Genomic DNA, 59,659 nt, shown 5'->3' with positions numbered 1-59,659 from the left:
GATTAAGTTGAGAGATAAATCATCTAATAGAAGGGCCATTTTCAGAAAATGAGGAGTCCAGGCTCTTCTATTAGATGATTTACCTCTTAACCTCCTGAACCAGCTTCTTAGTACTAGTTAGGACTCTCTTGGTTCTGTAACGTGAAGGAGAATTCGACATGAAATGCTTTACGCAACACAGCACAACGGCTTTGTCAACGCTTTTTGCGCTTTGGACGGTTTTACTTTGTGTTGGACTATTTGTCATGGGCATACCATGCATTTGCTTCTTGCTGGATCGAAGTGTTTGTGCTTGAGTTTTAAACGTGGTGCTCCGATTGCTCGGCAGCCGATCATGATCGGCCGATAATGGCCAAAAATAGCCTGATCGGTGATCGGAAAAACATGCCGATCAAAAAACCGATCCAGAGATATTAAATTCCTCACGCAACCATTTCGCCTTTACACCTGGCGCTGCCTGCATGTAGCCTAGGTGCTGGCTCTGCACAGCTGCTGCACCAAAACAAGGCATCTTTACTTGTCTTTAACTTTTTGGAATTCCCTCCTTCATTTTCACCATTTATAATCATATCTGCATCAACAATGATCTGATTTTCCGATCCATGCGCCGTTTACATGACGCTTGTAATTTGCGAATGACGTGTCAGTCTCGCCATGTTCGCTATTTTCAGTTACAGCCTGTCAGCACGCAACAACTAAACGTTTCCAAAACAATCATCAACTGTATTGTTTTAAAAGTTGTAGCCTAATGGACAGCCAGGTCATTAGTTTGTAGTCGCTGCAACACCAAACAGCAACTAGGGAGAGTGGACGGTGAAACTCAATGAGTCTGTGCAAGGAATTACATTCTATGACAGTGTTACAGAGAAAGAGCTTTCCTCGCAGACACGCTGTGTTGTGCGTGTTGCCTGTTCTTTCAAGTGAAGTTTTTTTCTTGTTTTGTGTAGGCCTATGTAGAATCTCAAGCGTTTCAGTCACAATGTAATTTGCGATAGACTACTTCTCGCCCGTTAGCCATTTTGCGTTATAACCTGTGTAGTTGCCTCGGTCAGCACGCGACAAGTTCACGTTGTCCGCACAAGCATGCCAACGTTATTGTTTTCAAAGTTGTAATTGACAGTCAGTCGATTAGTTTGATAGTCGCTGAAACGCCAAACGGCGACAGGTGAGGTGAGAGGGAGAGAGCAGAACGGCCGCGGAGCACTGCAGCTGTGGACAGAGAGTGACAGAGAGGGGAGGGGCTCTCCTCATGAGGCTGCTCATTTAAAGCGACAGGGTTTTTTCTCGTATGCAGAAGACGAGAGACTGAGATCCAGGTGTCTGAGCTTCAATTCAATCTTAAATAGTTAAGTAATTATATGCAATAACTTATAAATTGATTAATACTGTAGACTTACTTGTAGGCTATATTACCAACACTAGTCTGAAAGAGCTGAAAGATAATAATAATAATAATAATAGCCTAATAATAATAATAATAATAATAATAATAATAATAATAATAATAGCCTAATTATAGGCCTACATTGTGAAAGCGACATGTGCAAATTAAGATTGATTGGTTTATGGGCAGAAATATTCAATAAGGATAATTAATAGGCTATTAAAAAAATAGGAAATAATTTCTGTGATCGGCAATGATCGGTGATCGGCAGATAAAGATTTTTGGTGATCGGTATCGGTGATCGGGCCAAAAAATGGTGATCGGAGCACCTCTACTTAATTGTCAAATCCATGTAACAGGATTAGACCAGTGTCCAAACTTCTGTGCTAACCCTGTTACATTGATTTTTGACAATAAAGTACAACTAAGTTTACTAGTAGAAACAAATATAAAAAACAACAACTGTGCTCTAGTTGAGTCAAGCCAGAACCTTAGCAGAACTGCCTGACTCAGTAGTGAAGGGAAACACAATGCTGAACTAACACAGTGGTGCTAGCAGAGCTATTCAACTACACCTAGTGTGTGTGTGTGTGTGTGTGTGTGTGTGTGTGTGTGTGTGTGTGTGTGTGTGTGTGTGTGTGTGTGTGTGTGTGTGTGTGTGTGTGTGTGTGGTGTTGAAAGTGGGGCATAGCTGGACTCGTGCCTGGACACGTCTTCCTCCAGAGTCATTCTCCCGCCTCTATGGGCTGCACTGAGCTGTGTGTGTGTGTGTGTGTGTGTGTGTGTGTGTGTGTGTGTGTGTGTGTGTGTGTGTGTGTGTGTGTGTGTGTGTGTGTGTGTGTGTGTGTGTGTGTGTGGGTGGGTGTGTGTGTATGTAATGAGCTGCCTCTATGTCACTCCAGACACGCCAGCAGCCTACAGTACCTCCACCCCCCACAGCACAGCAGCAGTTCCAACACACACACACATGCTCGCACACACACACGTACGCACGCGCGCACGCACGCGAGATGTAGACAACAGCCTACCTCCACCTCCCACACCATAGAAGCAGCTCCAATACTTGCACATCAGGACCTGTATGTTGAGTGGCAATGCTACAATAACTGCCGCCCAGGGCGACGCCCCTTACAGTAGTAATGTAAGCTGTTATGTTTACCAACCTGCAGTGCTGCCGCTAACCAAGCTAGCCAGGCAGGGGGACAATTACAAAAGGCTAAAAGGCTGGCTCAGAGGTAGAACAGGTTAAGGTAACCTTGAGGTAAGTTAGTGGAAAATCTAATAGAAGAGTCCAACGTCCTTACGGTCTAAATGAAATGGCACCTGCAGGCTATCTATTAATAGGTTAACCACGTTCTTGGAATAAGCTTACCCCCCAGCAAGGAGGTTAGTTTTTTGTTCTTGGAATGTCACGTTGAATATTCCAATACATGTTTCAGGAATTATTGTAAGCAAGCAAGGTTTTTTTTTTTTTTTTTTTTTTTTTTTACAAATTGTACTGTTTTAAGTTTTACTCTAAAACTTTGTGGCCTTCCCGTCTTATGTTGTGCAGTCAACTAATAAGTTCTGTAGTGACACTCTGGGGCCGAGCCCCTTTTCTCCAAAGCATCTTGTGTGTGTGTGTGTTTGGGTGTGTGTGTACTCGTTAAATACTTTTTTTTTTTTTTTTTTTTTAAATTAAAAACTAACCCCTCTCTACAACTGCACTTGTTGTTCTGTATATCTCCTGTGCACTTTGTATCTTGTGTGTGTGTGTGTTTGGGTGTGTGTGTACTCGTTAAATACTTTTTTTTTTTTTTTTTTTTTAAATTAAAAACTAACCCCTCTCTACAACTGCACTTGTTGTTCTGTATATCTCCTGTGCACTTTGTATTTGCTTGTGATGTGTCAAAAGCGTCTGCCAAAAGCAATGTAATGTAATGTAATGTAATCTTTACTAGTTGCCAGTTGGGAATTTGCACTGCAACTAAGTAGGGGGTGCAAACAGCAAAGTGGAATAGATGTACATCAGCGATGTCAAGAACTGACCTTTTTCTGTTTTTCATGTGTACACTTAAAAGCACTGGTAAACACACAGAGCCTCAGCCGACGAGTCCCTTGATGCAGCAAATGGGGTTTGTTTGCATTTGCAGAGACGGGGCATGGAGACAGAGATGAAGCGTGGAGAGACAGAGGCATGTTGGAACTGCGGGCTGGTAGACTCCTGCTGCCCCAGATGAGACCAGATAAAGTGCAAGTGAAGGGTGCACGGCACATACAGGGGAGGGTGTGTGTGTGTGTGTGTGTGTGTGGTGTGTGTGTGTGTGTGTGTGCATCTTTCCTGACCTACTTTGCACACACACAACACAACACTGCAGTAGCACTCAGAAGTATGCAGGACTCTGTACCATTGCTGTGCTGTGGTGAGTGAGTGAGTGAGTGAGTGAGTGAGTGAGTGAGTGAGTGAGTGAGTGAGTGAGTGAGTGAGTGAGTGAGTGAGTGAGTGAGTGAGTGAGTGAGTGAGTGAGTGAGTGAGTGAGTGAGTGAGTGAGTGAGTCATTATGTCTGATAACTAAGCTAGTATAGTCCCATTTGGCCTACAGTGGAGAACATTTGGCTACACTCCTTTAATCTCCTAATCTTAAAGCTGAATAGTTCCACCTATCCCATTCTTTAGTATACGTATATTTACTTAAAGGAGCACTGTGTAGGATGGTGGCCAGAGTAGGTATTGTAGCTACACCACTCATTGAAACGGTGCTGCCTATTGCCAAGTTTGATCTTTTCATGAGTAAAGTAATAAACCAATAGTAGTGTGACGAAAGTCCAGTCAATGTTGCAGGCTAAAAATGGCTATTCCCATTTCCATGTATGAAAAATGCTAATTTCACAGTCTGGAAATTAACTGCTATAAATATTACTCAGTGCACCTGTAATATATATTATTTAATCGATTCCATTTCCACTTTCAAGGCAGCAGGCTCCTCTCCTCTATGGAGACTTGGATTTCCTCATGGGCCACATTCCTATTTTCATGCCAACACACACACACACACACACACACACACACACACACACACACACACACACACACACACACACACACACACACACACTTTACCTTTTCCTCTTCCTCATAGGCTACATTCCTATGACAAACACAGGTTTGTAGGCAAATGTAAGTTTAAACGTACACACAGACACAGGCACAAGGAAGCATGCAGCAACACTTCTTTAGCACTTCTTTAACACTAGAGAAAGCCATCCATGGCATGTAACTGAAGCTGTGAGTAACTTATTGAACACGACTATAAGTGCGCAAACGCACACACATGCGCGCACGCTCACACACACACACAGCTTCGACAACTGTTGCAGCAGAAGGCTAAAATCGGGCAGTTGTGTTAGCTTGGGGCCCCAAGAACACACCCCTCTCACATGTACAGTACCCCTCTCTCCTTCACACAGAGCCTGTGAGTGTGTGTGTGTGTGTGTGTGTGTGTGTGTGTGTGTGTGTGTGTGTGTGTGTGTGTGTGTGTGTGTGTGTGTGTGTGTGTGTGTGTGTGTGTGTGTGTGTGTGTGTGTGTGTGTGTGTGTTTGAGGTTGGGGCCAGTCTGACTGTGTCCAAAACCTCTACCTGCTTTATGTAAGCTTAGACATGTAACCTGACTATTTCCCCCATAATGCATGCTGTTCCACCAGTGGAACGCTGTAATAGGGGTTGAAAAGTTAACTACAATGGTACAGTACTACACTACTATGGCATAACACAGGGCCTTTATATTAGCAATGCACTGCGACTTGGTCATTGCCATACTGGTAACAGCTAATGTATAGCGCTGTCTTAATGGGTTAAGTCCAAGCTCTCTCTCCCTCTCCAATGTAGTCCGTGTGTGAGGCTCTGACCGAGTCTGAACCCACTCACATATAGATAATAGTTCGACTCCCAAGTCCAACCCCAATATGTGTGATATTGTCTGCAGCTTAACTGGGTTCAAAACCCTCTCCCTCTGCCACAGCCTATGTGACCCTCTCTCTCTCTCCAATGTACCCCCCAGGGGTGAGGCTGGGGGGGGGGGCTGACCAAGTCTCTCTCCCTACAGGTACCTCTCCCCTCTCTCCAATGTACCCCCAGGGGTGAGGATGGGGGGGCTAACCAAGTCCCTACAGGTCCCTACAGGTCCCTCTCCCATCTCCCCAATGTAGCCCCCCCGGGTGGAGGATGGGGGGGCTGACCAAGTCCCTCTCCCTACAGGTACCTCTCTCATCTCTCCAATCTAGCCCCCCCAGGGGTGTAGAAATTGTAGTATTATGGGATGGTCAGGACCAGGCTATGGGCATGGCTGACCAAGTCCAAACCCTCCCTCTCTCTCTCTCCCCCTCTCTCTCCTCCCTCGTAGTCTCAGTTTGGTCTGACTCCCAAGTCCCTCTCCCTACGGGTCCCTGTAGCCCATGTGGCATGCTCCTTCGTAGCCTAGAGGTTTTCTTATTTTTTGTATTTCCTTTATTTAACCAGGAAGGTCCCGTTGAGTCACAGTGACTCTTCTCCCAGGGAGTCCTGGCCAAGAGGCAGCAAGTATACAAGGCTAGAGCTAGCAGCCCGAGTCCAAATGTGCGCACCCACCCACACACACACACACACACACACACACACACACACACATAGACCCTCTGCACACAGTCCACAACTGCTGCACAGTATAGTTCCCCTCTCTCATAGCCTGTGCCCCCCCCCCTCTAGCCTAGGTGTGTGCCCCCCCCCTCCCTCTAGCCTAGGTGTGTCCCCCCCCACCCCTCTCATAGCCTGTGCCCCCCCCTTCTTTCCCTCTAGCCTAGGCGTGTGCCCCCCCCTCCCCCTCCCTCTAGCCTAGGTGTGAAGTTGGGGCCAGCCACAGCCAGACGAGGTCAGACAACACGTGAGGCAAGGAAGACCTGCACACAGATGAGTTCCCTTTAAATCCTTAGCCCTTCCTCGGTTTTGCTTTAGACGAACTTCACATTTTGACCCTGCAGACCCAGGTAAGAGGAATTAGGTGTGCGGCCGTGCCGTGCCTCAAGTGGTAGGGCACTGCACTGCTACACTGGCCACCCGATGGTAGTTCGATCCCTGCCCGTGTCCTTTGTCAACCCTTCCCCGTCTCCCTCTCCACAAGTCCCCACTTACTTCCTGTTCGTCTTGACTGTCCCATCACAAAAATAAAGGCCCAAAAAAATGTTTTTTTTTTCTTTTAAAAAAAAGACAGAAATTGGAAGTGTGTGAGATCTGACTGAGGCCAGATAATACGGCATGGCTATCAGAAGGCCTCACCTCATCTCGACACCAATGCTGTAACAGCAAGCTGGCATCATGAAAAAATAAATAAATAAATAAAAATGAATTACTTCACACTAGTGCATTCCGTGTTGTGGTGCACCGACTTTGCATGTTAAGTCGCGCTATGCACAAAAGTATTTTTTTGTCACGTGGCCAGGCTCGCGCGAGACAAGTGAGTTTTCCTGGAGTTGTGGAGAATTTCTGTTGCCTGCGGCGAATTTCTGTTGCTGAGCAGCACGAAAATGCTGAGCTGTGCCCTGACCAAAACCATCCCTAGCAGCGTTTCTGCCGCTTCACTTTTGCCAAGAACAACGAAACAAGCCAGTTAAACGGCAACATTTTGCTCAGACCAAAAGCATACCTAAGCCTAACCTGCCACCGGGCATTGTAGAGCACCAGATAATATGCAAATTCGTAGTGTAGCCGGTTAACCGATTGTCGACTGGATCAAGGTTAACCGGTTAAAATGTTCTGCCACCAGTCAACCGGTTATAATAATAATAATAGTAATAATAATAATTATATACAAATTTCATCCCCAAAAAAGATAATTTTGAGGTTTTTGTACGATAATTCAGCATTTTAAATCTGGCGACACTGGCTGGTTATGACAGGTCCTGTCTGAGCAGCAAAAAAAAGGCTGATGTGAAAAATAGAATTTAAAGAATTCAGTGCCGTGCATATCAGGCACGCGAGCCTTGTATAATTTAAGATTAACGGTTAACCACCGGTTAATGAGTCTCAGTAGCCGGTTAAGAGGTTTTTCAATTTTCGCCACCCCTAGTGCACACACGTGAAATACGATTCAAGTCAGCGAGTTATCTTAACGCTTTGGTATGGTGTCACGTTGGTAACAGGATTGAAATTAAACAATCACTTGCAGTAGAAATGAAAATGACATGAAATGGCTGAAGACTCGTTCCTCCAAAGTTGGTAGAAATAACTGATAAGTTAAATGACACTGAGGTGCAAACTATGTAGCGTATACTCCAGAAAGCCACAGCCGCACAGAGCTGAAGAATTTCTCACACCTCCATCATTGCATCATTGGTGTCTATCTATCGGTGTGTGTGTGTGTGTGTGTGTGTGTGTGTGTGTGTGTGTGTGTGTGTGTGTGTGTGTGTGTGTGTGTGTGTGTGTGTTTGACAGATCAGTGCAGCTTGCCATTTTCATGCATCGTGTGTGTATGTGTGTGTGTGTGTGTGTGTGTGTGTGCTTCAACCTACGTGAGTTTCCTCTGTAAGTCAGCCAACCTTGACAGGCTCCTCACAGTACTTTCATGTACTTGACAACGAGGCCAAAGACTATTTCAATTTGTTCATCTCTCTATAGATTCTTGGTTATATTTCATTTTGTGATTTTAAACAACATTCTGCAGAAAATTCAGCTGTTTACTGTCGTTAAGTAATCGTGATTACGAAATAATAGTGATTTTCAATTTTCAGCCAAATAATCGTGATTATCATTTTTTCCAGCCCCACTTAGCGGCCAAAAATATTTTGGCCTAAAGAGTTAGTCCAGCCTCAGCCTTAGTCCGTACTAGGGTCACCAGAACAGGCTCGAGCCTAAATCCACCAACCACATTTTTGCCTCTCTGATTGAATCTTTGGGACAGGCAGGCAGGACAGTGGAGAACACAGAATGGTTAGCTGACAAGTGCTCATTTGATTGGTCACCAGTAAGCAATTTGAATCATAACGGCAACAACGGGTTGGTCCCTCCCAGTCCCAGAGCCCTCCGCTGTATGAGTGGGGAGATTCCACACTAGTAATTTGCATGTTAGTCGGGATCGCAGGCTACACTACACTACTACTACTGTATTTCTACAGACCAAGTGGTAACTTCACAGCACACACACTTTAGGGGAAGAAATGGCTAGAAACTTAGCAATCATGCTGCATACTAGAAATGGGATGGATGGATGGATGGATGGATGGGTGGATGGATGGATGGATGGATGGATGGATGGATGGATGGATGGATGGATGGATGGATGGATGGATGGATGGATACCCTTAAGGGAAATTAGTTTTCACTATCCTCATAACTTGTTACAGCCAACATGAAGACAGAAAGCATACTGTACAAGACAGGCATGGGGACAACAACACAATACACAAAACAAACATGCATCACCATATATGCACACCCAAACACAGATACTGTGGCCCAGCTGTGGCTTAGTTGGTAGGGCACTAGACTGCTATGCAGGTGAACCAGGATCGATTCCCGACCCGGGTCATTTCCTCTCTCTCCCACTCATTTCCTGTCCCACTCTTCACTGTCCTGTCTAAATAAAGTTGAAACCCCCGAAAATATATATTTTTAGGGAAAAAAAACACAAATACTGTCAGACAACACAAGCACATACTTGCACACTAAGCCATACAACCATAAATGAGTAACACACTATATACCGGTACACTATATACACTACAGGAGGGTTCACGCAGGGTTAATGTAGTATACTAAAGCAGTCAGTTAAGTGCAATCCTCGAGGGATCTGCAGGCTATCTATACATCGGAAACAATGCAGCAACAATGTACCTGCGCAACACATCACAGAGCTCAGAACAATACTGTTGCTCTGCCTGGTCTGATATGAGATGAGCATTTCTGTTCAGCAGGACTTTCTGGTCTGTACATAATTCAGGTGTCAAGTGTCAGATATCAAGAGGAGGCATTCAAAGTCGATTGTAAACAATATGAATCAGGAACAAAAGTTACCATACCATCTAAATTGGCCCTAGCTAGTAGTATCATGCATTGTCTGTTATAAAGTTAGGCCTACTTTAATGTTAGTATTGAATGTATTGAGAAATGAGATTGACTGCACGTGCGTGTAGTGTACGACACGTGCAACAGTGGCAATGACAGGCCATCAGAAATGTCAAAACAGTGCAAAGTTACCAAACCAAAAGAGAGGATTTAAAAGCATTCAGTATCTTTAACTGGGGCAGAAGACCACTACTTTGACATCAAGTGCCCCCGCAAACTCACAGCTGACAAGTCCTTGTACAATAATACTGCGTTATATATTCCCATTCCAAACTAAGTTTTAGTCCAAATCCAAGGCTGTTTGTTTTAACGATGCATCTGCCACCCACACTGCCATTCTACACAACAGCCAAGTCAGGCAGATGTGTCTAAAATTATGAAATCACTAAACTAGGAATACCCTGAGCCTGGGGTTGTCTATCTGTCACGCCTCACTCCGAGGCGAACTGCTAATGTTGACGTTGGGTTTAACCACTGGAAGTTAGGCTAGTTCTAGCTTGCTTGCAAACACCCGAGCAAATTTCACTGGTGTTCGGGCTAGCCCAAGCTACACACGGCAAAACAGGATAGCAATCACTGCTCGTCTTCACTGGCTCGAGGGTGGCTGTCAAGTCAAAATTTCCCTGAATCTTGATCAGCTGTGAAATTTGTCTGTCATTTATCACAACCCAATGTGGAAACGTTCACTTTCCGAGCAGCTGCCATGGTCGTGGGCCATGGATAAATGGCCAGTTAGCCAAAAAGGCTAAGCAGCTAACGTTAACTTCTGTAGCAAGTTTGAGCAAGTTCAGATCAATGCTCATTCTGAAAACACAACTATGATACCGATGTCGTTGTCTTTACATATACAAGGCTGTTTCCACTAGTGAATAAACTGGAAGCAGATATCAACTTACGTGATTCGGAACCACTGGAGGCACTAGGTAGACTCGGCGTGTGTAGGACCTCAGCCCATCTCCCGTTTTCACCTTGGTGCTGGTGGTGCTGCGCCTTGCCTTCGTGAGCGTGCGTGTCTGCCTGCCTGCCTGCGCGCTGCTGCTGTGGGTGCCACCGCTGCTAGAGCGTAGATGACCTGCGTAGAATCTACGCTGTTTGAACCTGCGTTACGTCAATAACGTAGGCTACATGCGTGGTGTAGGTAGGCAATATACAAACAGAAAAATGTAAAAATAAACTCATCATGGATAACTGTAACAATAGCTCATTATTATTATTGAATATAGCCGGTATACGATTATATTTCAAACACATTTCCGCCTCCCCCATTAGCTTATTTGAGAGTTGATGATAACTTTATCCCATCCAGAAAAAAATAGAATGCATCCCACCCTACCAAAGAAAGAAAGAAAGAAAGAAAGAAAGAAAGAAAGAAAGAAAGAAAGACAGACAGAGGAAGGGAGAAAAACATTCTGGGGCCTGGGTTATTTTTCAGCACGTAGGCGTGTGTGAACTGTGATGTCCCAAAGCAGTTCTGTAGCACCAGGCGCCATCTGCTGGCGATCATGCTACTCTCAACCAAAAGGCCTTATTTTGACAACACGCAAAGGAATAATAATAATAATAATAATAATAATAATAATAATAATAATAATAATAATAATAGTAATAATAATAATACCCCTACTGGTGCTAACGGTAAGGCACCCGTCTGCTTCATGGCTGACCCGGGTTAAATTCCGGCCCAGGTCCATTGCCGAGCCTTCCCCATCTCTCTCTCCCCACTCACTTCCTATCGCCATCTTCACTGTACTATCCTAATAATAAAGGCGGAAGCCCATGAAAAGCATATTAAAAAGAAGAAGAAGAAGAAGAAGAACACAAGTGAAAAAGCAAAAGCCCAACTGGGAAACTCCAGCTCCCAGTGTCATTGTGACACAGCACACAAGTGAACGCTGCACACTGCACTAAATGACTGGTAAGTGTAAGCGGTTAGAGCGTCAGACTTGTATCCCAAAGGCTGCTGGTTTGACCCCCGACCCGCCAGGTTTTGTAGGGGGCGTAATTAACCAGTGCTCTCCCCCATCCTCCTCCATGACTGAGGTACCCTGAGCAAGGTACCGTCCTGCCACCCTCCCTGCTCCCTTTCGGGCACCACTGCGGGCTGCCCCTTGCACGGGTGAGACATAAATGCAATTTTGTTGTGTGCTGTGTTCGCTGGTGTGCTGGTGGATGGGAGATGATAGTTTCCCAGTTGGGCTTTCACTCCACTTCACAAGAAGAATGGAAATTAAAAAGGAAAGGTTATCTGAACACTGAGTCTTATTGATGCATATTACTTGTAAGGAAAGACTGGAGCAGTGTTGCTCAAACTGTGGTACGCGTACCACTGGTGGTACTTGAGACATCTCTGGTGGTACTTGAAAGAATTTGAATTTATTTTGGCTGATCAAGTTGTTGCAGTTGAAAATTTCTCTTTGGTCTCACATTTTGTTATATTGAATTGTATGAATATGAAAACATAATGCAGAATAATAATAAGCAAGAAATTTAAAAACAAACTTGAACTGAATGTGACCGTAGCTGTTGATACCATGAACCTCTCCTGTATTGACTGGCAATAGTGAATATGGAAGGCCTTTACTGCGATATTGTAATGTTGGTTGTCATACTCGGAGAGCTCAATATTTTCTCAGGTGGTACTTCACACAAAAAGTTTGAGAACCACTGGACTAGAGTGTTGTGAAGGGGAGTAGAGTTGCACACCGGGACTGAACCCACAATCTTCATGGGGGTATAATAATGGCTCTTTGTGGCTCTAGCCCAGAGCCAGGCCAGAGATTCTTTAAGTATCCATCATTTGCATTGACGTCACAATATTACGTAATCATTTTCGCTGGACGGCAGAAGCACACATTCGTACATAGGAATTATGCAGACGAAGACAACTTTGACCATAAAATACCAAAGAAACACGTAGTTCTTGTATTTTTGGGAAGTGCACCTGTGTGCTACACACACTCATGGTGTCCCTCACGCAACTGCCCATCATGCTTCTCCCATCCAGTGTGCCTCATTCTCTATGCTTCAACCATCGCTGGAGTCCCTCACACTGTTGTCACCAATCCTGGGGGTCCCTGACATGGAATGATTACACACAACAGGCTTCCAATGGCATAGTGTGATGCAGTGGCCATCACTATGTGTTGGGTGGGGGGCCTTTCAGATAACTTTGTCACAGGCCCGGCCAAAGCTGTCCATGGCCCTGCACACACACACACACACACACACACACACACACACACACACACACACACACACACACGCACGCACGCACGCACGCACGCACGCACGCACGCACGCACGCACACACACACACACACACACACACACACACACACACACACACACACACACACACCATAATAAATATGACAGGACAACTGCGATGAATGCTGGTGTATTGATCGTCTTTACCCATTTAAGACAAGAAGTCACAAAGTGGAAGGACATTGTGGGATCATGGTGCCAAACCAATCAGCTGCATCTGAACATCACCAAAACCAAGAAAATGGTGGTTGACCTCAGGAGATCCACCCCATCCATGGTGCCTGTCTCTATTGAGGGAGAGAATGAGGGGACTGTCCGTTCGTACAGGTCCTTAGGGGTGCACCTCGACAATTAGGGCAGTCATGGGTGAGCGAGGGCAGTCATGGGTGAGCGGTTAGGGCGTCAGACTTGCATCCCAGAGGTTGCCGGTTCGACTCCCGACCCGCCAGGTTGGTGGGGGGAGTAATCAACCAGTGCTCTCCCCCATCCTCCTCCATGACTGAGGTACCCTGAGCATGGTACCGTACCACCGCACTGCTCCCCATGGGGCGCCACTGAGGGCTGCCCCCTTGCACGGGTGAGGCATAAATGCAATTTCGTTGTGTGCAGTGTGCAGTGTGCAGTGTTCACTTGTGTGCTGTGGAGTGCTGTGTCACAATGACAATGGGAGTTGGAGTTTCCCAATGGGCTTTCACTTTCACACACACACACACACACACACACACACACACACACACTCAATGCTGGTGTATTGATCGTCTTTACCCATTTAAGACAAGAAGTCACAAAGTGGAAGGACATTGTGGGACCATGGTGCCAAACCAATCAGCTGCATCTGAACATCACCAAAACCAAGAAAATGTTGGTTGACCTCAGGAGATCCACCCCATCCATGGTGCCTGTCTCTATTGAGGGAGAGAATGAGGAGACAGTCCGTTCGTACAGGTACTTAGGGGTGCACCTCGACAATAAACTGGACTGTCAAGTCAAGTCAAGTTGGCACTTTTTTGCACATGCACTGGTCATACAAAGAATTTGAAATTATGTTTCTTGCTTTCCCATGCAGACTAGACTAATAGTACTCATACATGGACATAAGACAGTATGGACATAGACAGTGCTCATACAGACATTTAAAGTGCAAGACTGGACAACAGAAGACTTGTAGAGAACATACATTAAGAGGAGGTATTTGTTGTGCTTTTTCTAAAAGTCCTTTATAGCGTTCTGACATAGTAATAGTAGCATTTTGAAGAAAAATAAATATTAAAATAGGTCTATCAAGTACACCAGCAGCAGTGTGTGTGTGTGTGTGTGTGTGTGTGTGTGTGTGTGTGTGTGTGTGTGTGTGTGTGTGTGTGTGTGTGTGTGTGTGTGTGTGTGTGTGTGTGTGTGTGTGTGTGTGTGTGTGTGTGTGTGTGTGTGTGTGTGTGTGTGTGTGTGTGTGTGTGAATGTCTGCAACCAACTTCTGTGTTTATGTTCGCAGTCTGTCATCATGGCCAGCATGCTCTTCTAAGAGGTGTGCTTGGGGCGGAAGAATTAAAAGGAGAGACGCTGGACGCCCGGACAGATTGGTGAGGAAGGCAGGATCAGTGGTGGGCATGGAGCTGGAGACTCTCACTTCAACAGCTGAGAACAGAACCTTGAACAGATTGGACTCTATTGTGGACAACCAGGAACATCACCTTCAAAGACACTAAGAGTAGGCCTCATCATTGGGGACTGGATTGCCCAAAGCCTTGTCTCCTCCAGTTTTTCAAGTTTTTCAAGGATGCAACATTCTTCAATACAGTTTTTACCCCACTATTTTTCACTACAAGGGACTGTTGCAATGCACTATCACAGTGTCCTTCTTGTGAATTCGGCTGGCATGAAACAACTGAGCCCTTTCCTTACCGTAAGTACTGTCTACTATGCAGAGTTGGGCAGTAATGCATTACAAAAGTAATGAATTACTGTAATGCATTACTTTTTGCCACAATACAGTAATGTAAGGCATTACAGGGCAAAAATCTGTAATATTTACTTAGTTACAATGCTAAATAACTTAAGTTACAAATGCATTACAATGGCCTGGATTTCCGTGGTATTCAGTGTGGTGGGCCAGAAAGAAGCTATAACTAAACCTGGTAGGTTTTACTCTCCATGCTGCCAAAAACACCCTCGGACGGGAGGTGAAAAAGTCATGACTCATGAGCTTGATTTACACTGTAATCAATTGCCAGATCATTTTAAATATAATATTGTAGTGTAAGGGATTATTTTGAAAAGACAGTAACATGTAATTAGTAATGCATTACAGTTTCAGGCCTTTCAGAGACTTTGAGGCAGTTTGCAACACCTTGACAATTATTTCAACAAACTTTAAACATCTATGCAAAAGTGGCACATATGGTTCTAAAAACCCGAACAAAAATAACATGAGAGTCAAGTGAATGTAATAAAACAAGTTTTATTTAAATTGAGTGTAAACACAAACCCGTTTTAGAGGTCTTCAAACAGTGAAAGAAAACATATATAACTATATCTGGCCAATGAAGTGTTAGTTGCATAAAAGAAAGGTTTTGTTGTTTCAATACAAAGTGTAAAAAGGCAAATGTAACTGAAGCCAATGGCTCTTTCAGCTGAATAATTAGATAGAATAGAATATAATAGAATAGAATAGGATAGAATAGAATAGAATAGAATAGAATAGAATAGAATAGAATAGAATATACTTTATTGTCATGCAAGCGTGAAATTTGTCTCTGATCTCACCATAGAAAACATAAATGCACATTCACTCCATTGCGCAAAACAAAAATAAACACATAAAGCATTGCATACATCCCCTCCCTCTAGCCACCCTTCCCAGGATACACATCATCATATACAGAATGCATGGGACCTTTGGAGGCGAGGTATGAGACAAAAGTTAGGGCTCATCATCACGTTTTAACAAAACGTAAGCCATTTCACACCGGATTACCCCTTTAAGGCAGCAGGGCAACTTATTTTTTATGTTTAACTGGCTGCAATGTTTTACAGTGTTACAACTCTGTATGTGTCGTGGGCTTCTCTGCAAAAATCCAAACTTCGCTTCGGCGGTTGATGAGGTCCCAAGGACGGTCGTAACTTGCTGCCACGAACCTGTGTGGCACAAAGTTCTTCCCCATAGCTGTCACAGACGCCCGGAGTTTGGACAGTTCCTCATAGCCGACGTCCGATTCCCCCCCAATGAAACTCCTGATGCAGAATCAAGAATCAATCAAGGTTGTTGTCACATGATGGTTTCAAAAGGCATTTTCACACTTGGTTCTGTTCAGCCATTTAAGCAAACTCAGACCTGTGACTCAACATTTTTTTTGCAAATGTGTGTCTCAATATGGTTCAATTTAGGAGTCCTCACAAGTTACACTTGTGACTAAGTCTAATCACTCCTGGAGAGCTCTAGAGGACCGGGCGTGGTCAAAAAGAGGACTGATGCCCCATAAAAGCCTAACAGAAAACAGGACCATAAAGAGCAGTCTGTTCTTTTTGTACACTCTCAATATGAATAAAAACAGAACTAAGTCCTTTTAGTGTCGGTTCACTTTTTGGGCCATTTAAAGAGGACTCCGTTTTTCTCACAAATATACAGATAGACAGAGAGAGTGACAAACAAAAAGAGTCAGACTGACTCCTATCTACCGAACCAAGAGATTTACTGTACCTGACATACACCCTGATGGCTGGCAGGTGTGTCTCCTCGATGGTGTCAGCGTTGGCCTTGGGCAGGTGTGTACCAGGGGGTACAAGCCGGGACGCAGAGCCGTGCCTCTCATCCCCCTCCTCCTCCACCTGGACGATAGACGGCCAGGGCAGCTCGACCTCCGCCTCTGGGAGGGTAGCAAGAGAACCATATATATATATATTATAACAGATATATATATATAGTATATAACAGAAATATATATATGTGTGTGCTAATATTATTTACGCATTATATTTGTTATAAAGTGGCATGGCCACCATGTCCCCACCATCCACCCCACCATGCCCATGCAGATGCCACTCACTCTCTTCATTTTCCCCCTTGGTGTAGTCATAGAGGGTGAAGAATGCCCTCTTCAGGTCAGATATTACAATAATCTCTCCATTGGCGTTGATCACGGGCTCCATGTTGACTTCGGGGATGTCCACAGTCAGCCAATGAGATGGCTTGTAGAGGCGCTCTTCAAAATCCTTTTAACAGAAAAACTATTTATTTAATTCATGCAATTCCTGCAACAATTTCATACATATGGTTCTTTGATGAGCTTGAATGTTTCCAGACAGGGCCTGCTGACCTCTCATCAACACTACAAATGATGGCTCATCTCTGCTTAGACAATAGACACCATACCCGGGCGTGTGCTCAGAGACTGTGCTGACTCACTCAGTGACATCCTCACAGACATTTACAACAATCATACCAGCAAGCTTCAAAGCCACCACCATTGTACCACTACCAAAGAAGTCACCAGCAGCATCATTGAACGATTACAGACCCATAGCGGTCACTCCCATCATGATGAAGTGCTTTGAAAGGCTGAAAGGCCCACTTAACATCCACCCGGCCAACTTAACATCCACCCTCCCCACTTCTCTGGATCCAGACCAATTCGCCTACCGCCCCAAGTGCTCCACTGATGTCACCATAGCAACAACACTCCACCTCTGCCTGGCTCATCTGGAACACAAATATTGTCACGCACGGATGCTGGGGGTGACCACTGAATGATGCTTACCTGGTAGGTGTGGGCGACAGTGTGATGGTGTTTACCTGGTGTGGACGACAGTGTGATGGTGCTTACCTGGTAGGGGGTGTACTCAGGTGCTTGCCTGGTAGGGGGTGTACTCAGGTGCTTACCTGTGTGGACAACGGTATGATTGGGCTAATCGGGTAGGTGTGGATAATGGTGTGATGCTGCTTACCGGGTAGGTGTGGATGACGGTGTACTCTGGGCAGTCTGCCTCATGGCAAAACGAGGGAGCCTCTCGAGAAGCCACCGGGACCAGACACAGGACACAGAGGCCTAGCAGCTCTGGCAACGTCATTGTCACTCAGGTAGGGTGAACACACCAAGGAAAGCTCTGTCTGCAGCACAGAGGAAAGCTGAAATGTAAAGGGTTGGGGTGCATTTCTTGAGACCATAGTTGCTAACTACGTTAGCTACTTCCTTGTTTTCAATGCCATTTCACATTGGCAACTACCCAAGTTGCTAACTGGCTAACAACTACGCATTCGAGAAATGTACCCCTGTACTGTTGCTACTGCAATGTTTGCTTTTTTTAAAGCTAACTCTGCTTATCAAGACTGAGAAGGGAGAATGCTACAAGATATGCACTGCTGTTGTGTGAGTTTAGTCATAATGAGTGAAAAAACAAAACAAAACAAGAAATTCAGGGCCATGGAGATTACCCTTCATATACATAGAGTTTAAAGACAACATAAATACTTGAAATTACTGTAGAGGCAGATCATTTGTATAGTGCGCTTCATAGAGGGTGTTCAATGTGTGTCACAAAAGAACAACATAAAAACGAAACACATTAAAGACAAACATAGAAGGGTAAAAACAAAAGGTTAAAGCTAAAAGGATGAAAGAAGAGAATCGTTTGCCAAGAAAGAGAGGTGTAATATTTTATCTGTCTTCCCTTCTGTGTCTGCTGCTGCACACCAGATGAAAGAAGTAATAAAATAAAAGGATGAAAATAAAAGTGGTAAATGACAAGAAAAAGCTACCAACAGTAGGCAAATGATATTTTACCTGTGTTTCCTGCTGTGTTTGCTACAGCTCTGGAGAGATGAGTGACAATGTGGAGAATGCGAATGGACTCAGTCGCTCGATCTCTTTCTCTATTTCTCTCTCACTGACACACACACACAAGGCACACACACATACACAAGGCACACACACACACACACACACACACACACACACACACACACACACACACACACACACACACATACATACACACAAAAGGCACACACACACACACACACACACACACACACACACACACACACACACACACACACACACACACACACACACACACACACACACACACACACACACACACAAGGCACACACACACACGGAAGGAGGAATAATAAGTGGAGGAATTTTTGAAGTATTTTAATCATGCTATGCCCAACATAATAAAGGCATTTTAATTACAAAGAAGATGAGTGCCTTGGTATTTCTAAAACTTTTTTTCAAGTGGAGGAACTTGTTTGAATTATGCAGCCATAAATGTCAGCTATGAAGTTATGAAGAAGTTCATTAACATAAAAATGCAGGTAGATACCTGGTAGTCCCAAAGTATCAGTGCAAAAATATCTTTCAACTCCATCCGTATCTTTCCCATTTCATGTTCTTCTTTGTGCAGCTCTGCATCGTATCACTGTGGCAATTTCTACATCTACGAGGGCAATTTTTGGTCAACAGTAAATGGATTTAGTCCATACAGTATCACACCAAATAGGACCCGGGGAACATAGGGATGACGCCATGTGTCCTGCTGCAAACTGTGTAGCACCCACACGTCCTACAAATGGTGCAATACTAGGGATATTTAACACCAAGTCTCTTCCACGAATTCTGTGGTGGGGAAACTGGCGTAACTCACAGCCATGGAAGCTAGAGTTACTGGGAGGGTATGTGTGTGTTCACACAGTATGGTTTTGCCCAGCAAAAGCTTTCAGCACCCCTGCACACACACACACACACACACACACACACACACACACACACACACACACACACACACACACACACACACACACACACACACACGTCACAATAAATATGACAGGACTACTGATATGAATGCTCGTACATCGACCATCTTTCCTCATTTCAGAGAATAAGACAGTGAAGTCACAGGGTGGGGTGCTAGCAGGGAGATGAACACTATACTGCACTACACTACACTGCACTACACTACACTACACTACACTACACTACACTACACTGCACTGCACTGCACTACACTACACTACACTACACTGCACTGCACTGCACTGCACTGCACTGCACTGCACTGCACTGCACTGCACTACACTACACTACACTACACTACACTACACTACACTACACTGCACTGCACTGCACTACACTACACTACACTACAGTACACTACAGTGACTCAACCGTTCTTACACAAAGATGGCAGCCCATGCAGCCTTTGACTCACAGATCGCCATTGACATAGTTCCAAAATAGTTCCGGGAAGTGAGCATTGAACAGAAAGTGCAGTAAATGTAAATACACATATTCACTCATTTTACTTCATTTTTACATCATCTTTGCTTGTGCTTGCACGCTCAATCTGTACTCTCGTAACATTAAGCAAGCATCTCCAAGATATGGCAGGGTTCCCATACAGTGTAGCCTGTACAGAGGTGGCTTTCTCAAGGGAACTTTCCTGTACAGGGGTGCATTTCTCGAAACCAAAGTTGCTTACTACATTAGCTACATTGTTGTGTTCAATGCATTTTCGCATTGGCAACTACCGACGTTGCTAACAGGCTAACAACTTCTCTTTTGAGAAAAGCACCCCAGGGCAGGGGTGTCACAGATGTACGATGTCTGAATGCATTGAAGGTGAATATTTAAACAGACCTTTAGTTGTGGACACCCTCTGGAATAATAGCAATGAATTTGTAGAAACTTTACAAAATCATACTGGAGAAAAGTTGAATTTAAATCGAGGGGAAGTATATAATGAGCATATAAAAAATGGTGGACATCCTTTTAAACTGATGACATCCACTGATGACTTAAAACACTCATGATGTGTACCGTATAGGCTACCATTTTCTCTGAAACGGTGTTTGGATCCATGTATTAAGGTTTTGTTTTATTTACTTATTTATTTTAAATATTTTTCTGGAAGTTTTGCAACTTTTATTTGGGCAGTATAGCGAAGAATGGGACAGGAAGCGAGTGGGGAGAGAGACGGGGAAGCATCGGCACATGACCCAGGCCGGATTTGAACCCGGGTCGCAGGCATAGTAACCTAGTGCCCTACCATTTTATTTTTTAAATGTAATTTGTTGATGATGTAATACCCCAGGAGTGAGGGGTTCTGGATGATCATATTTGCCCCATCCTAAACAATAAAAAAAAACTGCTATCCTACTCTACCAAAGAAAGAAAGAAAGAAAGAAAGAGAGAAACAAAGAAAGAAACAAAGAAAGGGGAAAGGAGGAAAACAGTCAATCTGGGACCTGGGCTATTTTTTTAAGCATGCGAGTGTGAACTGTGGTGTCCCAAAGCAGTTCTGGCGTCATCTGCTGATGAAAATGGGTTCTTCAACTCCAGGGATTGGCAAAGTTCATGATAAGCACCACATTTTCTCATCACCCCGCCCCATCAGAGGGCCACATGACCACGGATCTCACAGCAACTTGCAGATTCAACGTGTAGTTGGTTGCCCACCCACCGCCGAAATTGTTTGAGAAGGAATAGTAGGAAGAATAGGAATAGAGTCTTCTCTATCCACCCACAGTAAAATGTCAACAGATTGATTCAGCAGTAGTTGTAAAAAAGTCTGGCCATTGTTTTTCTTCTTAAGTGTGTTTTACGTATGGGTTACACTCAGTGAGGAGAAGAGCCGTATGTGGCCCCCGGGCCTCCAGTTGGCCATCCCTGTTCTACCCAGTAGAATCTACCGTCTTGTGCAATTACCCAATCACGAGCATGCCATGCAACTCTCAACACACAGGCCTTATTTTGACAGCAAAGGATAAAGATAATAATAATAATAATAATGAATAATTAATATCAAATTAATATTTAATATAAAATCAATATTTTCCATTTCAGTAGTCCATAAACCCTGGGTTTAGGCTTGGTGTGATGAAGTGGCCATCACCAGGGTTGTCGGTGTCACACCAACGACCCTGGCTCTTTGGTGCAGCCGTCAGTCCTCCAAGCAGTTTGGTATAAGCCTGGGTTTGAGTCATGGTGGGACAACTCCACTCCCCCCAGTAAGCCTGGGTTCATATCCTGGCGGGACAACTCCACTCCCCCCAGTAGGCCTGGGTTTGAGTCATGGTGGGACAACTCCACTCCCCCCAGTAGGCCTGGGTTTGAGTCATGGTGGGACAACTCCACTCCCCCCAGTAAGTGGGTTTGAGTCATGGTAGGACAACCTCCCCCCCCCCCCTCCGGAAGGCCTGGGTTTGAGTCATGGTAGGACAACCTCCCCCCCCCCCCTCCGGAAGGCCTGGGTTTGAGTCATGGTAGGACAACTTCACTCCCCCCAGTAAGCCTGGGTTTGAGTCATGGTGGGACAACTCCACTCCCCCCAGTAAGCCTGGGTTTGAGTCATGGTGGGACAACTCCACTCCCCCCAGTAAGCCTGGGTTTGAGTCATGGTGGGACAACTCCACTCCCCCCAGTAGGCCTGGGTTCATATCCTGGCGGGACAACTCCACTCCCCATAGTAAGGCCTGGATCCACACTTGCCAATGAGGTATCAGTCCAGTATCCATGTATGGCAAAGTCTGGTAAACAGGGAAGGCGTTACCAGCCAGGGTTCACACACATTGTGGGCTGCCTCATCTAGTACTGTACTCTTCATATTGACATACACACAGGATGGCTTTTTATTCTGAAACCACGGGTGAAATTTTAACCACGGCACACATGGAACTGTGCGTCTTCACACACAGTGAGCAAATAAGAACAGCCATCGCTGTTATGTGCGTAGGCCTACTAGTGGTAACGAGTAGGTGAGAGAGTGAGGGGGAGAGAGAGAGAAAGAGCGGTAGTGAAAGAGAGAGAGAGAGAGAGAGAGAGAGAGAGAGAGAGAACATGAACAGCATCATCCTCCTCCAGGAAAGAGGCTTGAAGTGGAAGTCCACAGAGAATGGAATGCAAACACTTAGGGCCAAAACATACCAAGGCGGAACGGAACGGTCGCAGGACGGACGCGGTCTTTCTGCTTAGTTTTGGCCGGCGTGCTTTTCTCTGCCTTGCACACTGACAGCGTTGGCGTGCGCGGCCAGTCCTATTCAAAACCCTAGCCACAGCCAAAGCTAGCATGCTACTTTGCCATTCATTTGAATGAGACACCGCCGGTCGCCGGCGTGAAAAATACGCTCGAGCTCTATTTTCCAAATGCAGCGCGGCGCGGAGCCGGCTCCCGCGCCTCTGACGCCCGACTACGCCGGTTGGTGTGTAAGGACAGATAGGTTTCAATGTATTTTCACCGACGCCGGTAAAAAACGTGGCCGTTCCGCGACGCTTTACCGCCTTGGTGTGTAAGACCCCTTACCGTAACTCAAAGGAGGGTGATCGTGAACACCCCTCAGGGGGTGGGGGGTTTCAGGACTCGGTTTTCAGACTTTGGGCTTGCCCGCAGGACTCTTTTAAAATTATGTTGTTAATAAATATTAAAATATTAGGCCTATTTTGAAAACTCATAATCTAGTTAAGTCCCAGTAAACTAAGAAATACATAGGATTTTTCGTCTATGTGTTTACATGGCCTATAACAGTGAATTAACTTTAAAATGAGTACTTTAAAATTAATATAAAATCACCTGAGTGCAAAACAGCGATTTTATCCTGTCCTGTCATCACTCGTGGCTTTATGCTAATGCTCCCATTTGATTCCACTGATTATGCTAATGTAGCAGTAGACCTTTCTATTGCTGTCAGTCATGTCTGTTTCCTCCCTGTGCACGTTTGACACTTTGGTGACAGTCCCCCCAGCGGGACTTCACCTGAGCTCACGATTGGGTGACCGCAAGCCACACCTGCATAAAGAAGATGGCGACGCAAACATTCAGTGCTTTTGCTGAGAGGAACAGACTTGCTAGCAGCTTTGGCTGTATGCTCCTCATCGCTTTTGCCCCGGAGGGAACTCGTCGTGCCCCTGGCTGCTCGCTAGGGCTAATTGTTTGCCATCTGCACAGCTGTATGGCTCCATCTCTTCCCCTCCGACGCGCTCGCTGACCCTTGTCCAGGTGAGTTGGCAATGCTCACTGGCGTGTGCACTTCACTTTTACTGGGGGCAACATGCTGACATTATTCTCGGTTCACAGCATCCATCACGAGACGATTCGGTAATCGAAGTCTCTCCACCTTGGCAGCGTGTGCCTCTCTGGACGGCGTGTGCCGGCTACATCGGTAGGTTCTCCTTCTCATACCCTTCTAACTGTCTTAGTTAGGCGCGTTATGTAAATACAAATAGGCGCTTTAAGTAAAAAAGTGAAGTAATTTTGTATTCTCCATTAGGGCCCGTGGGGCTGCCAACCATTACGGTCAGAGTTGCCGCTTTGTCCTCCCCTGTTCTGCTCCTCCTGTCTGCTCACGGTGACTGTCGCTCTGCTGCAATACTGTTGCTTGCTGTCGCTCTGCTGCAATACCGCTGCTTGCTGCTCGCTCTGCTGCTTGGGTGTGGGGCTTGCAGGGTGCCTGACGCTGAAGCTCGCTACGCGGTGTCACTTGTCCCGTGAATTGTTTTGTTTGTCCTGTCGTTAGTCTGTCCATGTCTGCTTTGGCTGCTTGTGCTACAGTGACTGTGCGCTAACCCCCCCAGTTAATGGGGTAATTCTGTGGGAACTGATGTGCTGAATTATCTGCATGGTGTGCTTTTTCAGTTTGTTTGTTTTGTTGATTTAATACTTTTCATTTTTGTTTGCTGTGCTTTAACTTACTTTTGTTTGCTTGGTGTGTTTTTCCTTTTCGTTGTAGTGTATTAGTCCTTTTTGTTTTGCCTCAGCATCATTGGTTTTGCTCATAGGAATATCACCATTAGGGTGGAGCACAACCTGTAGGCCTAGGCTACTTGTGGCCTAATCCATTGTAAGTGTGTGTGTGAGTGTGTGCGTGTGTATGAGTGTGTGAAATTCTAATGCCGGTATTTTAAAGATTATTACATGTTTTGATAAATGAAGAAAAATAAAGATTTGTAATTGTTTGTAACCCACGTCTCTGTCATCTCTGCCCTAAAAACCTGTGTGGTTAACGTAATATTGAGTTGCACAAATTGGTGCTTAAAGTAGTATCTACCTCTCGGTACTGTTACACTAAGCTATGGTAATAATTCTGATACCAATAAATCTCAGTGCTAAAAACACTGAGAAGAAAATGATATGTACATTCATGAATAGTAGAGTATAATTAAGGAATGATGCTGGGAAATAATAGCCTAGTGAACTAGTAAACTTTTAGCCCCCCCTCCCGGTCTGGATAGGGTTAAAGACTTTTTAATGTAACTTCCTGTTTGGACACTGTGCTTGGAGGGCCTGGATGAACTTTTCTCTCTTCATTTACCTTTTCCCTGATATCCAGTGTTTCCAAATTAGCAACTTTGTCCCTAGATTTAGCGACTTTTTGACGTCCCTGGCGACTAAAAACCTCATCTAGTGCTTTTGGTGCATCTGGCGACTTTTAAAAACATACCTTTTCAGTTTTCAGTGACAAAATCATTGTTTTTCAACATAATTGGAACTCTGCGCCACCATCAGAAGCGTAGCTTGCACAACCCATTTGTATTATGACCGTAGTGTGGGCACGATTCCAAGAGATCAGCCTGCCGTGCATGACACTGTGACGTCATAGCGATTTCTACCGACTTTTCAGAAACCCAATAGCGACTTTGCCTGGTTTTTCTTTTGCTTGTGGCAATACTGTCGATATCCAAGACCACCCAAAAACTTTGAGAACATTCTGATGACTGCTTGAGATACCAGCCACCTGTGGGGAGGGGATTATCTTCGCTGTGTTCACAATGCACTGCAGTGTCTTCCTGTTTTGCTCCGTGCACCTTCCTCCCCACACTGTGATGCAGCTGGCCTGGTCAGGATGCTCTCGATGGTTCCTCTGTAGGATGCTGTTAGAGCCTGATCTCACGCCTTGAAAATTAATCTATTATTTTCGTGAAGACTTTACGAAAGGCGGGCAATAACGTGAATGCACCACGAAAATTACTCTATTTTCTTCGTGAATACTTCACGAAATGAGTGAGATACGGTTGGCTGTCATGATGGAGGGTGTAGCACTTTCTTCAGTTTGTGCAAGAATTAGAGGCGCTGTTGGGCCTTCTTCAGTTGTCATATAGAACTTTTTGTACATTAACAGTTGGAAAAACTGTGGTAGTGCAATCCATGGGAGCATGTGTGTCTGTGTGTCTGTCTGTGCATGCATGCATTCAAAGAACCCACAATCAAAGGGATATGCGCATGGAAAGGAACGCTTATCATGTAACTTGATGTATTTACCTGTACCTGTCCTGCCCTATGTATTTTAATGAACCTGAGCCCCCAAGGATCTACCTTGTACAGGGAAAAGGTCTGTGTGTAATTGGGCTAGATGGAAGTGTGGCCAACTGGGAGCACTTTAGTTTTTGGTCCTGCTTGCTTAGTGTACCTTGCCTGTTCTTTTGTGGCATTGAAATACAACTGTATTTTGTTTCATGCCTTTACATTTTAAGTGGCTAAAAGGAGCCGTGCGTGCAATATGTGCATTTAACCCCCCAAAAAACAACACTTTTACCATTTTTGAAATGTCAACCTTTGTTTGTCTTAGATTTATTGGATTTTGGTCACACAAAGGTTTAAGAGGCCTTTTTGTTCTGCTCCACCTTATACCAACTCTGGTGCAGAACAAAACAAATACATATGCCAGCATGTATTTTTCTACATGCTTTCCCGGCAGAAGTAGGGAGAGGTCCTGTTGAATATGATGATAAAAGGCCTGGCATGAGGAGCCTCAGACCAGAAGCTTCTCCAGCTGAAGAGAGATGGAGTTCAGAATGAGGTTCACATTACTGATGCTCTGCTGCTCCTATGCTGCTGTGACTGCAGTTCAAGGTGAGTACCACACATGAACAAGATTTGAATTGAATATGATTGAATTGAATGGGATTGAATGGGATTTTTGATTCTGGTGCTTTGTTGCTCATGCTCCTATGGCCACGGTAAATGTAGTGGATAGGCATAGGGCACAAATGTCTTCTAAAATACAGTAACATCTGTAGTGAATGGATTTAATAGCATGGATCTATCAATGGATTTATACATTGTACACACATGAACAAATTTGAAAACAAAATTACATTTTGAGCCCTTAAAATGACATGTGAGAGTAAAGAAAAATGGTGTTTCTCGTGCACACCAGAAACTTTCCTGTGCCCAACAGAAACTTTTGTGTGTTTTGGGATTTGTATTTCTAGTTTGTCAGATGCAAATGTGCCTCTGTGCTTGTAAAAATGTTTTGTGTTTTGTAGATTTGTTTTGACATTTGCACATGTGTTTTGTGAAATGTGAATTTGATGTCAGGACATAAATGTATATTCTGGATGTAATTTTGTTTTCAAACTTTGTAAACTTTTCAGGTAAATTCAGCAGTTGAAAAAGTGTTTTGAAGTCATTTGTATATTTGCTTTCACATTTGTGGATGTGTTTTATGAAAGAAGATTTTGTTTTCACTATGTAGGCCTAAGTGCGTATTCAAAATGTAATTTTATTTTCAGAATTGTTAATGTGTGTTGTATAGTTTATAAATCCATTGCACCTGTGGACCACCGATCTCATTTCCAATAACGTTACTCTACATGCCCCCTGTGCACCATGGCAGGTCAAGAGCCAGACCCTTGTGACCACTACACTGTGCTGAATGACACCTGGAGAGCAAATATATACCAGCGTGGCGGGAATAAGTGTGACAGAGATGTCCAATGGCAGGGCTGGTACCGCATGTTCCATGAGGGGCGCAGTGTCCGCATGCCAGACCGCTGTGTGCGTCCACATACATGTGGTACTGCTGTGGCCCTGTGGATGAACGGTCCACATCCCAAGCTAGAAGATGGCATTGTCACCAGGGAAGTGTGTGGACACTTTTTTAATGACTGTTGCTACAGCAAGTCACCTTCCATGGGTGAAGATGTGTCCAGGAAACTACGCTGTTTATGAACTAGTGAGGCCTGCAGGCTGCAATCGAGCATACTGTACAGGTAAAAATGAGTATTACAACCCTAGCACAGTGTATTCGAATGACAATTTGAAAGTCATTAGGAATGTATTTTTTTGTTTTTTTGTTAGTGGTAATACTTTATGTATGTGCTACAAGATGCTATGGCAAGATGCAAGATGCTGGCTCTCACGCAGACCCTCGTGCTTCGTGCATCTTCGCTAAACTTCGTGAGCTCGCACAAGGGTCTGGAAATCTTAGACGAGCCCGAACGGAATCAGATATTTCACAGCCTGTCCAATCAGAATCGCAGGGGACGGGATTGCGGGGCGGGGTATATACAAGCCAGTGGTTGAGGTAGTATGTGATTTAAAAAAAAAACATGTGAATTCTCCAATCAAGTTTCTGCTGTTTTGAACACATCAATGCCTTTCCAGAGCTAAGCGATTGACAATGTTCCAACCATCGCGTGAGAACCAGGTTATGGCAAAAGTAGTTTCCAACCACAAACTTCATTTAGTAAGATGACTGCTAAAATAAGAATCCCTATCGTGCAGTTGAGAGCTTTGGGTTATATAACCATGAAAACAAATTACTATCAGCTTAAGGAACTATTAGCATAGCTTAGCATAATCATTGGAAGTAAATTGGCAGCATTAGGGATTATGCTAAGCTATGCTAATAATTCTGAGTACTGAAAACACTGAGATGAAAGCAATATGCACATTCATGAATAATGCTTGGAAATACTGCAAATATGTGAAAATCAAAAAAAGGGTGGACTGTTCCTTTAATTGAACCAAAATTATTTGCCATGACTCACATTTTCATGTTCCATAACATCTAATATTTTTATGTCTCACAGATGTGTTACCTCCTCCTCCTCCAGGTAAGTGATTTATAGATACATCTATATAAGAGGGTATGTCCGTCCATCTGTCGGTCTGTCTGTCTGTCTGTTGGTCCGTCCGTCTGAAACGCATTCTTGAAATTGTTATGCCCTCCTCTGTCCACAAGGCAGCATCTTTGTCCTCCTGTCGGACTTGTTATTAAAAATCCTGGACTGAGACTAGTTAACGAATCATTGCACACTTTGGGTCGTTTCATTTTATGCTTTTGCGTTTACATTCACTACTAAATGTACCATATAGGCTACATTCACACAGGAAGTAGCTACAAACGTGCACTAAAACATCTTGTCAATTCTTAAATCCATCTCCACCTTAATAATCATTTGTAGGTGTGTTATAGCTGTTTGCCTGCATACGTTCTATATGAGGGGTGTATATATTTTTTATTTTTTGTCTTCATCTCTCTTTCGTCATGCTCCTGTACACCATGCCAGCTGAGGAAGACCCATGTGACCACTACACTGTGCTGAATGACACCTGGAGGGCTACCACCAATGGCGGAGGTTACAGAAGTGACATTTACGGCTATTGGCATGGTTGGTACCGCCTGTTCCATCTGGGGCAGAGTGTCCGCATGCCAGACAGCTGTGTGCCTCAAGGTCATTGTGGTACTTATTATCCAACATGGCTGAATGGCCCACACCCCAAACCACAAGATGGTATCGTCACCAGGCAGGTGTGTGGAACCTATAAAAGTGACTGTTGCAAATACAAATCCACATCCATCCGGGTGAAGATGTGTCCAGGAAACTACGCTGTTTATGAACTAGTGAGCGCTGAACAACTTTATATGGCGTACTGCACAGGTAAAGCTCTCTGTTGAACAACTTTAACATGTATGGTGCGTTTCCCTTGTCAATTTTAGAATCATTATACACATGACTTGTGTTTTTCATATATCTGATATCTATATGTCCTGCAGATGTATCCACGGCGATAACAACTGCTCCAACCACCCCGACTGCCGCTCCAACGGCTGCAGGTAGCGACCCCCCCAAAAAAACCTCTCAATTGCTTGACTTGGTATATCCTTATAACCTGGTTGTCGCCAGATTTGGTCTATACTTGGCTGTCTTTTCTCTGATATCCCATATTGTTTTTCTACACCATGGCAGGTCAAGAGCCAGATCCTTGCCACCACTACACTGTGCTGAATGACACCTGGAGGGCCACCACCAACTGGGTCCCGTTCCCCAACTACAAGTGTGACACATACCATTACGTCCAGTGGCGCGGCTGGTACCGCATGTTCTATGAGGGCCAGACTGTCCGTATGCCAGAAAAATGTGTGCCTAAAGGCCATTGTGGTACTCAGTATCCAATGTGGCTGAATGGCCCACACCCCAATCCAGAAGATGGTATCGTCACCAGGAGGGTTTGTGGAACCTGGGGTAGCGACTGTTGCAGATTCAAATCCACATCCATCCGGGTGAAGATGTGTCCAGGAAACTCCGCCGTTTATGAACTAGTGAGCCCTGAAACCTGCAATATGGCGTACTGCACAGGTAAAGCTCTCCAATGAACAACTTTAACATGGTGCATTTCCCTTGTCAATTTTAGAATCATTACACATGATTTGTGTTCTTCAGATGTATCCACGGCGATAACAACTGCTCCAACCACCCCGACCACCGCTCTAACGACTGCAGGTAACAACCCCCCAAAAAACTCAATTGCATGATTTGGTATACCCTTATAACCTGGGGCCTCATTTATCATCAGTTCGTAGAATGTCTTCTAAATTGTGTCTTACGAGTGAAATTTAGAATGTTCGCAAGTACAGAAAAATCGAGAAGGGTCCAGCTGCAGTAAAACAGTTCCACCCTTAATGCAAGCACGCCCATGGGCGTTCCCGGCATTTGCCGTATTGGCCAATCGTGAAGGGATACTGCATGATGTCATTTTCAAGGCCATTTCCGGATGAAGGCTCCATGTTTGTTACAAAGATATCCCGTGCAAATTGTTATCTTCCAGAGAAACGTTTCACTGAACATTCCACTGACATAATGTTCTCAACAATTTATGTAAGAAAGTGAGATAAATCACACGTTTTCTAATCCCAATATGTCTTTTGCTTTGTCTTCCCGTACCTCGGACATTGTAGCCTACTGTTTAGGACTCGTGTCGCTATGCACAAATTTGTCATAGCAACGTACCAGGTCGCCAAAATGTCAACACAACGACGTTGACATTACCTTACCTAGCTGTGTGTGTCGAGGTCACTGCTAACACTGTGTAGGCTATATGATTAAACATCCTTTCCAGGATATTAACACACCCGGAAAAATAATAATAATTAAAAAACCCTTTTTGGCGAGGTTGTTCACTTGGTAAGACATGATATAGGCTACTTAGAAAAGTTTGAAACGATGTAAAACATCAGCAACACATTCCCGACTTTTTAAAGTAATGAGTGTCACCTCACCACATTTATGTGGCAATGTGGTCAGCTTGGAAAGAGCAGATATTAATGAAAAAATATATGAAATAGTATTTGAAATAGCAATAGGCTATTTGTTTGTTTTATTGGAGAAAAACAATTTCTTCATTACCATAGGCCTACCATACTCCATGTCTGTCTATGATTTAGGAGTGAGGTCACACTATTGAAGCGTACCTCTTTATCCAGGAGAGGTTCCAGATTGGCCTGTCTTAATTCAAAGGCCATCAGAAAACAGAGAACATTTTTCCTACCATCATAACCAGTGTTTGTGCGTACATAATCAGGACCGCTGACAGCTTTGGCTGTGCCCAGGACAAAGTCATCTGAAAGGGCCCCCCACTCAATACATAGACTACATACAATGTAACAGACCTGCAAACTCGTCAAAGAAAAAAAGGTGACAGTGTAGAGCTGGGGTTCTATTTCTATTCACGTGAATGACCTAATAATTAAATTGGACAGGAAAAAGGTGACTGTCACCAAAAGGTGACGAGTTTGCAGGTATGATGTAATGAGGACCCATTCCTGGACCCCTCGTCTCACTGGGCCCAGGTCAACGGACCCCTTTGCCCCCCCTGTCAGCTTCCCTGCATGTAGGCCACATACATTGCTGAAAGAAGTGAACGAGACAGGAATGAAATGTGAACATTTATTTCTGTTTACTTTTACACTATGAAGTGTGAACGGTTACCTCTCCTTCTCATATTCAGAGTGCATAAAACAGCACTCAACTGTGTGGTCTGTTGATAGCCTGTGTAGTACAGTAGATTAGACTCCATTTTTTAAATAAAAATCTATGGAGGGTTAACACAAAGTTTGAAATTGTGTTTGACCAGTCTCCAATGTGCAGTTTAACTAATAACTAAAAATAATGCATTGGCATGAAATACAGACTGATACATACAATAAATACAGTCACACAGAGACACAAACAGTGTGCAATAAGAAGATTAACATACTGACGGACACACACACACACACACACACACACACACACACACACACACACACACACACACACACACACACACACACACACACACACACACACACACACACACACACACACACACACACACACACACACGGCAGGAGGAGATCATACAGGTGATGTGAAGATGCTGTATATAAGGAGCAATGAGTAAAGTGTAAGTGGCATGGTGAAAGAAGTGTTCATGGAATATTCTCCAGTGTCCTTGGAATATTCATGTGGTTTTCTTCAGTGCGTTGAGGAGTCTGATGGCTTGTGGAAAGAAGCCGTTTCCCAGTGTGCTTGTGTAGTAAGGAGAACAGTCTGTATGCTGGATGAGTTGTGTCTTTATGATGTTCATTGCCCTCTTGGAACAGTGTGAAGTGTACAGATCCTGAATGGCTGGTAGGGGTGATCTTATGAGCTTTTCTGCCGTTCTCACCACACTCTCTGTACTGCCTTCTGGTCTTCAGCTTGACGGCTGCCATGCCAGACAGAGAGGCTGCTGGTCAGGATGCTCTCAATGACACCCCTGTAGAAGGTGGTGAGTGCCGATGTGGGGCGGTCGGCTCTTCTCTCATCCTTCGCAGGAAGTAGTAGGAGTAGTGTCTGTGCCTTTTTGAGATGGTGGAGCCATGTGGTGCAGTTGGCAGAGGAGGAGGGGCACAGTGGTTGGTGCTGGGTTGATCAGGTTCACCAAAGTTGCTGGTGTCATCAGCCCTCCCTCTGAAAACTGGCTCCGTGCCTGTCAAAAAAAGGCATGCTAATGTTATGAATGAAAATAAAGACAAAAACAAGCACCCCCTATCTACCTACAGAAGGACATGACCATGACATGACCATGTGCATATGCTTGTGCACACACCCCCCCACACACTGCTACTGTCTTAAAGTGTAGCACGCAGGCACGCACGCACGCACGCACGCAGGCAGGCAGGCAGGCAGGCACGCAGGCCTATTCTCCCCCTTTGCCTCAAGTCAAGTGTGCATTTTAGAGGTTGGCCTCACCTGCACATGTGTGAAGAGCAGGGAGATGGGAGGTTGAGGATGACGAGGCAGGGCAGGAGGTTCTCCTTGTGAGCTGCCCTGGTCCTGATGCTGATTGCCCATCACCATGCTGTGGCTCATCAAACCCATTACTGGCATATCGATGCTGAGCAGGAACGACTGCTTCCAACTGCACACAGACACACACACACACACACACACACACGAGAGGGTATACATAGAATACACTACATAAAAATCACACCCATCATTTTAATGCAGAACTCCAGGCTGAAGAGTTACAGAGCGTCTGACCTGTACAGGGGTCACTATTACTGTACTATACTTATTGGTCTAGTGCAGAACAAAGCAGATTCAGTGATTTACTCACCACTGTGTGCAAGTTTCTGTGTTCAGCTCAGGTGGAAGCCTCCATCACAACATGTTGGTACTGACATCAACCATCTTTCAGAAAACTGGCTGCCTGTCAGAAATAGCAAAATTATGTTACCACAACAAGGTAGTATCTTAAAGATACCCTTAACCAAAGGCAGACAGACACACACTGCCACTGTCTTGGTTCTAGGACACACACACGCCCTTTAAGGGTCACATGTATAATGACCGGGTTCTCACTCACTCGCACACTCCTTTTCTCCTACTTTTGCCTCGGACAATGTAGTGAGTTTTTAAAAATTGGCCTTACCTGCACATGTGTGAAGGGCAGGAAGAGAGGTTGAGGATGGAGCTGCCAGTCAGGAGGTCCAGAGCTGTCCTGGTCCATCACCATCATGTGGATCATCAACCCCAACTTCTTATATCTGCGTGCACACATTCTCTCTCTCACACACACACACACACACACTTGGAGAGATACAGGTTATATGGCATATCAGGAGGCAGGGGTATTGTTGCGCTCTAGATGTTTAGAAATAAGTAGGTGCATGGACCCAAAAAGTAGAGCTCAATGTGGGAGCACACTAAAGACACTAATGTCAAGTCAATACTCTCTGATGGCAGCAACCTGAAACGTCTGCTCTAATCTGCTCTGAGATTTTTTTTATTTTTTTTTAATCTGCTTGTGCTTGACCTTAGTGTCTTATTTAGTGTGTGAACCTGCTCCCACATTGAACTATATGGCACATTTAAAATCAGACCCAATGACAAGTCAAGTCGGTTTTATTTTCAATTTCTTTACATACACTGGTCAAGAATTGAAATTACGTTTAACACCAGGTTGAACAAATATGACACCTCCGACTTTCAGTGCTATTCTATACATCTTTGCTTCAAAGAAACACAACTGATAGCTCAGATGATGAAACAGACGTGCACAACGCAGCACAGGAAGAAACTGTATAAACACCTTTTGGCCCAGCATAATTTCGTGATAGCTCGTGGTACAACAAATATTCAAAACTTCCGCGTGTCATTTGAAAGGGATGTCAAAACTATACGTTTATTCAAACGAGTAACAAACCACGAAACTGTTAATAATAAGGAGATCATTTCGTGATCACTTTGTGGCTAACTTTATGATATTTAGGCAAGCAAGCACACCATCCGATAACCATTCGAAAGACCGTCAAAACGTTTATGAATGAACTTTTCGTGGTAGGCCTAGTTAACTTTTATTCTAGTCTGGCTAGCCCTTAGTATCTTTCATCTCACCCTTGTCATGTTAACGTCTTATCTTACACATAACGATGTACTCCATTCACATTTGCCTCGTATTGTCGTAACAAGATTCTGAGGTGTGCTGCCTTTGTCCATTCTGACCAGGCTGGCTAGCTAGCTAGCTACCAGGTTGGAAATAGTAAACTAGCACAGATTTCCCAGGCAGTGAAGCCTGTAGTGGGGTATGAAGGGCAACAGATGTTCATATTTTGGGAACCAAAGGCAGTTTCCTGCTTAATATATGCAGTGAAGTAGTCACAAGAATGGTAATTACACAGGAATAATAGTTGTTTTGTCTGCCCATAACTTAGTGCTGTACATTATGACAAATACACACACAACATCTGAAACAAACTTTCGAAGGGCGGCCTGTTAGCTTGCATTGAAGCTAAAAAAAACATTAGCCAACACCGCTAGTTGGTGGGCCGAGGTGGTTAAATGTTCGCCCTCCGACTGAAAGTCAACTCGTAAAGTAACCGTTATGTATATTCATGCATTTAATATCGAAATCTTACCGACAGTTGAGTGATCGCTGCAGCGAAATCCTTCCAGTCGTTTTAAAAAGTCTCCCGCGCGGCGCTTGTGTTGTCATTCGGCAGCAACTGACTTGAACAGCCAAAGGGGCGTTACTGTGAGGGCGGTCTAGTAAGGAGGAATGGGCGTAGCGGTATTAGCTGGACAAGACGCAGCTGGACCATATTGGTAAAAACAGGATTCATCAAACGTGCATTGGCTGCTCCTACGCACACCTCTGCATGATAAATCTCACATCTTCCAAATCACTGCACATTCAGGGTAATTTGCATCCAGAAAACGCCTCCAAATAACCATATATGGTATTAAAATACATTCCAATGCCATGTTAATTCGACGGTGTCGCCCTGTTTGGACACACATTAACACATGCTGACACAAGCGCCACGCGAAGCGCTGGCGCGGAATGCGGAGATAGAAACATTCCGCTGCAGAAGTGCAGGTGCTTTCGATAGGAGGAGGACAGTGTTTCAAAATAAGTAAAAGAAGGAGACACACATGAACGAAAACATTGTAAAATAGCACGCGGTCATACTCCATTGTCATTCAAAGCAAATACTGTAGCTTGCACGGTTAATATTATTTGCAATTTCGTGTTTCTTCCACTCGCACGCATGGTCTGAGGTGTGCGTAGATTTAGGCACATTTCTTCGTTGGAGTACATGTTCATAAATCCCACTCTTTGCCCAGGAATGATCGCACGCACGCTTTACGCACAGATCTGTGCCTAAGAACGCTTGACAAATGAAGCCCCTGGTTCTCGCCAGGCTACAAACCCAGGCTACTGTGCGTAAAAGCACCTCAACTCCTCGACGAACCTGTTATGCCCAGTTTTATAAGGACCAACGGCAATCGACCTTGAGATAGCATGCGGTTCTCCAGGTTCCTGGCCACAAAAGACAAAAACTTCTTGGGATTGTGTGTTTTGTCGCTGGAGTTTTCTTTGGCTCAGTTCCTTGTTGGGCCCTGGCCGATCTGACATTGCCTTAAGTAGGCTACCTTGATTTCATAACACTAGTTTGTGAGCGTGTTATAGTTGTGTCTGTGTAAGTGTGTGCATGGTCTGTGTCATCTAGTCTTTTTATCTCATTTCCAATAACGTTACTCTACATGCCCCCTGTGCACCATGGCAGGTCAAGAGCCAGACCCTTGTGACCACTACACTGTGCTGAATGACACCTGGAGAGCAAATATATATCAGCGTGGCAGTAGTAAGTGTGACAGTGATGTCCAGTGGCAGGGTTGGTACCGCATGTTCCATGAGGGGCGCAGTGTCCGCATGCCAGACCGCTGTGTGCGTCCCCATACATGTGGTACTGCTGTGGCCCTGTGGATGAACGGTCCACATCCCAAGCTAGAAGATGGCATTGTCACCAGGGAAGTGTGTGGACACTTTTTAAATGACTGTTGCTACAGCAAGTCACCTTCCATGGGTGAAGATGTGTCCAGGAAACTACGCTGTTTATGAACTAGTGAGGCCTGCAGGCTGCAATCGAGCATACTGTACAGGTAAAAATTCATGCAGCCTATGTATATACATATATACAACCTTAGCACAGTGTATTACAATGACAATTTGAAAGTCATTAGGAATGTATTTTCTGTTTTTTTGTTAGCGGTAATATTTTATGTATGCGCTACAAGATGCTATAGCCTGGCTCTCACGCAGACCCTCAATGCTTCGTGCATCTTCGTTAAACTTCATGAGCTCGCACCAGGGTCTGGAAATCTTGGACGAGCCCGAACGGAATCAGATATTTCATAGCCTGCCCAATCAGGGGTGCGATTCTCAAAGTGCGAAGTAGCTAGTTTGTTAGCAATGTTGCATAGTAAATACTATAAAAGTTGCTAACTCTTGTGTCTCGAACGTTAGCACACAAAGTAACTACTGCTTGGAGTAATGTGCACTCTGAAGTAGTGGTGACTTTGAAAGTGAGGTGCCTCCTATCCGTATCTGGACAGTGAAGTTGAAGTACAGCTGGAGTAGATCCATTGAGTCCAGACATCACCTCAGCCACCCCAAGTAACACACAGGGCTAGTCTACTTCAGAGCGTGACTCCACCCATTAGCTAAACTTGTAGTACATATTTGACCACAAATGTGTCAATATCTTTTAATCCTGTGGTGCAAAAGCGATTTAAATAAATCGACATGCACACAAAGTGATGATACAGCTGTGAGAGTGTTCAGAACACAAATTCACGTCATGTCATTTGTTCGTGAAAAAAAACCGTCATATCCTTGGAATCTGATGAATCCCACACTAATAATATACTTTTAGCTGTATGCCGATTGAATTGCGTCTCATTTCGATGTGTAGTTTGTGAAATATTTAGATAAGAAAGTATTGGTTTCTCCCGGAAATGCGCTGGATTACGTGTCAAGTATTTAAAATTTTTTTGGCGCGAATTTCATTTCATAGCCTAGGGGTATTTACGCTTGCCTATCAATGGGAAGACGCGAGCCACGCGGGTTCGAAACCAGTGTGCAGCATGTTGACAACAACTCGTGAAATCGTGTTTTGGACCCTACAGTGTAACACATTTTCCCTTGGCTGCACGTGTGTGTTGGTAATGCACAACATGAATTATCTATTTCTGCCAGATATTTCCAAAATTGTGGCACTGTAACCATGTGGATTCGAACCGGTGTGGCTTCTGTTTTCCCATTGGGATGCAAGCGTGAATACCACTAGGCTATGGAATGAAATCTGCGCGAAAATTTCTCAGGGATATGACACTTTAACAGACGATTTTCTGGGAGTAACCACAACTTTATTGTCCAAATATTTTACAAATTACACCTCGGAATGAAACGAAATCCAATCGGCATGCAGATAATACTGCATTATTGGTGCGGATGGTGTCAGATTGTAATGCCACGGCCGTGTTTTTTCACAAAGAAATTACAAGGTGTGTTGTGGAGGAAACAGCGGAGTCACGGTGTCGTGACATCCAATCAAATGTGCTGGTGGTGGTTGTACACTATTGCTTTCTACTTCACGCACTGAATTTAGGAGGAAACAGCTGATTCATGACTCAGCAATCATGCCTATCTCTTGTTGCTTCTTTGGTCACGCACTGCAATGCCAAGAAAGTAAGTAGCGGTGTGGACTCAGGAAAGCAGCCGCACTACTTTTGGCTTACTGTGGGAATAGTAAGGTTTCGAGAAATGCACGGATTTCGCCTTGAAGTAAGTAGATAACTACAAAGTACGTCTGTAGTTCAAAGCTAACATTGCGGGAACGCACCCCAGAATCGCAGGGGACGGGATTGCGGGGCGGGGTATATACAAGCCAGTGGTTGAGGTAGTATGTGATTTAAAAAAAAAACATGTGAATTCTCCAATCAAGTTTCTGCTGTTTTGAACACATCAATGCCTTTCCAGAGCTAAGCGATTGACAATGTTCCAACCATCGCGTGAGAACCAGGTTATGGCAAAAGTAGTTTCCAACCACAAACTTCATTTAGTAAGATGACTGCTAAAATAAGAATCCCTATCGTGCAGTTGAGAGCTTTGGGTTATATAACCATGAAAACAAATTACTATCAGCTTAAGGAACTATTAGCATAGCTTAGCATAATCATTGGAAGTAAATTGGCAGCATTAGGGATTATGCTAAGCTATGCTAATAATTCTGAGTACTGAAAACACTGAGATGAAAGCAATATGCACATTCATGAATAATGCTTGGAAATACTGCAAATATGTGAAAATCAAAAAAAGGGTGGACTGTTCCTTTAATTGAACCAAAATTATTTGCCATGACTCACATTTTCATGTTCCATAACATCTAATATTTTTATGTCTCACAGATGTGTTACCTCCTCCTCCTCCAGGTAAGTGATTTACAGATACATCTACAGCTCCAGGCCTTTTTATTAGAATACCATGAAAAAGTTGATTTATTTCCATAATTCCATCAATAATGTTAGAATGTCATGGTTTATAGATTCATTGCCCAGTTTTTGAACTATTGCAATCATTATTTTTTTTCTTTTTATATACGTTGGCCTTCCAGCTCAAAAAACCCATGAATTGGGGAATTCGCATTATTAGAATATAGTTATAAAATCACATTTTCCTTCATCAAAATTCGGGTCCCCAATTCAGTTGAAATTTGGTACTTTCTACATAACATGCAATGGTCAATACTTGGTTAGGACATTCTCTGTCTTCATAATGGCCATGATGCGTTTAACATTGAAGTCAATAGCAAAAACAGTGCATGGGAGTTATGGAAGCCCAGATATCCTTGATGCTTTGCTGTCAGCTGTTCTTGTTTGTTGACCTGGTGCCCCACACTTCACTCTTCAATATACCCTGTAGATTTCCATGCCATGTTTTGGCGCTAACTCACCAGTTTAATTCTAAATAACCAGAAATTAAACCCCATTCATTTTCACTCATTCAATTTTTTTTCAGGTCAACAAACAAGAACAGCTGACAGCAAAGCATCAAGGATATCTGGGCTTCCATAACTCCCATGCACTGTTTTTGCCATTGACTTCAATGTTAAACGCATCATGGCCATTATGAAGACAGAGAATGTCCTAACCAAGTATTGACCATTGCATGTTATGTAGAAAGTACCAAATTTCAACTGATTTAATGTGACCCGAATTTTGATGGAAAAAAAAAGTGATTTTATAACAATATTCTAATAATGCGAATTCCCCAATTCATGGTTTTTTTGAGCTGGAAGGCCAACGTATATAAAAAGGAAAAAATAATGATTGGAATAGTTAAAAAACTGGGCCATGAATCTACAATCCATGACAGTTTAACATTATTGATGGAATTATGGAAATAAATCAACTTTTTCATGGTATTCTAATAAAAAGGCCTGGAGCTGTAAGTCCATCAGTCGGTCTGTCTGTCTGTCTGTTGGTCAGTCCGTCTGAAACGCATTCTTGAAATTGTTATGCCCTCCTCTGTCCACAAGGCAGCATCTTTGTCCTCCTGTCGGACTTGTTATTAAAAATCCTGGACTGAGACTAGTTAACGAATCATTGCACACTTTGGGTCGTTTCATTTTATGCTTTTGCGTTTACATTCACTACTAAATGTACCATATAGGCTACATTCACACAGGAAGTAGCTACAAACGTGCACTAAAACATCTTGTCAATTCTTAAATCCATCTCCACCTTAATAATAATTTATAGGTGTGTTATGGCTGTTTGCCTGTATACATACTATATGAGGGGTGTATATATTTTTTATTTTGTCTTCATCTCTCTTTCGTCATGCTCCTGTACACCATGCCAGCTGAGGAAGACCCATGTGACCACTACACTGTGCTGAATGACACCTGGAGGGCTACCACCAATGGCGGAGGTTACAGAAGTGACATTTATGGCTATTGGCATGGTTGGTACCGCCTGTTCCATCTGGGCAAGAGTGTCCGCATGCCAGACAGCTGTGTGCCTCAAGGTCATTGTGGTACTTATTATCCAACATGGCTGAATGGCCCACACCCCAAACCAGAGGATGGTATCGTCACGAGGCAGGTGTGTGGAACCTATAAAAGTGACTGTTGCAAATACAAATCCACATCCATCCGGGTGAAGATGTGTCCAGGAAACTACGCTGTTTATGAACTAGTGAGCGCTGAACAACTTTATATGGCGTACTGCACAGGTAAAGCTCTCTGTTGAACAACTTTAACATGGTGCGTTTCCCTTGTCAGTTTTAGAATCATTACACGTGACTTGTGTTTTTCACATATCTGATATCTACGGTATATGTCCTGCAGATGTATCCACGGCGATAACAACTGCTCCAACCACCCCGACCACCGCTCCAACGACTGCAGGTAATGAGCCCCCAAAAACTCAATTGCTTGACTTGGTATATCCTTATAACCTGACTCTCGCCAGATGTAGTCTAAACTTAAGCTGGACTTACACTGTGCAACTTTTTGCCCGATTTTGCACCAATTTGGAACTCGCACGACTTTTTGAGAGTCAGGCCGATTTCTTGCTCAATCGCAGGTCAATCGTGAGTCTCGCATCGTGTAGTGTACATGGGGTAACGACAAGCGATTTCACCTCACGATCGTGCAATCGTAGGGTCGCAAGAAAATCAAAACTGTTTGAAATCCTGGTCGTCCCTCGTGAGTAAATCGCACAGGTAAAGCAGTGCTACGACCCGATCTGACACTTCTCATGCACAAATTGATAGGGCAGTGCAATTTGCTCTTGAGCGTGTCCTCATCTCCACATCAGGTGCGCATGTTCCCTCCTCTGCAGACCCGGGAGACATGGCTGTCAGGTCGCACAGTGGGAGCATTCTGCTCGCATCCGACTGTCGGCTTGTACAGTATAGTGTGAGGACGTGAGTCGTGAGATGTGAACTTTTAAATCGTGAAATTCCCTCGTGCAGTGTGAGAAGGAGCTTAATACCCACGATTGAAAATATCGCACAGTGTATGCCCGCCTTTAGCTTTGATCTCTCTGATGTCCTATAATCTGTTTCCCATGTTCCTGTACACCATGGCAGGTCAAGAGCCAGACCCATGTGACCACTACACTGTGCTGAATGACGACTGGAGGGCCACCACCAACTGGGTCCCGTTCCCCAACTACAAGTGTGACACATACCATTACGTCCAGTGGCGCGGCTGGTACCGCATGTTCTATGAGGGCCAGACTGTCCGTATGCCAGAAAACTGTGTGCCTAAAGGCCATTGTGGTACTCAGTATCCAATGTGGCTGAATGGCCCACATCCCAAACAACAAGATGGTATCGTCACCAGGCAGGTGTGTGGAACCTGGGGTAGTGACTGTTGCAGATTCAAATCCACTTCCATCCGGGTGAAGATGTGTCCAGGAAACTACGCTGTTTATGAACTCGTGAGCCCTGAAACCTGCAATATGGCGTACTGCACAGGTAAAGCTCTCCAATGAACAACTTTAACATGGTGTTTCCCTTGTCAATTTTAGAATCATTACACATGATTTGTGTTCTTCAGATGTATCTACGGCGATAACAACTGCTCCAACCACCCCGACCACCGCTCTAACGACTGCAGGTAACAACCCCCCAAAAAACTCAATTGCATGATTTGGTATACCCTTATAACCTGGTTCTCGCCAGGTTCCAAACCCAGGCTACTGTGCGTAAAAAACACCTCAACTCCTCGACGAAGCTGTTATACCCAGTTTTATATCCAAGGACCAACGGCAATCGACCTTGAGATAGCATGCGGTTCTACAGGTTCCTGGCCACAAAAGACAAAAACTTCTTGGGATTGTGTGTTTTGTCGCTTGAGTTTTCTTTGGCTCAGTTCCTTGTTGGGCCCTGGCCGATTTGACATTGCCTTAAGTAGGCTACCTTGATTTCATAACACTAATTTGTGAGCGTGTTATTGTCACAGGTAGGGGGCGCACGCGTTAACAAGCGGCACCCCCGTTTACCACCATTACCCTGAGGAGTTAGCTGTACACCACCAAGCAGACCAAGACACAAAAATTGGGTTTAAACAGGATTGTATATTTATTAATTTGTCCCAATCCCAAGTCCCATACCCAACGCCCTTCCCAGGGATTAAAGCAAAAAAAAGTCATCTGACTGAACTTTTTTACCGGTTAGGCACCCGATCGAGTATCACTCCGTAACCCAACGAAAACCAATGTAGCCAGGCTCTGCCCTCATAACGAAACATACACTGCTTTTATGAAAGGAATGGTGCCAGAGCCAGCACTAGGCATAGGCAGACAGGGCAGTCGCCTAGAGCAGAATAGGCCTATGTCTTGAGGGCGCCAGTAATACCAAAAAGTGCCACAAAATCAGAACTTCAAACAACATAAAACTTACACTTCACATTAACAATGAATATTCATCATACACTCAGTAGGCCTATATACACCCTCAGTATGAATGTACCTGTAGGTACTAGATCAGATGTGCTCAATGAGATGTAGGCCTACAATGCTATGTTTAGATGCCAATTTCTAAATACAAAAAAGGAAAGAGGGAAAGGGGGCTGGCCTAGGCCACCAGATTGACTAGAACTGGCCGAGAATGGAGGGATAATGGATACTATATCAGACTGCAAACACTGAACTGTAATTTGGGGCATGTTTTGGTTATATCCTCTTATTTCTAGCCATTGTTTATGAATTGTTCACAACATTATGCAGAATGGATTCACAATAAGTGTTGCTTCAAAATGGTCTAGCTGATATCACAGAATTATTGACTTGGAATTGCAATGCGCTGATACAGTGATCCCATTATGTTTTGTTTTTTTTGTAGTAGTAGTAGGCTATATTTTGTCTTTCACATCAGAATGGGCAAACACTGTTCTGGTGAAAACACTGTTCTGGTGAAAGCACTGGTGCGCATTGCTTGCAGTTGTATTTCTGACATTTAAAAAATAATGCACTGGTCATAGCAATCAGAGGTAGAAAACTAGTTGTTGGTTATTTGTATGTTTTTCACTATTCATCCTGTTACAAACTAGGCCTACTTGTTGACGTCTACACAGCGGGAGCGGTAGTCTACCTCTTGTGTTCTACCGTTTTGAAAACCTATGGCTACCGGTACTTTTTTGCTTCTCGATGTGAGTTGCCAGGCACACGCTTACCTCACGCTGACTTAAAAAACGTCCCCGATTCCTACACGCACTCGTGTTCTCTCCTACAAGCTGACACGACGCAAGCAGACACTATTCCAGTTAGCAAAAATAGCATCACACAATAGCCTACAACAAGCCTTGAAAGTGAAACAAACACCGAAACGGCATTTATTGACCATGAGTCCACCCATCAGAACACTGCTTCCCAGAACAAGACGTGGATTAAAATATTGGCTCTGCCAGGGATAGCCTCCGTGACCCCTGTAAAATACAACCCATTTTTAACTTATTTCTTATATATCGGCAACAACAAAGTTAATATGTTATGATTACAGATGAGACTGTAAATTATCCGTTGTCAGAAAGACAACTAGAGCTAGTTCTAAACGTAGCCAGTCAAATGCGCTAAACTTTGAGGACGAAACGCATGATATTACGCATGGTATTTCCTAGCTAGCGGCCAATGATAGCCGTCCCATTGGGGCTATGAATAATGTTAGTAAAAGTCACAATGCTTAAAAGTAAAACCCTTCATGAAAAGAACATCATGTGCAGTCGAAGTAAACTATTCTTTTTTTTCTAACTATCTGCCACGGCAGGTGCAATGATAATGGAAACGTACGTGTCCTACCTTCTTCCAGCTATGCATTCCATGCATATGCATTATTAGCCCATATTGGAATATCAGTCCAACTCATTTAATGATTGTCATTGCACTTTAAAGACATAGTATTACACCTATTTTCTTTTCTGCCATCAGCAACAATGTTGGCTATTTGTTTTTTAATCTCTCGCGCTGCACCGCAACCGAATTGTTGACCGCTCGTTTACTTTTTTTTGGAACACGGAAGAACAGCTGATGGCTCAAAACTACTGAGTGAATCTGTTGTATGGCACCACCGGTGGTGGCGTGTATAACTAAATCCGTACACCAATTACACCTCTCGTCCACTTCTCATGACCAGGAGTGCTCTCGATTTGAGTTCAGTTGGAAAGTAAAAATTGTAAATTAATTGACATGAATTAGGTCTATAAGGACGGAAATCCGTCCAAACGAAAATCCAGTTGACGGAAATCCGTCATAGCGACGGAAAACTTTAATCCCTGCCTTCCCGGGCAGACGCAGTTCACAGGAATCCTCTCAGTCTTTTTGTCCATCAGTTCCCCGTCCATCCCTCCCCCCATGGTTCACCAGGTCGCTGTCCGAAGCACTCATCAGCAACAGTCTCTCCGTGGCGGAGGTAGAGCCATTGCTTCGCCATAGTCCGGCTGGGGAGCAGAGGAAAGTAATTAACAGTCGGCGGGCCTCATTCACAATTTATACCACCAAATGCAGGGTCACCTATGTAGTCAGTGCGGAGGCGTTATCCCATTCCACACGTGAAAAGTCTCTTCACACTAGTGCAGCACACCCTAAAACCCGGTTGCACACGGTACACAGCAACTGTTGACACACGGCATATCCAAAGGCTGTCCGCGCTGGCAAACATTGGTGAGGTCCGCTTATGGCGGGGGTAGTAGAGTCTGTATCAAAGAGTCTGTATCAAGGCGTCTGTATACTAGCAAGGCCCAGTAGAGGAGGAGAGAAAGCGAGAGCGAGCGAGCAAGTGAGGGTGAGGAGGAGAGCTAAGGCCGGGCACAGCTTGCCCGTCCAGGACGGAGGGTTGAGCTTCCTCTTGAAGTGCCACAGTATTAAACACATGAGTCTAGGTTACGGAAGTCACTTAACTTTCATTCGCGTCGTGGCATCCACTCCTGCGCCGAGGTCGCGCTTCCTCGGTATCCCTGCAGGTTGCCAAGTCCAGGTCCATAGGATCCCTCTGTCGATACGGTTCCGCGTCCATCCAGGCTCCGGCCGGTTACCGGCATGGCATCCCCTCCGTCCGGCAACTGCATTTGTGGGCCACAGCGCTCTCCCCCTCCGGTGCTCGCTCGCCACCTCTCGTTGCGTTCTCGTCCCCCGGCGTTCTCCTCCACCTCTGCATACCTGCATGTTAAAGAGTTTATGAAACGAAAACAAAGTAAAGGAATTTGACCATTTCCAGGACAGATTCTGAAAGTTCTAAGCCTTGTGAATAAAATGGGATATTGTCTGGGTGATATTTTGTCCTAAAAGTCATGTTAAAACGTTCCCAAAAAGTGTTTTTTTTGGTGACATGCAAATTTTATGCAAATGATATGCGTGACATAGAAGGGGTGAGTTCACCTCATTCCACCTTGTTCAGATCAATGGCGGCTAGTACCAAAACAAAGCGCAGAGTCAAGCAGTGTGTTGCTGGAGAGCCGAACGGTGCCAGCTGCAAAAATGGCTACTTGACAGAAGGAATATCTTTGCACAAGTTCCCTTCTGTGAAGAATGATGGAACTGTGGCCAACAAGGAGAAGGCTAAATCAAGCTAGGGTTCTGTGGATCCAATGCGTGGTTTTGAAGCAAGCTTGTGGTCACTGTTGTGCTCGGCACATTTCCACCCCTTGTGCTTCACCACAAATGTGGAGGTCGCGGGCATGGTTGGACTGAAGAGAATGCTATTGCCTCAAGCAGTTCCAACAATTGACATCGCCGGCGTGCAGACTGAAACTGCCCCTGTTTTACCTTGTCCATCTGCTTTGTATGTTGTTTTCAGGAAAGGGTAATGCACATTACATGCCAAACCGTTGCGAATGCTCTCGGAATATGCACTTTTTGTTGATTGCCATTCAACTGGTCAATATATTGGTTTTGGGAGGATATCCGCGCATCAGCGTGGTGCTCTCGGTCGAGGACAGCCAACTCAAAGACTGGGCTACTCAGGGCTTTTTCTGAACGGGGAAATAGGGGCGCTCCACCCTCATACCTCCGTGGGTGCACCCTCATACTTTTATTTTTATATATATATATTTGAGCGCCCCTAATTAATTTCTCATTCATGGGGGGGAACACCCCCCTTCACCCCCTGTAACCTGCCATGATGCTCCCTGATGCCAAAAAAATCCTAGAAAAAGTCCTGCTACTGCTTAGCGAATAAATGGAGATGCACATAGCGTAGGCCTACTTTGAAGCGTTGATTGTTTGTTTTTAGTATTGTGGTGCATGTGTGGCTGACGTTTGGACACACCTCGTCCTCAGAGTCAGGCTGAGGGACACGCAACGCCTGTGACTTTGAGCACAAAAAATAATAATAATGATAAACGCTAAAAATATGCTGAGGACTCAGGCTATATAGGGTGTTTTTCCAACAGCCTAATACCTCCGTTTTTTCTCTAGTTGATGATATTTTTGCATGTAGCCTACATGCATTTCAATCACAGTATATCGCGCAATTGAATCAAAATGCCCCCCATTTGTCAACAAATACACACGCCATGTCATCTTTGGGTCATGGCAAAGCGCCCTTAGCAACCGTAACCATAAACATAAGAACTGTCAGGCTATGGGTGCATCCCAATATGTGTCCTTGCCTCCTCCACTTGTGCGTGTCTCCTCGTCCCGCCTCCTGGCCCCTCCTCCGTGGAGAAAACGATAAAGTTTCCCAGCTGTCAGCCTCGCCACAACAACTTTTGAGGGACTGTTTTTCATTCACCATCCCAATTGCAAATGAGAAAAAGACTTAACAATTGAGCTTTTGCAAGATATTGAAATATAATGCTGTTGTCAGTGATGTCATCATGACGAGAAGCAAGTGGAGGAGGCAAGTGGAGGAGGCAAGGTCACATATTGGGATGCACCCTATGTCAACAATCGTCACTTCGCCTGTCAGACATGTCACTTTCTGCAGATGTATCAGTGCCTCTGAAATAGATTTGTGCTGCTGTTTTTTTTTCTCATGAGGTTGGATGTGTGGTTTTTCGACACGCTAATGTTTGTATCAGAATTTTGGTTCCTTTATAAGATGTGGGTCCATCAAATGTGTGTTGTTTTCTCACATCGCCATACTAGCAAACCAGGGACTCTCCTCTTTGATGTCACAGCCCAGCTCATTAGTCACACCAAATTTCACAGAATTCACACTTTGAGTTGCCATTTTCACAAGTTCCTCCAGGATGATTGGGTTCAAAGTCTCATCGATGCTATCAGAAAAAACAAGGCTTTAATGGGAATGACCGTTTGTTTTCGTTTCATAAACACTTTAAAAAGCGTTTCCCCAACACCTCTACTCCAATCACAACCAACCTCAGTCCTTCTCCACACCTGTAACCCATAGTCAATCACAATGCATTAAAAACAATCCTGTTGACTTCCCATGGTCCGTCACCTAAAAATGTCCGTTGGAAACAAGTTGTTATTTTTTTTGGTCCCCTCCCCCACTGATCCAAGTCACCCCTGTGACATTATAGTTGTGTCTGTGTAAGTGTGTGCATGGTCTGTGTGATCTAGTCTTTCTATCTCATTTCCAAATAACATTACTCTACATGCCCCCTGTGCACCATGGCAGGTCAAGAGCCAGACCCTTGTGACCACTACACTGTGCTGAATGACACCTGGAGAGCAAATATATATCAGCGTGGCAGTAGTAAGTGTGACAGTGATGTCCAGTGGCAGGGTTGGTACCGCATGTTCCATGAGGGGCGCAGTGTCCGCATGCCAGACCGCTGTGTGCGTCCCCATACATGTGGTACTGCTGTGGCCCTGTGGATGAACGGTCCACATCCCAAGCTAGAAGATGGCATTGTCACCAGGGAAGTGTGTGGACACTTTTTTAATGACTGTTGCTACAGCAAGTCACCTTCCATCCGGGTGAAGATTTGTCCAGGAAACTACGCTGTTTATGAACTAGTGAGGCCTGCAGGCTGCAATCAGGCATACTGTACAGGTAAAATACATTGTGTGTATATATACAACCTTAGCACAGTGTATTACAATGACAATTTGAAAGTCATTAGGAATGTATTTTCTGTTTTTTTGTTAGCGGTAATATTTTATGTATGTGTAAAGGAGTGGACATTAAATTATTATTTACCAAAATAATAATTCGTAAGTTGGATCGATAAATTGCGACTACGCCACTAGAGAGAGATGTTTTTCCTCTAGAAAATGAATACAAAGCACACAGGTTCGTAAAAGGATGGCAGAGACAGGATTCATGGACAGTTAGCTTTCTTTTTATTATTCTTTGTATAAAAAGGTATAAATATGGACTCTTCTGGTCAACCAATGGGCACGACTGGGTGCAACATTTAACAGATAATGACAGACATGGAGGAGATGGTTTGTTCTTACAATAAAGATATCACGTGGTCATCCCACACCCCAATGACAAAGTTCCCACCCTCTATCTCCACTAGTAAAGTACCACGGCACAGCAAACAGTTTGCGTAGTTATGTAGCACAGCAACCCACACGAGTAATAAAGTAAGCAATACACCACAGAGCACGGCAAACCAACTAATTAGAGATAGGGTTGTCCCAGCACCCGGATGGGTAGACAGCGCGATAAATAAAATAAAAGAACAAACCAAAACAGACAATAAGAGAAACAAAATACAGGACAAAGGAACTCTCACTTCCTCGGCTCCAAAATAAACAACAAAAAGAACACGTTCACTTCACACACACATCCACTCACTCGATCAGTCACGCAACCCCAGCACAGAACAGCACCACGAGCGCACAGTCTTTAACAGGAAACAAAGCAGCGGCTCGCTGCAGCAGACGGCCCACGTAGGGAGATCATCCGCTGGTTACCACGGGCAGCGAAGCACAATTACGCTCCAGCATCAACAGGGGGAAGGGCCCAAAACGACACCCAGCGCAGTACCAGGAAACATGCCAACTGCATGACTAGTCAGCAGTCTATGAGGAGGCTCGGCAGTAGTCCGATCACTCAGCCACACAGAAGCGTTGAGACCCACCACAAAGATTGCCAAATCCCCATGGCGCATCGTTGCCCATGGGCTCATACCTCTCCAGCGACACACTGAATACAGTGGCCCACAAACGATCAAATCGGCCGCCTCACCTGTCGTGCCAGGTAGCGCTTTTAAAAGATACCCAGGTATCACCAATTAGTGCTGCACCAATCCCCTGGCCAGCTGTCACAGCAGACTGCGACTTAAAGCTGCATACCTTCGTTATGCCACATACGTATGCGCTACAAGATGCTATACAAGATAAGACTTGAATACAAGAATTGTGAAGGAGAATATATGAACATTATAGCAGTGCAGTTTTGGCAGTATATCCATGGCAAACGTAGCCTGGCTCTCATGCAGACCCTCGTGCTTCGTGCATCTTCGTTAAACTTCGTGAGCTCGCACAAGGGTCTGGAAATCTTAGATGAGCCCGAACGGAATCAGATATTTCACAACCTGTCCAATCAGAATCGCAGGGCGGGATCGCGGGGCGGGGTATATAAAAGTCAGGGGTTGAGGTAGTACGTGATTTAAAAAAAAGTCATGTGAACTCTCGAGCTGTTTTGAACACATCAATGCCTTTCCAGAGCTAAGCGATTGACAATGTTCCAACCATCGCGTGAGAACCAGGTTATGGCAAAAGTAGTTTCCAACCACAAAACTTCATTTAGTAAGATGACTGCTAAAATAAGAATCCCTATCGTGCAGTTGAGAGCTTTGGGTTATATAACCAAGAAAACAAATTACTATCAGCTTAAAGGAACTATTAGCATAGCTTAGCATAATCAATGGAAGTAAATTGGCAGCATTAGTGATTATGCTAAGCTATGCTAATAATTCTGAGTACTGAAAACACTGAGATGAAAATAATATGCACATTCATGAATAATGCTTGGAAATACTGCAAATATGTGAAAATCCCAAAAATTGTGGACTGCTCCTTTAATTGAACCAAAATTATTTGCCATGACTCACATTTTCATGTTCCATAACATCTAATATTTTTATGTCCCACAGATGTGTTACCTCCTCCTCCTCCAGGTAAGTGATTTATAGATACATCTATATAAGAGGGTATGTCCGTCCATCTGTCGGTCTGTCTGTTGGTCCGTCCATCTGAAACGCATTCTTGAAATTGTTATGCCCTCCTCTGTCCACAAGGCAGCATCTTTGTCCGCCTGTCGAACTTGTTATTAAAAATCCTGGACTGAGACTAGTTAACGAATCATTGCACACTTTGGGTCGTTTCATTTTATGCTTTTGCGTTTACATTCACTACTAAATGTACCATATAGGCTACATTCACACAGGAAGTAGCTACAAACGTGCACTAAAACATCTTGTCAATTCTTAAATCCATCTCCACCTTAATAATAATTTATAGGTGTGTTATGGCTGTTTGCCTGTATACATACTATATGAGGGGTGTATATATTTTTTATTTTGTCTTCATCTCTCTTTCGTCATGCTCCTGTAAACCATGCCAGCTGAGGAAGACCCTTGTGACCACTACACTGTGCTGAATGACACCTGGAGGGCTACCACCAATGGCGGAGGTTACAGAAGTGACATTTACGGCTATTGGCATGGTTGGTACCGCCTGTTCCATCTGGGGCAGAGTGTCCGCATGCCAGACAGCTGTGTGCCTCAAGGTCATTGTGGTACTTATTATCCAACATGGCTGAATGGCCCACACCCCAAACCAGAGGATGGTATCGTCACGAGGCAGGTGTGTGGAACCTATAAAAGTGACTGTTGCAAATACAAATCCACATCCATCCGGGTGAAGATGTGTCCAGGAAACTACGCTGTTTATGAACTAGTGAGCGCTGAACAACTTTATATGGCGTACTGCACAGGTAAAGCTCTCTGTTGAACAACTTTAACATGGTGTGCTTCCTTTGTCAATTTTAGAATCCATACACATGACTTGTGTTTTTCATATATCTGATATCCAAATGTTCTGCAGATGTATCCACGGCGATAACAACTGCTCCAACCACCCCGACCACCGCTCCAACGACTGCAGGTAACGACCCCCAAAAAAACTAAATTTCTTGACTTGGTCAATAGCCTGGTTCTCACCAGACTTGATCTACACTTAGCTGTCTTTCTCTGATATCCCATATTGTTTTTCTACATGTTCCTGTACACCATGGCAGGTCAAGAGCCAGACCCTTGTGACCACTACACTGTCCTGAATGACACCTGGAGGGCCACCACCAACTGGATCCCGTTCCCCAACTACAAGTGTGACACATACCATTACGTCCAGTGGCGCGGCTGGTACCGCATGTTCTATGAGGGCCAGACTGTCCGTATGCCAGAAAAATGTGTGCCTAAAGGCCATTGTGGTACTCAGTATCCAATGTGGCTGAATGGCCCACATCCCAAACAACAAGATGGTATCGTCACCAGGCAGGTGTGTGGAACCTGGGGTAGTGACTGTTGCAGATTCAAATCCACCTACTAGTGCGGGTTCAGTTGTAAGTTTAGGAACATTTCATATAGATTTTTCCATTCAGCATTTTTTTTTTACTTCTAGGACCCCCCCGAATTCAAATCCACCTTTTTCCAATTTTTTCCTTAATATTTAGTGGCAAATCCAAGATGGCTGCCATTGTGTACAGAACATTCGCCATTAATGCTGTTTTAAGGATTGAATTTCTTCAGTTAATCTTTTTTTTATTTCTAGGACAACATTTCATAGAATACCACTTGTTTCCAATGTTTTGCTTGTTTTTTAGTGGGAAAATCAAGATGGATGACATCATATTTTGCAAAATTGGCATATTTCAGCCATTATTGACTTTTATTGGTAATATTTGTTACATGACTGAAGTCAGCCATCACATAAACTAAATCCATTACAAAATCCAAGATGGCCAACATTTCATATAGCAAAATCAATATTAACATAATGATTTCAGGTCTATAAAGCCATTCATTTGTGAATTTAAGCACACAAGATTGTGTGCAGGTCCAAATTATTGTTCAAACAAAAATTACTATGAATCAATTAATGTACAGTACCTGTTATGCAGTGCTACCTGTACAGTAGTATTGCATATGCACTGGTTTGGCTGCCTATGTCAAGGCCAAGGTCTACAAAGTTGCTTCAGGGTCGGCTTCAGCTTACTGTATCTGAAGGCTATGAAACCAAATGCTCTGCCTGGGATGCTGCAGTCCTCCAATTCCAACAATCTTGCCATGCTCTCTGCTCACAGAACTAGGCTGTTTGGCATGACAGTCAGTGTACACCCATGACCCTAGTAATGGCCACACTATCATACCTTTGTAAGACCTTTGGCATCATGAAGTATTGGTGGCCCAAGTGTGAATGTAAATTGTGTCTGCCTCCAGAAATTTTGGGGCCCACAAAAGATTTGATTTTTGGGCCCCCATAAGAGCCCCTGTCAGTGCTGTCAGTGCTTGGGCCCTTAGAATCTGTAACATCTTTCCCCCCCTAGCGGCGCCCATGTCTACCTCAATGATGCGACAGAGTATTCTCTCTATATTCATGTGTGGAATGAGGTGTTCCTATTGCCCACTCTTCTGGATAGTTCTGTGAAATGAATTAATAGGATTTTTTTGTACTTCCTGATCAGTGTATAGAGTTTAGTTGGAGGCAACTGGCCTCTGGCAACTGGCAAATTGCAAGCCAATCTTTGCACACAACATTTAAGGTGTGTCACCCCAAACTTCAGATGTTCTACCTCTGAGACTGAGGCATCGTGAGGATGGACAGAGGGCTCCACTCCTGTCATAAATCACACCGGCTCCACCTGCTGCTATGCTATCGAGATCAGGGGTCAGTTCAGATATAGATGAGAGATCTAGGTTATTTGCTAGTTCAAAGGTTTTTGGACACCATGTTGAATTTTGGCAAAATATGAGATAAATGTTGATAACGTACCTATCAAAATATTACCAATATGCGTAAAATACTGCAGAATGGCTTTATAGACCGTAGCACCTTAATGCACGCCTTACCTCCAGTGGAATGCTGTAATAGTCATTGAAAAGTTAACCACCAGAGTAACTTCACTTCACTACTATAACATAACATAGGAACTTTAGTTATGCACTACAACTTGGTCATTGCCATTCTGGTAACAGCAAATTTATAACGCCATGTCTTAGTGAGTTAAAACACCAAAATGTCCTCATTTTGCTATAATGTCAGCCATCTTGGATTTTGCTTCTGAAAGTTAAAGGGACAATAAAAACAAGTTGTTTTGTATTCAGAGGGGGTCCTACAAATAAATAGGATAAGACACATTAGCCTACCTGGTCATAAAAAGAGACGTTCAATGCCTTTTCTGATGTCATGTTGAATTTTTACAACATATTGAATAATTTTTGAAGGAAGTTCATGTAATGGCTGACTGAACAGTCCTTTATCCATTGTGAATATTACAAATACAAGTAAAAAACAATGACTTTAGATACATTAAAACACCAAATACATAATTTATGCTACATGTCATGTCAGCCATCTTGGATTTTGGTACTAAAACTTAAGGGGCGGGGGTGGAAACAGGTTGTTTTTTGTTCAGGGGGTGTAGGAAATATAAAAAACACCAATTCCAAAAATGTATATGACATGTTTCTTTCAATTACATTCAATTGTGTTAGAATATGACCATATATCCGCCATCTTGGATTTTGGGCGTTTCCACTTCAGAAAAAAATTGGAAACAGGTGGATCTGAAGACTATGGGGTCTGTAGTTGATAAAAAAAACACAATTTGGAAAAATCTATATGAAATGTTCCTAAACCTTATTTTTGAGACAATTGAACCTGCACTATCCATCCGGGTGAAGATGTGTCCAGGAAACTCCGCCGTTTATGAACTAGTGAGCCCTGAAACCTGCAATATGGCGTACTGCACAGGTAAAGCTCTCCGATGAACAACTGTAAGATGGTGTTTCCCATAGCAATGGGGAAATAATCTTTTTTTTAAATACTGGTTCGGCTTCGTGATTCGGGTCACCACCAAAATGTAATCACTTGTTCCTTTGGTCATTTCTAACAACTGTCCAAACTTTCATCCAAATCTGTGCATAACTTTTTGAGTTATCCTGAAAACAGATAACACTTCCCCAAGTGGGCTTTCACTTTCACTTTCACAAACAGACAGACAGACAAACAAACAGAGCAACATGATCTCCAAAAATTCCATGCTCCTGGACACGGATGTAAAGGACGCAAAATCTGTGTCCAGGAGCACTGATTTTGCCAAAATTCTGTGCTCCTGGACACGGAATTATTTTCCGTGATGGACACACAGAAGTGCTTTCTCTATACTGTACTTCTCTGTATACTGTACTTCTCTATACTCTACACAGTATGTTTTCACAGTCCTTGTTTTCTCAGGATTTTTCTAAATTTCAAATATTTTTCTCAAAAAAACATTTCTTACCGACAGGTTAGGGTTAGGGATTGATTTGGCCTGGGCACAGCTAGTATTCTTTCATTCATTATATGAATTTCATAGCCTATCAACCAACTGGAAAAGGTATTTCTCAAAAATATGTCTTTAATGACAGGTTAAGGTTAGGGAATGTTTTGGTCAGGGCACAACTTAAATTGCTTCAGGCATTATTTTGTGTAGGATTAGCATTTGGTATGTATTTTCTAATGATAGAGTTAACACAGTGCTGTGGGAATATAGAAAGCACTTCAGTGTGCCCATCACTTAAAACAATTCTGTGTCCAGGAGCATGGATTTTGCCAAAATTCCATGCTCCTGGACACAGACACGGATTTCGTGTCCTTAACATTCGTGTCCAGGAGCATGGAATTTTTGGAGATCAGGCTGAACAGACAGACAGACAAACCAACGCAACCAAAACACACTTCCTTGGCAGAGGTAATCATGTGTAGTGTTTCATATCCTTATGACTGTCTCTGATCCAACTAGAATACTTAACTTTTTGTGATTGAAATATTACATTAAGAATACTATTGATGCTTAATTTAAGGTAGCTCAAAAATCCACCAAAAAACACAAAAAAAAACCAACTGAGCTCCAGTTAAAGTTGTCTTCAAGTGTATCAGAGGGAGCGCTGAACTTCTACAGTAAAATAAATTATTTTGTGTGTATTGTGTGTGTGTGTATTGTGTGTGTGTGTGTGTTCAGATCCTGAGAAGCCGGTGGGGAAGCAGCCAAAGGACTTGGTGGCAAAGACAGACGCCTGAAGATGTTGTAGCGTAGTGCAGATGGGGTTGCCGGCGGGCCTATTCACTATTTGCTGAAAATACTCAACTACATCAGAACAACATTGCAATGACATTATCGAGAGCCTTAAGTAACAGATTAAGACATAGCCAGTGGTGACAGTAAGGTTATAACATAGTCTCTGCTCTAAGGGGTTAAGGCCACCTGAAGAACCCTCTGATGTTCTTCTATCTACTGCTATCTGCTATCTACTAATCATGTCTGCCTTATATCAGAGCCACTCTTATGTTTCCATGATAACTACAAATTGTTTTGTCTTTCTGTCTATGCCAGTAAAAAGGATTATAAAACCATTCTACATGGCAAAAAGCTGTGTTGTGTGTGTATTTTTGTCAGTGCTGGTGAAACTATTAAGTTGGTATTAAAAAAAAACGTGTGAGTGTGAATTGTGGTGTCCCAAAGCATATCTGGCGCCCTCTGCTGATGAAAATGGGTTCTTCAACCCCAGGAATGGGCAACGTTCATGATGCAGTACAGCCACCAGTTGCACATCACTTTCTACCCGGCAGACTCTACCGTCTCATGCAATTCCCCAATCACACGCATGCCACCCTCAACCCAAAGGCCTTATTTTAACAACAAGCAAAGTTTATAATAATAACAACAATAATAATAATAATAATTAATATCAAAGTAATATGTAATATTAAATCGATATTTTCCTTTTCAGTAGTTCAGTGTGTGTGTGTGTATTTATTGTCCATCAGTTTGTCCGTCCTCCTATTGCACACTGTGTGTGTGTGTGCATGCATGTCTTAGGCGCCGCCAGAAATGTTGGGCCCCATTAAAGATTCCAATTCCCTAACCTAATTCTACACCAGTGCACTTTTCAACGAATGCCTTGTGTATGTTGCAAGGCTGTAGCAAATGGGAGTAGAGTTTCCCCGCCGGGACTCAAACTCAGACCTTCTGGGGTACCATACTGGGGCTCTGACCACATTACGTAACATTACATTACATTATTACATTACACTTTTATATTCAAAGCAACTTGCACTTACAGTATTTTATAACTACAGGGTGTTGGTTACAGTCCCTGGAGCAGTGTGGGGTTAGGTGCCTTGCTCAAGGGCACCTCAGCCATGGATGGAGATGTGGGGAGCAGTAAGGGCGGAATTTGAACCTGCAATCCTCTGCTCTAAACCCCATCTCCTTAACCACTAGGCCACGGCTACACCAAAGAGCCAGACTCGTTGGCTTGACAGTCAGAGCACACCCACAACCCTAGTGATGGCCACTACATCATACTGTCTTCTCCTTTGTGAAGTGGTAATGTAAATAATTTCCTAGGCTCTTAAGTGATGGGAAAAAGATTTACTGATGCAGCTGAAAATGGAGCTTTTATACTTTTATACTTGGTGAAGTTCCCGCTCCTCTGCAATAATGCTGAGAAGATTCCACACTGATCTTACGGGAGGAGAGCAATAAGGATGCTCACACTGGGTTTGATGACACCAGCAGCACACCAAGGTTGTAAAAGTTTTGGATTTTTTTGTTGTTGACTTTGTTGCTTTTGCCATTTAGTAAATTTAGTTATTTCTAGACTCTTTATGCAGATGGGCTATTTCAGTCTTTGGTATATATATAAAAAAGACTCAATTACATTCTTTTAACACCATTGTTTACACAGAGCCTATAACAGATTAAGATTTTGTTATCACACTTTTGACAATAACGTTATCCAAAAGCTCTGCACAAAGGGGAGAGAGGGGGGCGGGGATCCCTATGACCCCCCAGGCTGACTTTTTAGTGAGTTAAATGAGCATGACAAATAGAGTAGCAAATGTAACGGATGTTGGCTAGCAGAGTTCGGTGTAGAACGTTAGTAAACCTCCCTCCCGAAGCCTCATACAGTATCAGTAGAACGTTAGTAAACCTCCCTCCCGAAGCCTCATACAGTATCGGTAGAACGTTAGTAAACCTCCCTCCCGAAGCCTCATACAGTATCAGTAGTGCTGAGATATCGGCCTGGACTTTTAGCTCAGTGGTATCATGCTGCCCCTCCCGTACACGAACTGGAGCGTTGACTGGTAGGTCGCGGGTTTCAGCCCCGATTGGCTGGAGCGTTGACTGGTAGGTCGCGGGTTTTAGCCCCGATTGGCAAACTAGAGCAGATGACCTCAGTTACACAACCCTATTTTTTTAAAAATATATTTTTTGGTCTTTCTGACTTCATTTATGATAGTACAGTGAAGATGGTGACAGGAAGCGAGTGGGGAGAGAGAGATGGGGAAGGGCCGGCAAAGGACCCGGGCCGGGAATCGAAGCCAGGTCGGCAGCATAGCAGACGAGTGCCCTACCATTAGGCCATGGCAGGGCTACACATACCTTTTTTCATACTGTTGAAATGGCTACAATAAACTTGAAGCTTGAATCACATTTGACTGCCCATGCAGGACGTCATTTGACCTACTGTATTTTGAAGGTTAGTTGTTAATTGTTACTAAAACTCAAATTGTCAGCTAAATTCAGATGAAATCACGGGGGGGGGGGGGGGGGGGGGGGGGGGAACTCCCCCAGGAAAATGGTAAACTAAAAATAAAATTGCGCACTTAATACACAAATTTTACAAACAAACACTTATATAGGTTTTACACTGGCCTAGGACCACTCAGATTCCTGTGACACTCCAAACTTTGTCATATATGTATATGGGCATGTGGGGCAACTGTCATAAACATTTGAAATGATCAGATGGGCTAAATAAAATTACTTTGCTGACCAGATTTGGCACCCAAGTCTGAGTTTGACATCTCTGGTGTACACAATCGAAAGCTTTCTTCACATCACTGTTCTCAAACGTGTGTTGGATACGACCACAATTGCCATTCAAAGAGGGGTTTCCAAAATGATGTAATAAAGAGGCTATGTGTACATGCATGTGGAAAGGACAGTAGATATGACAGAGAGGACATTGCTGTCTTGTAACGTATGTGCTGATGTTGCATGGCTTTTGGGATGATATTTGGAGTATATAAAGACTTTAAAAAAATAATTAATTAATGCAGGATTGTCAGACACTGAAAAGTCAAGGTTAGTGTAAGAAATAAAACTGCATGTCATAATTGGCAGGAATCCGCCTTTGACAACTCACAATGGAATGATGCAATGTAAATAACTTGTTAGGCACTAAAGTGATGGGAAAAAGACCTACTGATGCAGCTGAAAACCAAACTTTTATACTTTTATACTTGGTGAAGTTCCCGCTCCTCTGCTAGAGACTGCAATAATGCTGAGAAGATCCCACATTGATGAGACCAATAAGGATGCTCACACACCTGGGTGACATCATGTCATGATGACACTAGCAGCACGCACACACACACACACACACACACACACACACACACACACACACACACACACACACACACACACTCTCTCTCACACACACACACACACACACGCACACACACTAGGGTGGAATGAACTGAAGTGAAGTGAACAAAACTGAAGTACCTTTGAGCAAGGCACCTAGCCCCAGGGGCTATTACCAATACTCTACCAATACTCTGTATTCTATAGTCTGCCTGGATCCATCCATCCATCCATCCATCCATCCATCCATCCATCCATCCATCCATCCATCCATCCATCCATCCATCCATCCATCCATCAATCAATCAATCAATCAATCAATCAATCAATCAATTAGTCTTTATGAGGTCTTAAAAGTTGCCATTATGTAAATAACCATGTCATGAAAGCGTGGCACATGTGCCACTTACTTACACTTACACTTACATTACCACATTGCACAGGGAATATTTCAAAAACGTATAGACACTTGAGATAAGATTCATTGTTTCAACAGCGT

General features: G+C 43.9%; 2 protein-coding genes, 1 long non-coding RNA gene and 1 pseudogene across 7 annotated transcripts in view; 1 reads left to right on the top strand and 3 right to left on the bottom strand.

Annotated features, from left to right (window-relative positions):
- plekha1a (pleckstrin homology domain containing, family A (phosphoinositide binding specific) member 1a) overlaps window positions 1-10,480 on the bottom strand; it is a 60,582-nt gene extending 50,102 nt beyond the window's left edge. For all 5 annotated transcript variants that reach the window (XM_063190877.1, XM_063190879.1, XM_063190878.1 and 2 more), the window contains exon 1: window positions 10,352-10,480. The gene's annotated coding sequence lies outside the window, so the exon portion shown is untranslated. The remainder of the gene's footprint in view (window positions 1-10,351) is intronic.
- Window positions 1-17,781, bottom strand: part of LOC134441123 (uncharacterized) — a 22,975-nt gene extending 5,194 nt beyond the window's left edge. The window contains exons 1-4 of the mRNA XM_063191311.1: window positions 17,659-17,781; window positions 16,761-16,926; window positions 16,415-16,580; window positions 15,798-15,948 (exon numbers count right to left, since the gene is read on the bottom strand). Coding sequence (XP_063047381.1) covers window positions 15,798-15,948; window positions 16,415-16,580; window positions 16,761-16,926; window positions 17,659-17,781 — 606 coding nt within the window. The remainder of the gene's footprint in view (window positions 1-15,797; window positions 15,949-16,414; window positions 16,581-16,760; window positions 16,927-17,658) is intronic.
- Window positions 17,782-27,449: 9,668 nt separating this feature from the next.
- On the top strand, window positions 27,450-56,005 carry LOC134441122 (uncharacterized; annotated as a pseudogene).
- On the bottom strand, window positions 32,039-33,984 carry LOC134441558 (uncharacterized). The gene is made up of 4 exons (XR_010033176.1): window positions 33,679-33,984; window positions 33,364-33,456; window positions 32,994-33,162; window positions 32,039-32,730 (listed from the first exon to the last, which is right to left on the bottom strand). It is a non-coding gene; the product is annotated as an uncharacterized LOC134441558 (long non-coding RNA).
- Window positions 56,006-59,659: the final 3,654 nt, after the last annotated feature.

The sequence above is a fragment of the Engraulis encrasicolus genome, chromosome 24, assembly GCF_034702125.1.
Source record: "Engraulis encrasicolus isolate BLACKSEA-1 chromosome 24, IST_EnEncr_1.0, whole genome shotgun sequence".
In the NCBI taxonomy this organism is placed as follows: Eukaryota; Metazoa; Chordata; class Actinopteri; order Clupeiformes; family Engraulidae; genus Engraulis; species Engraulis encrasicolus.
Note: the sequence above shows the minus strand (reverse complement) of the source record. Positions and strands in the feature narration are given on the sequence as shown.